The sequence below is a fragment of the Heteronotia binoei genome, chromosome 1 (genome assembly GCF_032191835.1).
Source record: "Heteronotia binoei isolate CCM8104 ecotype False Entrance Well chromosome 1, APGP_CSIRO_Hbin_v1, whole genome shotgun sequence".
In the NCBI taxonomy this organism is placed as follows: Eukaryota; Metazoa; Chordata; class Lepidosauria; order Squamata; family Gekkonidae; genus Heteronotia; species Heteronotia binoei.
The window spans coordinates 222482857-222554776 of record NC_083223.1 but is presented as its reverse complement, the minus strand read 5'-3'; the positions used below and the strand labels follow the sequence as shown (position 1 = coordinate 222554776).

At 40.8% G+C, this 71920-nt stretch overlaps 2 protein-coding genes and 1 long non-coding RNA gene across 3 annotated transcripts; all 3 read left to right on the top strand.

The window, feature by feature from the left end:
- The first annotated feature begins 1050 nt into the window (after window positions 1-1050).
- TTL (tubulin tyrosine ligase) lies at window positions 1051-23509 on the top strand. The gene is made up of 7 exons (XM_060248222.1): window positions 1051-1771; window positions 12352-12430; window positions 14104-14336; window positions 18796-18931; window positions 19090-19359; window positions 20876-21019; window positions 22865-23509. The coding sequence occupies exons 1-7, from the start codon at window positions 1615-1617 to the stop codon at window positions 22977-22979; spliced, it is 1134 nt and encodes a 377-aa protein (XP_060104205.1). The 5' UTR covers window positions 1051-1614; the 3' UTR covers window positions 22980-23509.
- Window positions 23510-26283: 2774 nt separating this feature from the next.
- Window positions 26284-28902, top strand: LOC132578274 (uncharacterized). The gene is made up of 2 exons (XR_009555878.1): window positions 26284-26706; window positions 26795-28902. It is a non-coding gene; the product is annotated as an uncharacterized LOC132578274 (long non-coding RNA).
- A 5514-nt stretch (window positions 28903-34416) lies between these two features.
- On the top strand, window positions 34417-71177 carry POLR1B (RNA polymerase I subunit B). The gene is made up of 15 exons (XM_060248202.1): window positions 34417-34690; window positions 35519-35686; window positions 38767-38913; window positions 40466-40598; window positions 41857-41993; window positions 43779-44002; window positions 45355-45526; window positions 47986-48157; window positions 51212-51493; window positions 51836-51969; window positions 52208-52378; window positions 53306-53462; window positions 65891-66087; window positions 69441-69694; window positions 70054-71177. Exons 1-15 carry the CDS (start codon window positions 34514-34516, stop codon window positions 70931-70933), a joined length of 3405 nt encoding a protein of 1134 aa, XP_060104185.1. The 5' UTR covers window positions 34417-34513; the 3' UTR covers window positions 70934-71177.
- Window positions 71178-71920: the final 743 nt, after the last annotated feature.

Below are 71920 nucleotides of genomic sequence, written 5' to 3'. Positions count from 1 at the left end.
AATCATGCAACATGCAGGTGAGAACACATAGATCCAGGCTACTCTCTGAAACAATCTCTAAGTGGGCCACATATGAAGGGGGGGCTATAAACTACAATGAAAGCACATGAGGAAGTACAACTCAGCTGGAGCAGTACTAAACATTGATCAAAGACTCCTGGGTGATATTTATAACATTACCCCTCAGCTGAAGATGTGTAGGGGATATCTGAAAAAAACTATCCATGGATTCTTTTGTAGGGTGACAAGTGACACTGCATGTTTGTTCAGCTGATGGAGGAGGTAAGCAATTGGACATAGTTAATTGTGTTATTCTTGTAGCTTTGTCCTATATTGCTTTACTGCAACAGCTTTTGGGTAGGTCTGATTTTGGATACAAGGGGAACAAGCAAAAAGTGTGCTGGGAGTCGACGGAAAACTATGCTACCCCTGGGAATCGGATGCTGCTCTGGTGTATTTGTGAACGAAACCAATATAACACCGACACTCTAATAAGCATCGGGTGCTCTTTCATCCGAAAAAACCGAAACGCTGTAGTGCAGCATTTGGAACTTTTTCTCCGCTCAGGAAGCGTGAAGCCCATCAGAACCGCATGGTCTGCTCGTGAACTCGCACGGCGCCTGGCCAGCTCGCGTTGCACTCCACGAGCCTTTAATCGCACACAGCAAGACAATTCTGAGTGATGCCGGGGTTGGTTCCCACGGAACAGAGACCCAGTCGGGTCCTGCGTTGCAAGGCAAGCATCATTTTGAGCAGCGGATGCTCCTCCCTTTGTTGAATACAGGAAAGGAGGCCTGTTAAGTGACCGACTAACTCTGGTTTACTTCGCGCCGAAGGGTTCCAAAAAGGAATAGCAGACAGGGACTTTGCAAGACAACCAACTTCCCCCGCTGCTCGCTGCTCCTCGGGGACTTCTGCAGAGAGAGGGGGCGGAGCGGCGCCGCCCTTGCGCCTTCGTGCGTGGGAAGGGGCCCTCCGAGCCCCACCCCCTTCGTAAGCGTCTGGTCCCGCCTCGTTCTGCTCCCTGACCTATGAGCTCAGCGGCGAATCGGAGCGGGAGGCGAGGTTCCTTTCCTGCCGGTGCAGAAAGAGGGTGCAGTTGCGGGGAGGTTGTCTGCCTGTCCAGCGAGAGGTGTGTGCCCGCGGGGGAAGGTGGCGGAAGTTAAGGAGTGAGCGGCGGCGGCTGCAGCTCCAGCCCACCAACGCAGCAGTCGCGTCCATGGCCCCGCGCAGGAAGCCGGGCCGGTCAGCCGGGGGCAGCCCTGGCGCCTCCTCCTCCAGCTCTTGATCCTCGGCCCTTCGTCATCATGTAGGAAGCGCTGCAGAGGGCTTCGGGAAGTGCTGTCGGAGGCATGGCTTGGGCGGCTCTGGGCTAGGGACAGGCGCAAGCAGAGGAGAAGAGACGTCGAGGCTAGCGAGCCTTTTACCTGGAAGGGGGAGCCCGGCGCAGCCCCAGCCGGAGGCATGTCTGGTTGCCTTGGTTTGACTCCTGTGGAGCGCGCCGAGACACTTCAGGCAGCCACGCCTTTCAGTTAGGCGCTTCTCCAGCTTGTACGCGGACCTGGACTGGGCGAGGGGGTTGCATCCCATCCACCCCCGCAGTCAGATTCCGAGATGTACACGTTTGTTGTGCGAGATGAAAACAGCAGCATTTATGCTGAAGTGTCCAAAATCCTTCTTTCCACCGGACAATGGAGGAGGCTGAAAAGGGACAACCCCCGGTTTAACCTCATGCTGGGGGAGAGAAACAGGCTGCCTTTTGGGAGACTGGGTAAGCGAGCCACAGACCCACGAGAGAGGGGCAAGCACAAGAGGCGGCCCCATGTTAATTCCTCATGCAGTGTTGAATGCCGAGCCTGCACTTGTTTGTATGAATGGATACATGATCAATAGGATTGGAGTGAATTAGGTCCCGTTTCAGGGGCTGTTGATGTGAATATCTCTGGGAAGAATGCCCCAGTGAGATCTGCCTGACTCGTGCTGCAGATGTATTAAATCTGGGTGTTGTCTGCTGCAACAAGGGTGGGACTCCATTTACCGGTGTGTCAGTGGGAGTAGCAAGAAGGTTTCTTAGAGGGTTAGGGGAGAGGTACCCCAAATAAATTATGGCCTGGTGTGATGTCTCTGCAATTAAAATGACCAGGTCACATTAGCAGCTCAGCACTTGTTCTGCAAGGGAGATGGCTTTTTTGGTAGTCCTGAAACAGTTTTGCACTGTTGATTTTTGTTCATAAGCATGATGCTGCATTATGGTTTACAATGTCATTCCAGCTTAATGCTGAGTCCTCAGAAGCCTTAGCAAAGGAAAGTTTTTTAATGCAGCATTAGAACAAAGAACTGTGCAAACTTAGACAGGGACTGGTAATTTATTTTACATTTGCCACCTCCTTTTGGAGTTGAAATCTCCCCCCCCCACACACACACACACACCCATATAAGATGGGGGAAACAGCTTTATAGCTGCAGAATAATATATCACCAGGTATTTCTGTATGGCTGGCTACAGAGTGCTCAGTTACAGTATAGCACTGGTGATGTCAGGCACTATGTTCAGACTGATCCCTACTGTTGCTGTATATGCGTGTACATGTAAGTTTAGTGTTGTATGAATTGAGGACTTTTTATTTCTGAATTTTAAACAAAGAATTTATTTACTAGATCAAATAATGCAAAATGAGGTAAAGCCTTAAATTAGAGGCATAAATTTAGAGACACCATTTCTATAATGTTGTCTGATAAACTGCAGTGCATAAGTAGCCATGATCCAGTTCATAGTTAATCATGCACAAACCCAATGGCTTAGAGCAGGGGTTGCCAACGGTAGCTCTCCAGATGTTTTTTGCCTACAACTCCCATCATCCCCAGCCAGCATGGCCAATGGCTGGGGCTGATGGGAGTTGTAGGCAAAAAACATCTGGAGAGCTACCGTTGGCCACCCCTGGCTTACAGTATCACCGTGGTCTAATGTAATTTATCATCAATGTAATTGTGTCCTTTATTAAAACAACAAGGAGAGAATTTTTTTGAAGTTAGGGAAAGGTTGGGAAATAAAAGTTGGGACTGAAAAACGCAATGAACTTTTAATCAGTAGTATTTCTTTAGGAGGTAATGTTGCTCATACAACAGAAAGTTTCGTTTCACTGTCCTCTTTTTGAGTTCTTGGCAGTTACGCATCTGCTTACTTTGAAGCTGATCTACACTGAAACAAGTGGAACAATCACAAATCTTTTCACTTATTCAAAAGGTTGTTGAGAATTTTGTTCACTGAAATTTAGTCAGCTAGCCAAGAAGGAAGGGAATAAGTTCTTTCTAGAACAAGTGGCTCTTCCAAGGATTGAATTTGTGTTACAGAAAAGCACTAACAGCCATAACAGCAGTGAGCCAGACGCAGTTACACAAAATTAAATTCTGTTGTCATGGCGGTGGGGATTTAAGCAGGTGCTGAAATCTTCCCCTGGAAATTGGCATGCTGTAAAAGTATTTAACAGGTGGGTCACGCCCACTTGTCTGTGATCAAAACAAATAAAATTAGATCTTCATAACTGGTAGAATATGAGAAATAAACCATAATGGTTACATCTGGAAATGTGAGAAGCATGAAGAGGATGTACTGAGGCACAGAGTGATTTTAAAGTATTGAAAGTATTGTACAAACAAGAGATGATAATGGAAACAATTAAAATGTCATACTTCAGAAAATCAAACAAGAAACAAAAATTTTAGGCATTTCTCTCCATGACAGTAGAAAATGCATATGAAAGCAAATTGAGCCCTGTGTTTTTCTGAGATGTATAGTCATACTATACACACAAACATTATTAGTATTTTAACCTGTCATTTCATGTATTTAGATAATCAGAAAACTAACTATAATAAATGGGATCAGTCATTAAGCAAATTGAACCGGGTTGTGTATCCCATTTGTTAACAGAAGTGACAAAAATCTCAATGTCATGGAAATTAGCCTTGAGGAATTGTGACAGTTTGCAGAAGTCCTTCCTCCTAAGGCTGTGATTCTTGTGGCTTGTCAATTAACATCACACAGTCATTAAAAAAAAATCACTGGTTGTTTTAAATCAAGCTATAAATATGACTCCTGCTTTAAGTAAGTAGCCTGGAGGCATGCTACTTCCAAATCTGTAGACATGCTGTAACAGAGTAGAATATCACCAGGTATCTCACTTTGAGATATTATGGTTCCACCAAATGCAATATTACTGTACAGTACTATCAAAAATTAGTCCTTTAATTTTAGTAACCAGTTGCAGTCTTTGCTTTGTTCGACAGCTGTCCGTTACACATTCTTGGGTGCAAAATAGCAATGCCCAATTCTTGTGCTAATAAAGAGAGCCTTGGGATAGCTAAATGAAAGATATTTTTGCAGAATGGATCTGGAATTGCTGAAACCCTTATGGAGTCCCTGAGCGTTCATCTTGGGGCTGATGTTTTAAGGCTCTTAAACCTGTGGACCCCTAGTATTTCTAGGAACTCACTGGAATTGTTATGATATGATGCTTTTTTGTGACTTGCTGATGCTTTATTCTTGCTCCAGCTCTGCCTCTGCATTGCCACCATCTTTCCCAAATGTGATTCAGTTCTCATTAAAGCAGCAAATGTGGGTGGGAAGGCCTCTGAGCTAATCTGAAAGTGAGGAAGTTACTATCCCTGACCTCTGGATTATGTTGTTTCTGCTCTGTTTTGTTGATTTTGAGGAGCCACTTAATGGTTTCACAATTTAGCTTGTGCATAAGAGAAATGCAGTAAACATAATATATCATGATTTCAAAGTGAGGTTTTAGTCACAAGCCTCCATTGAAAAACTGGCTTTGGATACAGTTCTTGTAGTCAAATCAGATAGAGTCTAGTTAGTTTCTCAGCAGGGGAATGACTTTCTATAGATCAGGGGTGTCAGACATGAGTTCGGGGGTCGAATCAGGCCCCCAAAGGGCTCCTATCAGGCCCCCGAGCAACTGGCTGTCATCTGTTTCCTTCTCCCTCTCTCTTGCTTCCTTCTGCATCACAGCTTGCTTTGCCAGGCTTGCTCAATCACACAGCAGAGCTACTTAGTCAAGCCTCTTTTCCTTCTATTGGATGAGGCTCCTCCCCCTCCTGATCCTCTGGGAATGCAGAAAAGAGCCAGAGCTTCCTTTGCCCAGCTCCCTAGATCCCATGGGAGAAATACAAAGAAAGCATCTTTAAGACCAATGAGTGCTAACGTTTTAAAAATGTTTTAAGTTTAAAAGAATATACATTGTGTTTGTTTGTGTTCTTTATAAAATTTATATTTCTGCCACCTAATCTTAAATAGGTACACACATGGCCCGGCCCAACCCGACATGGCCCGGCCCAACAAGGTCTCATTTATGTCAGATCCGGCCCTCATAACAAATGAGTTCGACACCCCTGCTCTAGATCTTGCAGTGTCCTAAAATGTTATTGATGACTGCAGTAGGGAGAAGATAGATTACTAGCCCACTTGTTTTCTGCACAGCCCTGAAAAACTGCAAACTGGTTGATACCAGAGTTCAAAGAATTCTTGGTTCCCATTAGAGAAGGCAACTTTAAAATACAAAATGAGGCTATTTGGGCATTCCAGCTGGTGAACAGACCTGAGGTTTGTGTAACTGAAGCACTTGCTAATGAAACATGCATCAGCGGTGATACACTGTTACAGAAAAACTATGGTAGATCTCATTAGCAGAAGTTTCATGCTTGAGTTTCAGGAATAATGCTGACAGACTTGGCACTGGTTTGGTCTGAGATGGCATACTCTGTGCAGTTCTGGATAGCAGAATTATGAAAAGAGATAAGCAGTTCTTGAAGCAATGGGTCTCTCCCCCTCTTTTTGTCATAACCCAGTAGTTCTGTACTACAATTGTTATAACAATGATAAAAGGGAGTATAGGTGGCCTTGGTGCAGAAGGAATAACTATAACATTAGCTGCATTTTCACTAAAATAAGCCGTACAGTCGTGCTCTTATGAAGGGGAGAGCTAAGAAGGGGAGGGGGAAAGTAGCAAAAGTTTAATGGAATTGTGAGGCTGCACGGGAAATCTGACTACTGTAGGGTGCTATAAACACAAGGCTGTCCTGGAAGTTGGTTTGGAAGGTTTACCTTGTCTAGACAGCAGCATCACAAGTTTTAACTGGGAATGATCACAGGAATCCCACAACACCAACTCTGTGTAACTTCACTGGTTCATTTGGTTCACCCAAACTCATGGTGTTGGCTTTTGTTATTTTTTTTAACAATTTCCATTCAATAGTGGCTCCAATATCAGTGACATGAATATTTTTAAAGGAGCTCAGCTTTTGGGACTTTGAAGTCTGAAAAAATGAGTCTGGCTCCTAATTTTTTTGACTGACTCCTAGAGCTGAAGAAAATCTTTCAAGGCCTGCTCTGTGCCAAGTAGAAAGACAAAATGTTATGCAGAGTGCTGCTGAAGAACATCACAGGCCTCCAGACAATAATTACCTTGGGGCTTCACCACAAACATTGTATAAAAACCAATATTGTCGGTTGCCTGGTTCCATGGGCTTCTGGGGGTAACAAGGGTCCCAGAATCCCCCCTCTGCAATTTTTCCTTTTTGTTAGGGTGGCCAACTTTGGGTGGGGAAGTTCCTGGCGATTTGGGGGTAGAGCCAGGGAAGGGTGAGGTTGGCAGGGGGTGGGGTGAAGGAGCTCAGTACGGATATGATGCCTTAGAGTCTACTCTGAAGCTGCCATTTTCTCCAGGGGAACTGAACTCTGTGGTCTGGAAATCAGTTCTAGTTCTTGGAGAATGTCAGGCCCCACCTGAAGGCTGGCAAACCTAGCTTTTTTGTGTGGCTCTTCCTGCAGAAGTCACTTTCAAGGGAAATCTACAGGCTAGCTTTTCAGGTTTTTAGTTAAAACACTTTTCTTCTGCCAGGTTTTCTCAGCAGTGTATTTTTGTTTCAGTTGTAGATCTTCTGAGCATGCGTGCTACCATTTTGAGCTGTGTTTTTTACCGGTGATACAGTATTCACTTGTGTTGTAAGCTGCTTTGAAGGCCCATATGGTAGAAACACAACTTTAAAATACTAGTAAATAAAACATTCAAGCTAAACTTCATAAGTGTTGATGAAGACACAACAAAGTCATTAGCACTTTGCAGTTTGTTAGCTTTCTGTTTGTATGAATGGTCTCTTCCCAAACCCTTTTTGAGTGCTAAGGAAAACAGTAACTCCTTATTTGCCCTTTCATATATTTCTGTATACCTTTGTATCATGATGCAGCTTATATTTTAAAATTGCTTAATCACCTATTACATCAGTCAGTAATCTATCCTTGTTTGAGGTATTATGCTATTGATTGGTATAATAGCATGATAATTACTGCTTTTTCCATTTTATCTTCTCATGAACCAGAGCTGCACATTACAAAGAGTTTAATTTATGTTCATATTTTATTTAATTATGCTTATTTCTTTTTTTAGACAATAATGGCTCTTGTATATTTATGCAACTCAGTCTTGCAGATAAATGCAAAAAATCTATTCATCCACCTGCTTGCATCTACCTGAGTCATAGCAAATCCTGAGCAATGATTCTGGAAAGCTTTTAGCCCAGATGGATGTTAATTACCAGATCTTCAGAAAAGTAGTATTCTACAAGACTGTATAGTTTATTCATAAACATCACACTCCTAATTCTCAAGGGCTGAATAATCCCAAAAGACACAGAGTCCCTACTTTGAAGATTAACTGACTCCTAGAGTCCACAGCCTGCTTTATTTAGATTAAACCATGGCAGCTAAAATATGCTGCAGCATATTGCAGTTCTTAATAGAGATTTTTTAGACTGTTTTATTTAAAACATTTTAAACATGCACTTTCTCATCTTTCCATTAATCTCATGTGCTGTGTTTCCTGTTTATATAGCAGCAACTGTTCTTTGTATCCCAAGATCCTGTACAATGTAGCACAGGATGCTAGGGTATGCCTCTTGAAAACTGGAACGTATTTGCTTCACTGATGTCCCTGAAAATATTGCAGTTCTATGCAACAGTCTGGTGTACTCAGATAAGCCCTGGATGAAGAGGTTTGGCTCCTCATCCCTATCATCCACGTTAGATTTTCCATATGATGTATCTAGTTTGGACCCAGGCTTGGAGAAATATGGTGCAGGTCTAAGAACCACTTCCAAAATTCAGGAGCTAGCCCAGCACTGCTTGGCCACCTAGAGATGTGACATTACAGCTCCTTACCCTTGCCTTCTCTCTGACAGCTAACCAAGTAGTAAGTGGGATAGCTGCCACCATCACCAGTCTTTCCTGAAGTGCTCTCCGAAACCAGCTGGGCTCTGGAACCTGTATTTAGTTTTCTGAGTGGGCACTCCAAAATTACCCATAGATGGATTACCAATGTAGATGAATATCAAGTATATTAAAAGGTAAAAGTAGTTACCTGTGCAAGCACCAGGGGTTGGGGTGATGTCACATCAGGATGTTTTCTTGGCAGACTTTTACAGGGTAGTTTGCCATTGCCTTCCCCAGTCATCTGGTATATTAGTATTTCATATTTCTTGCTAATCTCTCTGTACAGTTACAGCAGTGTTGAAATTTGTCATTGAGACTCCCCTCTACTCAGTTTAAGCATGTGGGGGGGGGGGGCTGTGACAGTCTATCCTGAATATGCTTGCTCTGAATCATTTACAGCATCATTCACAGATTTGCTTCTTCAACATTTATACAACTTTTAGATCATTCTTACTGGTAATATATTTTAGTTCTGTGCTCAGCCAGATGGCAGATCCAGTCATAGAACCCTAAAAAGCTTCACTATTATCAGTTTTCCCATCAGTGATTAAAAGTACTTGGATAAATACTGTCTAAGCCTACTGGCCTATTCTAATTTTGTTGCTTGTTTAAGCACCCGCTCTTCAGTTGCGTCAGTGTCCCACTGTTAGCATAAAGAGAGCAGTGTTCTGTATCTCTTTAGCATCATCTGTAGAGAGATTGCCTTTAATTCCATGGATTAATGGTCTTGCAAAATTATTAAATAGTTTTTTGTTGTTTAATGATGGAATATTTCCCCTTCTCTGCCTTATTCTACAAGAAACTCCACTGACAAAGCTTTGGCCTGATTAACTCCAGCCCTGATGTGAGATGTGTTGTATTACAGTCTCTGAAAATATCTTCTGTGCAAAGGCCAATGTGGTATGAAGCTATTATGGTACTAGTGGTATCCATGATACAGGGAGAGTCCAGAAGTTTGCCTGAGGTCAGTGAGTAGCTTGCATTGGCTTTACATAATTGGCTGGTTTTATACACACACACGCAGTTCGTGCTGTTTACTCAAAGCAAAAGTACTTCTTGTATTCTCTTAACAAATAACATGCCCTGAGCTGGATGGTCCAGGCTAGCTAGATCTCATCAGATCTTGGAAGCTAAGCAGGGTTAGCCTTTGTATTAGTTTATGGATGAGAGACCAAGGAAGTCCAGGTTTGCTATGCAGAAGCAGGCATTTTCTACTCAGACTTTGCAGCAGCTCCCAAGGGTTTCAGGCAGAGATCTTTCACATCACCTGCTGCCTGGTCCTTTTAACTGGAGATGCCAGGGATTGGACCAGGGATCTTCTGCATGCCAAACAGATACTCTACTGCGAACCACCTTTGAATGTCTCTTGCCTTGAAAATCCTGTTGGGGTCACCGTAAGCTACCTCTTAAAGGCACTTTATGCGCACAAAACAGGACTGACTATACGAATAAGGCATTTAAGCCTGTTTGAATTGCCTACCGAAAGTACACCACACTGATCAGACCAGGAAGAAAAAGAAGAAATTGGATTTATACCTCACCCTTCAGTTGGAGGCTCAGAGTGGCTTACAATCTCTTTCCCTTCCCATCCCCACAACAGATACCCTGTGAGGTAGGTGGGGCTGAGATAGCTCTTTCAAGAACTGCTCTTGAGGGAACAGCTCTGAGAGAACTTGTGACTGACCCAAGGTCAAACCAGCAGGTGCATGTGGAGAAGTAGGGAATCAAACCTGGATCTCCCAGTCTGCATTCTTCTCCCCCCCCCCGCCAAAAAACCCCCAAATTCTTTTGATTCATTTTGCAATATTACAAACATAATATTAGGAAGAATTTCAATATAAATCATTTTACATTCTGTTATTCAAAATAACGTCAAAGAGGACATACAATAAAAAATAGTTGCTGTTAATAGTCGTACAGCTATCATATTACCTTATTCTAAAACGTCACAGATGTCTTTCCCTTTTATTTTTTTCCATAACCAAACTTATATGCACATATATCAAAAATATATTAAACTTTTATAGTAATGATTTTTTGATATTATGTTATGCTCTGCCATATAAATGATTAAGGGATTCCACACAGCTACAAATCTATTTTGGTATTGTGCGTCTGTAGGGTTTGTGAGTGTATATGTTAGTTTATGCATTATGAAGTTTTCCCAAATTTTTTCATGCCATTGTTGTATAGTTGGTATAGAGTGGTCTACCCATTTAGCTGCTAAAGTAAGTCTTGCAGTTGATAGCAATATTGTAAGTAACTCAGTTTTTGCTTTGTTCATATTGTTGGTTATTCCCAAATTTAATAGCATATTTTCCAGTCTGCATTCTTAACCACTGCACCAAACTTGCTCTGCTGCCAGATACATGACCTCTGTGGCTTGATACCTGCCAAGACTGCTGCTGAACATACTATTTCCATGGCTAGATACCTACCTTCTCTATCTTATTTGGAAATATTCCCGGGACCTTGAACCACCCTCCTCTTCCCTTGATCCAGTTGGAGGATATACGTGGATCAATCCCTCTTGTGCTGTGCCCTCTATCCAAGTCTGATCAGAAAATACTCCCTTCTTTATTAATTAAGCCTCTTGCCCAATAGCCCCCAAATCATTCTCACCCTTGGTATGTACCCTGGGGATGTACTCTGGTATGTACTCTGCTGGGCCTGAGTATGCATTGCCCTGGAAGTACTTCTGACCGGCTCTATACCATTGCAGTTTGTATAGCTGCAGATATGCTTGTTCTGGACATGCAAAACATCCTGTCTCTTTTCCCCTTCAAATTATTTACAGACCTGACACTTGAGCTCCTGCTTTGAGAGCAGAACCTTTGCCTAGACCACATGCATCAGTCTCTTCAGCCATCCGTGCTTTCTTTTCCATCTTACTTATTTGGGGCTCCTGCTCTCCCTCTTAAGTGGAATCTGTTGAACAGTGGTGGAAGCAATGTTCCCTCTAAGCCATCGAGGTTTTTGAGCAAAAATTCTACTTTGTGAGTTACTGGCAATAAAGTTGTGAGCTACTGCATAAATCACTTTGCTTTGGGGGCATTTTTCCTGAGCTAAGATAAAAATGTGTGAGCTAGAGGCTAAAAAACTGTGAGTTAGCTCACACTAACCCAGTTTAGAGGGAACACTGGGTGGAGATGCTTAGAATATTTGGTTTGTTTTAATGAACTACATAATATTGGGCATTTTGTTGAGTGCTTTATTATTTTGCCTTCTTGAATTTGCAGAGTTAATGTTGTGCACATAGCACTGAGCTGATCCTGACCCATATGTGCAATGTAACAAAGTAAGAATGTAGCAATAAAGTTCTGAGACAATTAAAATGGACTGAACTACTTCAGATAGCATGTGGGGTTGGGGGAATCACATTTTTAATGCTTCCAAATGTATAATACTCCATGTAAGTAGGAAAACCAGTACTGATCTGCCACTTGAAAACTGTACCACCTTATTTTGCTAGGCCTCAGTTATTACAACAGAAGCAGGGAGATGTATTCTACAGCTGTCCATGCTGCATCTATACAGTTACTGTGTATATATACTATTTGGTTAAAGAGTAGTAGGCAGTGCCTACTTCTCCCTAGGAGGCCCTAAGGCCTGAATTAAACATAAAGCAGGCAGGCAAGAACTTGCCTATGCAGCCTCATATGCATCAGTTGGCTCATTTAAACTGGGCCAGAGGGCACTGCATGTGAAATAGTGCAGCCCAGACTACAGATTTTTGCTGTCCTAATATTGTACATGTAGAGATGACAGTTGATCTTAATGAGATGGTAGACATATAAGCACATGTCGAATTCTGTTGCCTGCAGGTGGCATATTTAAATTGGGCCTTGCTCAAATTTTTGGTGAATCTTCTACTAATCATGATTAGCAGCCTGATATGCATTCTTTTTTCTGGATGAAATATGGAACAAAATAGCTGTGGTTTTAAATAATGGTTTCTGTGAGCCAATAAGGTCCTTACTACTTTTCTTCCTTGAATATGTATGCAAATGATTCTGGTCTGGTCATCTGAAATTCCAAGAAACTGAGATATAATACTCTGTTTCCTTTTGTAGGTCATGAGCCTGGACTTACACAGCTGGTGAACTACTACAGAGGAGCTGATAAACTTTGTCGCAAAGCTTCTTTAGTGAAGTAAGAATTCTTGTATCTGTGGGCTGTAAAGATGTTTTGAAATGCACTAGAAAACTTTTGCACTTCTCCTGAAATCACAGTGAGCAGATTCAGTTCTGTAACAATCCATGCACTTCATTCAGTGTTATCCTACCATAGGCTAGAAGAGCTCCTTCCAGCCTCAGGAACCTTTCACCACTGGAAGAAGAGCCACTTAATTTGGGAGAAGGGTTCTTAGGCTGGAAGAAGGCTTTGCCTGATTTTTCCGTGCAACAGTTCCTACAAGTTTACTTCCTCATGTGGAATTGGAGTTGCATGTCTGATTGCAGGCACTGATTCTGTAGGACTCCAGGAGTGGTTCATTGTGATTCTTTGGCTGATTTCCACTCATTTCACAAGTGAGAATAAGGGAAAGTTATAGCTTGCCAGCACAGAAGTAATGGCAAACTTCCTTATGTGAGCAAACCATGGTAAGTAATTGCCATTGGTGTTTTGATCTGGGATGCTGTAAGTTACCTGATAAATGCTGTTGCCAAGAGGCTCCTTTTCAGAGCAGGATATCTGGTGCCACTCCCCTTTACTCAGTAAAAGCTGTGGCCATTATTAGTGGTATTTCAAATCCAGTATTTTTCACTGCTGGTTAAAGCTGTGGTTTAGCCACTGTTGGTCAGATCCAGATCACACCTTTGGAGTTAATTGTGCCAGTGTTGTTTTCAGGACATGGATCTGAAAGTGGTGAAAACTTTGTCACCCTCTAATCACTTCTTCCTTCCCTTCCCTTCCCCTCCCCTTTCCATAGGAGAAAACTGAGGAGTCTTCAGAAATGGACTTTTAAAGCTTTATTGTGCTTTCTAGAATAATGAAATACCAAGCTGTCTTTTAACAAAGAAAATAACAAAAAGATTATTAAAATATGTCTTGAGGCATTCTCTTGGAATTGTCCTTTCAGCACTTCCATAAACTGCTTGGAACTCTACTCTGATTCAGTAGAAGGCATGGTTCAGAGCTTATTTTATTGCATTATACAGACTCTTATATTGAACTGTGTGCATGTAAAAATAAGCCTTGAGGCTATGTGGCTCATTAATTCTGAAGAAGACTTTCTAAAAAATCTCTGAGGGCACAATAAATCACACAGTGACTTTTGCCATAGCAGAGTCATCCTTTAATATCCATCTGTGACCTTTTCCAAAACAATATACAGCTAGCCCTTTAGCAGTGGAAATATGAATGGAGTAATTTATTGCATTTTATTAGGTTAGGAGGGGGAAATTTGGGGTGTTATTGTTTGATGTTTTAATTATGTATTGTATGCCGCTTTGAAAGGCAGGATATAAATGTTTTGATAAATAAATGCCTAAAATAACTGAAACATTAATGGGTGGATCATTGGGTATGAAAGTAAGCACCAAGATTAGTGTGGGCCAAAGAACATATTACTTCTGCCACTGGAATGGTGCTAAAAATAGCATCCCCTTGGCAAATTGACTTCCCTTCCCACCATAAGCTTTGAAAATACCACTTCAACTGGACACCACTGCACTGTTAGTTTTCATTCGCTCCTCTGCAGATACAAAACAACAGTCCTGATTCATGTGATGAGTATTTCCAGATGTTATAGTAGGGAGATATGGTAATGATGTTCAGGGTGTTTAAGTGCAAGAACAAATGAAATCTCTGCTTCTTTCCAATAGATTAATCAAGACAAGTCCTGAATTGGCAGAATCCTGCACATGGTTCCCAGAATCTTACATGATTTATCCAACTAATCTAAAGACTCCAGTAGCTCCAGCACAGAATGGGATGCATCATCTGATAAATAACCCAAGAACAGATGAAAGGGAAGTCTTCCTGGCATCATATCAGAAGAGGAAAGAGAGCGGAGAAGGAAATGTTTGGATAGCCAAATCCTCGGCAGGTGCCAAAGGTTAGCATGGAACTGAGAGAGACATGTAAAGGAAGAAAGGCAGACAAGATGAGTCAGTTTGCTTATTGTATGTATTTCTTTCTTGCTTTTGGGATGGCAACAGGTGTGAATCAGCATGCCTCCTGAGTCTGGGTTTGACATGGAAAACTGCAGTTCTCATCCTTTGAGCTATTTTAGGTATCTTTTGTTTTCCTAGGGAACTGGGAATTCTTGGTAAATATTTTGGAACTGTCATCCATTCTCAGAAATGTAGTATAATTATGGCATGCTCTTTGGAGGGTTAACATATGGTGTTCTTTAAGCTTCTACCTCCGGGTTGAAACTATATACCCTGGAGAAGACCACAAGGGAAACAGGTGTTCTGGGGCAGGAGAAGGGTTGATGATGCAGCAAATCAGTACTGGTTTTCTATGTGCGTTCCATTTGAAGCTGAGAAGTTAAAATAAACCATGGAGGATTGTACTAGATAAACTGGATGGATGGACAGAATGCTAGATCAGGCTGACTCTGTTGAAAGTACTTGAGGACACATTCAGACTAGAGGAAAACCAGAGTATGTTTATTTTAGAGCATTTTTGTCTTACTCTTTTCCCAAGGAACTCAGGGTGGTGTCCATGGTTCTTTCATTTCTCCTCTCACAACAACCCTCTTAAGCTGAGACAGAATGACTGGCCCAAAGTCACCCATTAAGTTACATGTCAAGTGGGGGTTGAACCCAGGTTTCCCCCAGCCCTAGTCCAATACTGTAATACGGTGATCCCCACAATGGTGCCATGGCACCCACCAATGTGTTTCCTGTCTGGTACCTGTTTCCTTCTTCTCTGAAGCAAGAAACCAATCCGGGCTTTTCTCCATCTGTGAGGCACTTCAGGTGTGCCCAAAGACAGCATCGTTATGTCTGCAGGGAGCACTCAATAATAAACGGCTGCCTCCATTACAAGACAACACCTAGAATCATAGAGTTGGAAGGGACATCCAGGGTCATCTAGTCCAACCCCCTGCACAAATACCTCCCCCAGACGCATACATCCCCAGTGACCCCTGCTCAATTCCCAAAAGATGGCAAAAATGTCCAGGGTCCCTTGCCAAAGAAACTAGGTGTTTTCTACCCCTATGCTGCAAATCCCTTCCATCATCATATGTTCTGCTTTGCCATATTGAGCACCATTTCCCTCACAAAAGACTGAGGAAAAGTTGGAATTGAGCTGTTCTTCCCTTTCTTCATCACCTGTTACAATTTCACTTTCCTGTCCTCGCAATGGGCTTACATGTTCTCCTTCTTACTTTGCACATAACAGAAGAACCCTTTTTTGGGGGGGGGGGTGGCCAAACTGCGACTCGGGAGCCACATGTGACTCTTCTACACATATTATGTGGCTCTTGAAATCCTCACCACCCCATTGGCTGGCTTGGAGAATGCATTTAAAGTTAAAGTTGCTTTATTTCCACCTCTCTTTTTCTCCTCCGTCCCCCATCTGTTTGCCTGCCTTGTGGCTCTCAAACATCTGATATTTATTCTATGTGACTCTTACATTAAGGAAGGGTGGCCATCCTTGTTTTAGCATCTTTCACTAGCCTAAGCTCATATTGAGCTTTAACTTTCCTAACTCTTTCTCTACAAGCACTGGTTATTTGTGTATATTCATCCTTGGTTATAAGACCCTCCTTCCATTTCCTAAATGAGACTTTTTTATTTCTCAATTCTTTAGAGAGCTGTTTATGGAGCTGTTTATGGCTTCTTTAAGATCCTCCCATTTTTTCCTTCTCATAACAATTGTCTGTGAATTCCCACCACTCTTCAGCTCTCTTCTCCTTAAGTATTTCTGGCCATGGGATTTTACCCAGCATCACTCTAAGTTTGTCAAAATTTGCTTTTCTGAAGTCTAGCTTATACGTCTGACTACATACAGCTTTTCCCTTCCCCAAGGTTGTAAATTCAAAAATCACATGGTCACCACTACCCAGGGTGCCTACTACTTCCACCTCATCAACCAATTCTTCCCTATTGATGAGAATCAAGTCCAAGATAGCAGATCCCCTTGTTTCCTTCTGCACTTTCTGGAAAATGAAGTTATCAGCAAGATAAGTCAGGAATTTATTTGACCTTTCATTTTTAGCAGAGTTGGACTTCCAACAGCTATCTGGGTAGCATCTCCCATGAGCACCATGTCCTGTCTCTTTGAGAACTTTGCAGTTCATTGCAGGAGTGCCTCATCCAAGTCCTCTGCCTGGCTTGGTGGTCTATAGCAGACCCCCACCACAATATCACTGTTATTTCTTGCTCCTTTTATTTTTACCCAAAGACTGAACTGCCATGCTCAGATTCATCTATTTCCTCACAAGCACTTGGCTTGGAACCTTCCAAATTTTGTCAGTGACCCCATCCTATGCCAGTCTTGGCAACCATTTTGTGGTGGCATCAAGTACCTGTTCTCAAAACCTAGAAGTGCCTACAGATCAGGGGCCCTTCAACCAAAGGCAAGAGGGGGAAGCAGGTATTTGCCATGGCAACGGGAGAGGATGTTAAACAGGAAAGTGTAGGCAGAACAGGCAGCATGAGGTAAGGCAGAATGTTCTGTCGAGGAACTCAGCCTCATCCTGAGAGTTGAGGGAAGAAAGGCCAAAGAAGAGAGTAAGTGGCAAGTCCTGGTGAACAGAACTTGCAGTAATAACAAAAGTAAAAGAGGATCCCTTTCCTAGCCTGGAATCGTGTACGTTGTACCAGAGAAGAAAGAAAACTAGAAGGGTGTAAGGGAATGTAATGCAAGCCAAGGCCTTGGTGGAGGCTCATGTGACTTGCGGGAGAGTGTGACTATGAGAATGGAACTCAAGGGAAAATTAGCTAATCTGGCTTTAGTTGACTCCATATCTTGTGCAAATCCTCTAAGTTACTGCGTTGACTTCTGAATGATTTCTACTGTCTTTCAAAAAGAGTTTTGCGTCTCTCTGGCATCACAGATATCTGTTGAACTTGGTTTTGCTGTGGAAAATAATCTATTTCCTTTTTCGTGGAGTAATTTAAAACCAGCTCCACTGAAATTTGCATCTGATACGCAATGCAAGCTTTGTGCTGTAGTTTAACACCAGCAGTAATTCAAAACAAGTCAACATAGCATTTATACCAAATGCTGTCATTGACCACCAGATATTAAGAATGATGACCTGACAAATTTGCTTTTTTCTCTCAATTTCTTTTTACAAGTGGGAGGACCTGCGAAAATTTGCAGGGGATATATAATTTCTCCTCCCACTCCTTCCTCTTTCACTCCCTGAAATCCCCCATAGCCTCTCCCCTTTTCCTGCTTCCTTTTCTGTTTGCCACCCACTAGTCAATCTACCTTTATCCCCCCTGCCCTAGTCTTTGAGATGCCCTCTTGGCAGCAGACTCTAGCTAGGAAAACTATGGTCCAGTAGTGTGATGCCAGGCCCAGCCCAGTTGTTTGGTAGGGAACTTGCAAGGACTCACCTCTCTTTGCCCTATATCTCCCTCCCCACACTATTTCCTCTTTCCATCTTCCTGGCAACCCACATTTCCTCATTTTCCCAGCCTCATTCTCTTCTTCTCATCTACCAGCTTTTAACCGGCTTTTGTGGGGTGGATGATGTTGAGTAGTAGCAAGCAGCTGGGCCTGGTTGAGTCATACCAATTGCATAGTAGCAGGCAATCTGATGATTGGTGGTGGGCCCAGCTCCAATGAGTCCATCCTCAAAATGGAAAACAGCCCTGGAAATGGCCTTGCCTCCTTTCGCAGCCTTTTACTGACAGAAACCAAGGCTTGAAGTCTGGTGATACTGTTGTGGTAACCTAGCAACTGCCACTGAAGGCATCTGTTTTTTAACGCAACAGTTGTTCCTTTTATCATTTTGTATTTTAAAAAACAAACCCAACCCCAATGCATTTTTGAAAAAGATTTCAGATTTTTATGTAAACCTGGGACAGTTTTCAGATTTGTCAAATGATTGTCTTATCTGTTCGTGCCTCCAGTCTCCAGATTTAAGTATTAACAGATCTGGCCATGTTGAGAATTAGCTATATTAATGTTTGTAACATGTGGTGAACTTGAAAGTCTTCACATTGTTAAATATCATGGGCTGGTCCTAATAAAAGGTATTACACAGATTATGTTCTTGGTTTCCTAAAGCCAAAAAGCCACTTGATGTGCCATACCTCTAAACAAGATTCTTACATGTAGCTGAGCTGGGAAGCCTACCAAAAAATGAAACTGCAAGAGTGTGTCATCATAGGGTTAGTTTTCTGTGATTACATATTGCTGACAGTGGTTAGAATATTTTATATATAGCTGCAGGGCTTTTCAATGAAAGATAAAATTGGAGCTATCACAGCCCATGCTCCTTACCCATAACCTCACTGAGTCAAAGTTAACAGCATCCATGTGCTTATGCAATTTAACATTTTCATCCTGTTCCACTTTTTGTGTTTGAATTCTTTTCCCTTTAGGTGAAGGGATTCTTATTTCTTCAGAAGCTACTGAACTCCTGGACTTCATAGATAATCAAGGACAAGTGCATGTGATTCAGAAATACCTTGAGAAGCCTTTGCTCTTAGAACCAGGTCATCGTAAATTTGATATTAGGTATTTGTTGTTGTTTTTTATGTCTATAGAGAGAATTTAGTTGTTCAGTTTAATAGCTGAGTGAAATGAGCAATAGCAATGAATCTGATTAATCAAAGTTGAGAATTCAATACATAATTTTTTTTAAAAAAATAACTTTTTTCCCCTCTAACTTTTAGAAGCTGGGTACTAGTGGATCACCAGTATAATATCTACCTCTACAAAGAAGGCGTTCTACGGACTTCTTCAGAACCTTATAATAGTGCTAATTTTCTGGACAAAACCTGCCATCTGACCAATCACTGCATACAAAAAGAGTACTCTAAAAACTATGGGAGATATGAAGAAGGGAATGAGATGTTTTTTGAGGAGTTTAATCAGTATCTGATGAGCGCTTTGAATGTTACTCTGGAAAATACGATCTTATTACAAGTCAAAAATATAATAAGGTAACATTTTATATTTTTATATTTGATAGAATAGTACACAAGAGTCTACCAGGGCACAGCTTAGAAGTTTTGTAACTAGTCTGTTTATATGCATACACATACATATAAAAGGTTTTGTCCCAGTCGAAGAATAAAAATGCACACAGAAAATCCCTCCGTTGATGTAAATAAAGAAATCTGGTGGGTGGATGAACATAAATGTTCCTACAGCTTCAAGGCAAAACTGAATGTATTTTAATAGGCAAAGAACAATCCCTGTACGTGACACCCAACTATGTGTTACTGAACTTTTTATCTTTGTTAAGGGGCAACATGGAGCTAAAATGTGATGGGAAGGGAAAGGAATAAGAACCACCTCCCTTTTTGTCCTTTTGTTGCTTTTCCACTCCAAATCCTCTTCTGCCAAAACAGCCTTTTCGGGGTGAGGGGGGGACTTGAATGGATTCAGTTTTACACAATTGCATGGAATGTGCAAGTAAACCCTTAAAGTACTGTAGGAAGTGGATGGAAGAATCATAACAGCACCTGCATATGGTAAGTTCTTTCTTACATTTCTAATGTAAGAAAGACATTTAGAAATCTGAGTCTGAGATAAGAGCGAGAATTAGTGGTGAAATAAACAAGGCACAGATAAGATGAAGTATGGAAAATGTTCCATGAGGTTTTGAAACAGAGCTGCTCCCCGAAAGATCAAAAATCCATGTCAAAGTTGGAATTACTTCACCAATTTTGGAGCCCCTGTAGTGAGACAGACATTTGTAACAGTTCACAATTATATAAGCCCAGTACAGAATTGAATTAATAGTATTGCTGTTGGAAAAATGTTATTAGATCATTGCATTGGCTTTTGTTGATCTAGTTTGCATTGCTGAGAACTACAAAGCAGTGGCTAAATTTTGATAGTGTGGACTTTACAGGTGGGATGAAAATTAGTCATGCAAAAAGAGATGAGTTTTTGGCATTAATTTCTGTCAGCAGATTATTTGCTGTGCCAGACATAAACATTTGGCCTTTTTATACCAACCAGAAGTGCCAGAGGAAAACAAGAGCCAGCTGGGCTTGGTAGTTAGAATGTCAGACTAGGAGCTGGGAGAAATGAGGTTGAATCCCTGCTGTGCTATGGGAGCCTGCTGTGGGGGATCTTGGGCTCCTTGCTTTCTGTCTGTCAGCTTACCTGCTTCGTGGAGTGGTTGTGGGGCTAGGTAGAGAAGGGCAGAATGATATTGCAAGCCACTTTGGGTTCCCATTGGGAAGAAAAGTATGGTCTAATAAAACAGAGGAAATTCACATCCCACGAGTCTGATATACCAGAGTTGTGGGTAGAAAGCTAGTATAAGTCTGTCAACAGATACAAAGTCTGTATCTGAAGAAGTTAGCAGTGACTCATGAAAGCAGGTACCCTGCCACAAATTTTGTTAGTCTTTTAGGTGCTACTGGTCTCTTGCTGTTCTCTGCTGCTACAGACTGATTAATATGGGTACCCCTCTTGAACTGATACAAAATCTTCCTTCCACAGAAGCTGCCTTATGTGTATAGAACCTGCTATCAGCACCAAACACCTCCACTATCAGAGCTTCCAGCTTTTTGGCTTTGATTTCATGGTGGATGAGGACTTGAAGGTTTGGCTAATTGAAGTTAATGGTGCCCCTGCTTGTGCCCAGTGAGTATCATATTCCAGAAGTACCTTGAGAAAACTGTTCTGTGCATGCACAAGAAGTTCAGAAATATTCCCAGAAACTCTGACAAAGACATTGCATTTGCTGGTTTCAGGTGAAACAAAGGGAGGGAAGATCAGCTGTGTTATTAGTATTCATATATGTTTCTTTCTCCCATTCCCAGTAATTTGATCTTCTCCTTCTTCTTCAGGAAAGAGCATAGGTGGAGCTGCTTTGAGAAAACAAGTTTTACTAACAGTCCACTGTTTCCTCCTTGTCTTATTGTCAGTATATCTAAAACCAAGGTGGCTGACCCCTTTGTTAAAGGCAATAGCAGCAAATCCAGGCTACCCATAGACGAACAAAATGAGTGATTCTCAAATGGAAGCGTCACAGATCTTTTCCATATTCCTCCACACACACTCCAGCAGCCCTTTCTGACTTTTAGCAAGTTTATTCCCAGGATCATGTGACCCATTTGAATGGATAGCTGTATGGGTCAGGAGGCTGCGTGGGGTGGATAAAATTCTCTTCCCTCTTGTATCAGTGGTGTGTTCTGATGGAAGAGGCAGGGTGATTTTTTTCCTGTCCTGGCCGCTGCCTCCCAACCACATGGCTGTTACTTCACATGGGTGTTATGACCCTGCCCCCAGGAATTTTTTTTTACTGGAGTCAGAATGTAATGTTTGGTATCCCCCCCACCCTTGCAGTGCTCCAGTTTATAAAGCCATCCCATTCATATCAGCAAACCGGCTATTTTGGAGCAAGTTCCTCAGTGGAACAGGCTTTCACAGGAGGTGGTGGGCTCTCCTTCCTTGTAGGTTTTTAAACAGAGGCTAGATGACCATCTGACAGCAATGAGGATCCTGTGAATTTAGGGAGAGGTATTTGAGAGTTTCCTGCATTGTGCAGGGGGTTGGACTAGATGACCCTGTGGAGGTCCCTTTCAACACTATGATTCTGTGATTCTAAAACCACCAATTTCCATGGATAGCAAGATCAATTAAGTTTAGGGCTATCTGTGTACACAAAACTGGAGTGACAGGTGTTTCATTTGGTAATGTTCCCTCCCTCAGCACAACACAGAGAAGAGCTTCAGAGCATGGCAAACATGAATGTACACGTTTCTGTTACTCAGATTTCAAGAATATTCCAGTCATCTCTGAAAATAAAATAGCCAAGGACATTAAGTAATGCAAACGAATGCTTCCTCCTCTGCTCTTTATACTACTTTGGAAATACTTGGAACTACTTTAATCCCAGTTTTAAAAACAACTGCATTTGAAAATAAACTGGCCTAGCAATAAAAAGCAGCTGTCTTAGCACTTTCATGGACTCTTAGTTGGCTATCTTTCTATGTTACCATGTTTAAGGTGTTCAGCAGGGAGTCTAAGAGTCTGTTCCTCCCAGCAACACTGTTTTCCAAATGTTGCTGAACACAGGGAGGAAGTGCATGTGAGGTCAGTTCTTCTGCATGTTCTCCTTGTGCAGATAGTTTGGCAGTGGCAGGGGATGATCCTCCCTTGCCACATGGTCCGACAGTGCACAGATGGTTTATTTGTATGGGGCTATCTTTCAGGTAAAGACACTCCCCCAAGTATTCTTGCAGAGTTCTTTCATAGCTGTCAGTGGGAACACTGAGCACATGCAGGGCTCCAGGTTGGAATAACAATGGGTAAGGAGGTATCCCTTGTTAATTCAACTTGTTGATGGAGCCAGCATACCAGTTACATTAGTTTAACACATTCTTAATTTTATGAATATAAATTGCATTTTTTGGAATGGTATTGTAATTCTCTGTTGTATTTGTGTTTGGTTTTTTTGTTGTTGCTATTGTTTTTGGCTTCTAGGAAACTTTATGCAGAGCTTTGCCAAGGCATAGTGGATGTGGCCATTTCTAGCGTCTTTCCCCTTAGTGACACTGTGCAAAAGCAGAGTCAGCAATCAATATTTATTAAGTTGTGAGAATATTCAAGCATCTACGCAACACACATGGAAGAACTGTTGCCTGTTGAACCTAGGGAAAAAGAAGAAATGTGAAATGATCATTTCACCTACGTGTCATGCCAAAATAATGGATCAACATCATCTTTAAAAAAGAGAGAGGAAAGATTCCATGGAGAGTATAAGATGAATGGAAGTCATCTCGTCAGTGCTGTCCATGTTTTGGAAAGCTTTGATTTAAAAAAACCTGTTCCTGTAACCGAAGCAGATTTCTCTGGGAGAACAACAAAACAGCTTTTTTAAAAAAATACATGCAAAACCAGGGATATAATTTTTTTAAAACAACCCTGTGAATTGTGTTTGCCTCCCTTCCTTTTCCTCCCTCTAAGTAATAAATTATTTTTCCAAACTGTAGTACTAGTAGCCTTTCAGGGACTTTGAAGGGTTTGTCAACTCAACCTGTGTGGTTTTTGTTTTCTCCACGTGCTACATTTCTAGTGCCTTAGCTTTATTCCCAGTAACCAAGCTACTTTGTTCTTCTTTTGTTCTGTTGCAGTTAACACAAAAATCTGTCTTGTTCTGTAGGGTATAAACTTTTTATATTTGTAATTGGTTTCAAAATCTGTGTGTTTGGTTTAAGTACTGAATGGCACTGTGCATAATTTGGATGAAGGAAAGTTTTCTCCCTTTCCCCCATGCACACGCTAGTGCAACCCATGAAACCATATATTGCAGCTTGCCAGATGTCTGACAATCTGTTTTATTGTTTTGTTTGCAGTTTAAAAAAATGGTTGATGAAGCCGCTGGTAGACCACCATTTATGATTGGTAAACTCTGTTCAGCTTGGTTGGCTACTCTATTATTCCTCTAAGGCACCAAAACCCTGACAAGGTTGTCCCAGTGCTGAGGAATGGAATGTGATCCTTTCTTTTAAATGTTCACATTATTTGGTCTTCAGGGCTTCATGTTTTCCAGTTTTAGTAAAATTCTTCTTTCTCTCAATTATTTTTAAGTTGGGGAAGGGGTTGTCTTGCATTTTTTTTTCTTTTTTTAAAAGAGCCACCAGAAAGGAACACTGACAACTGCTAATTCCAGCACTAGTACTTTTTGTTAATCATCCTTGTATTTAACTGGATTCTTAATTTTAATATTTTTGAGGCTTCAGAATAAAAGCTGCTAACTGTGATCCTCGTTGTATTCGTCTTCCACTGTTAACTAGCACCAACACAGTACATGTTGGGAATCAACAGCTGGATGTTCAGAGAATAATCTGTTTCTCATGAGGAATACCAGTTAGCCTCTCAGTTGACAGCCCTGAGGGAAAGGCAGACAGTTCATTTTCAGGAGTAACAGGGCTTGGTCTTTCTGAAAAAGTAGTTGCCAACTAGGGTTGTATGTTTATGTTCACCAAAGATATGCCCAGTCAAGATAAGGCAATTTATTTAGGAGGTACTGTACAGCAACTTTGTCTATTGGGATTAAAATTAAGATTTTACTAGGGTGTTTCAGAGTGTAACCCATTTTTGACAGGTATAGGTAGGATAGCATCATTGCTGTTAACTTTCTGAAACATTTCCATGAATTATTAACTGTCATTCCCACTGTGAATAACAGTTATTTTAAAATGCAGTTTATGGTAACAAATAAGTTGACAATGTCTCTTTTAAAAGGCTCTGGATAAACATTAGACGTGAAAAGACTGGTTCAGAATATGCTGTAATTTATTTTTGATCCTGAAGGAACCTAAGGGGTATACTCAGTAAGTTAGACATCATGTATATTCTGTGTTGCATTTGTGCTGTCTGAAGAATTTTCAGTAGAATCAAGGCATGTAATGTGAACATAATCTGATCCACTTCATATTAATTTAGAAATACATACTGTCAACTTTCCATGGGACTTATTTCATATGCAGGTGTTCAGAATCACAACCTTATGCTTAATATTCAGGAAATCAGAATAAGGGTTGCAGATATTTGCTACTAGTTTAAAATCCTGGTAGGCATTCTATAAAAGTCTAAACTATTAAGGCCATTTCTAAATGTAATGCAAATTGAATGCTAAAATACTTAAGAGATATTTGACTTTTCTTTTAGAATGCAGTACAAGCTTGGTATAATAAATGGAATAACTAAAAGACTGAACAGCTTTTGTAGGGGACCCTTTCTTTGGAGATTCTGTGGGGGCCTTAGAAGCCCACCCATTAAGAGTTCTCGTCATGCTGGTCAATGTCAGAACTTTTTCTTGCTGTTCTGAAATCAGATAATGTCTATGATTTTAGGGCTTTAATCCTAAACCCACTCCCTACGGAGAAAGTCCAATTGTACTGGCTGAGATTTGCTTCTGAGTAAACATGCTTAGGGTTGCGTTTTAAGGCTTCATTCCTGTGCACACCTGCTTAGGAGTAAGCACCACTGAACCTGTTAGGATTTATAACTAAGTATATGACAGTAGCTACCAACAGTGGTGATGGGGAATGGCTTGCATGCAGGAAAAACCAAACAGATCCCTATTATGTAGTTTTCAGACTTTTGGTTAGCTTCCTTGAATGTGCATTGAACATACCTGCATAATTTTGCACTGATACTAATAGTCACAGAAATTTGACTTGTCAGGCATGGCAGCTTCTGGATTTGTCCATGGTAGGTGAATATTAAGTGATGCTTACCTTGCCACATTGTGCAGAATTGAACTGCCTCTAGAACTTTGGCTATCGCAGCAAACATACCTAGAGAAGCATGCATTTGACGTTTTATGACTATAAGAGCTTTGGTTCACCTACAGTGTAGTAAACAACTAGGCCCAACTGTTGAGGTCTGTGATGGGATTAAATGCAAATATTTCAGGTTACTGGCGTTAAGAATTAACAACCCCTGCTTTTGAACGGCTTGCTTACCATGCTGATATTTCTGCAAATTGGAATATTGTGAAAGTACAGGAGTGGCCCAAGAAGGATTTTTTTTCTGCTCAGCTGGAAACTCTTGGGTTATTGATGAGACTACTGGCTATTTCATATCCTTCTCAAGTTTGTAATGGAGGCAATAACTGCCTCCTTGGATGAAGGATGGTCAGTCTGTGGCTCCAGAGATAAAGTGATAGGCCTCCTTCTCTTCCAGCAACCTTCTGAGAGTGGTTTTCAAATTCTGCTTTCGCAGAATATTTTCCATATTGATTCTGCAGACTGCTGTGGGACTGCTTATGCTGCAGAGGGTTATGGGGCACACACTCAATTCACACAGGATGCTGGTCAGACTTATAGGGCCTCATTACCATTCTGCATGGACTGAAAGGTCAGCACACAGAATACTTACTTTGCTGAGGAAGTTCAGTCTGTTGGACAAGCAGTCATTCAGGGAAACTTACTCAGCAGAATTGATCTTATTGAGAAGCCTGATTGAACCTTTTTAGTAACCCACTAATCCTGAGAACACAGTTTGAAAACCATTGCCTTGGGACATGTCCACACATGGATTTTTCAGGTGTGGTCATTCAACTGTTTTGGATAGCCCATTCTTTTAGTGACTGGTGCCTGTACCTTGGTGGCTTTATCCATTCTCATGTCTTTTGCTTTATTCTGTCAATTGATGCTGTGGCATTAAATGTCTCCAAAAATCCTGTGTTTTTGATTTTCATTTAACTTCATTGGCCCTGCCAACCCATTTCTGACACTGCATATGTTCCATTCATAATTTTAATTTCTCTTCCCCCTCCCCCAAAATGTCTGTGAACTGTAATTTAGATGAACAAAGTTTGAGTTCAGTGGCACCTCGAAGGCCAACAACATTTTATTCAATGTATAAGATTTTGTGTGCAAGCACACTTCTTCAGATACAGAGGAAGTAAGATGCAAATTTGTTAATAAAACTGTCAAGTTCCATTGTAGTATGGATTACTGGATGTAAAATTATAGCACAACCTCATTGATGCAAATAGCTTAAAGATCAATGTGTTTGAATAATTACAGTGTTGTACTCCCATAAGGGTGGGTGATGGAAGTTTTTAATTTAGAAAGTAAGAGACCTAGATAATAGATATTTGGATGATGGAGGTGTTACTGGCCCTTAAATAGGTTCCTGGGTATCCTTGGCAGCATGCACACTTGAATGAAAGAAGGTAGTAAGTGAAACCTGAGGTACTGGATTACTCTAAGCAGATTTTATAAATGCAGAATAGCAGAAAAGTGCTGCAAACTTATTACCTTACCAAATTTCAATTTCTGTCCATTACTATGAAGGCTTTGTTCTTGTAGTAAGAAGGAACTGTGGATAATCCTTGTTTGGGAACACTAATATAGCACATACAGTTAATATATGTTGTTAAAAAGGGCTATACCCCATTTTAAGACAATTTTGTGTATGCCCATTTTGATATTAGGGTATATATTTTCTACACTAAATTGATTGTGCATCCTTTTAATGTGGTAGAATGATACATACTGGAGTTTATCGTCTTGTCAAATCCAACCAAGTTATAGAAATTTGATTTTCTACTGAACAGACCTGCAAAGCAATAAAGATAGAATGAATTCAAGTACTAAGGCATAGATACCCGTATTCTCAATGCAGATATCATGTACATCTGTTTCATGAAATGATGAAAGTGTTGTATACTAGATAGTGACAAAAAGACAGTCCTAATTACAGAATGAGATTGTGAATGATCAAATGTAGGATTTGAAGTCTTTTTTTAAAGTGTTTTGTGCAGAGACATGTTGCCCATTTTTAAAAAATCAAAATACCTAAACAGGAAGCATGCAGTACTGATAAGCTGATATCTATACATTCAATGCCACCATTTTCAGTCTGTCAGATTTGATATTCCTTACTGTCTTTGCTGATGTGATTTAGTTTTGAGAGTTGGGGGGTCTCAGTGTTGCTTTGATTTGAAATGAGACAGCCTTTGAATATTTTCTGAGCATTATGTGTAATCTTCCTTTGGTAAGGAATTTTTTTTTAAAAAATAAGGATATATATAACATTTCTGCTATACACTAAAATGTAGAGAGTAGTCCCAAAGCTGATGCCCTTTTGAAAATGAAAGTACTTTTTTACAATGAAGCCCTAGAAATATTGAACTGACTTAAGAAAATGATGTTTATTCAGTGGTTGCCATTGCTTCTACCTCAGATGGTTTCCACTGATTGACTTCTCCTTTATACCATCTTACAACTTATTCTGGGTTCTGATTGAAGCTTCAATGGCACTTATGGAAGAAATTAAAATGGAAGGGGACAGGAAAGGCCACTGTACAAAGGTTACTTTCCATGCAGCAGGAAATATCACCTTTTTCCTTACGTTGGCTCTGTGCCTTCAGTAGCAGCATGGTAGATGGGAGTTCAAAAGGTGTACTTTTCTCAGGATGATAGTAGCACCAGATGAATTTCTGATTGTTATGCAGCTGTTTGAAAGCACAGAGCCTCTTTCAGGAAATAGGTGGCAACTTGTGTACCCTTGAATATGAGTTTTGAGTACTGTGGCTGGAAAATATGTGTATTCTTATTTCACACAAAGTGGAAGTCATGTATACAAAGAGAATTGCTCATAGCACACTTTCCTGGTACATGAGACAGGAGTGGCAGAACCACAATGCTTGGTAAAATCTTTGAGAGTTTGAATGTAGGTGAATGGTCAGTGCATTTCTCATTCTCTGGGCTCTTTCTGTTATAAGAAAAATACATTAAAGATCAAAAGGGTATCTTCTTTAGAGTTGCTAAAATGGTTGAACTTCCAAAAAATCCAAAGCCATCCTGGCCTATGTTCATGGCACCAAAAGTGACATCAGAATGACCTTTTGTTTGTCTTCAGAATATTGTAGTGTGATTTTTGTATGTTTGTGTCTGACAGAATATGTGACGGTGAACAGTGCATGGTTTGCTGAGATTTGTATTCAAACCTCTCTAAAGCGAATTTTAAAAAAATAAAACCTGACTTTTCCTTGTGGAAAATTTGTGATTCTTCCCCCCCCCCCCCGAATATGGGACCACAGATATGTAAGATTTATCATGTAATCAATTTGTTACCTTTAAAAACATTATCAACTGCCTTAATATTAGCTAACTTTACTAATCTCTACCTCCCCAAATGAATCGGGGATATGCTTCAAAGTAGACAGACTATGGCTACCTTCTGGAAAAGGTAGAAAAGTATTTTAACATCATTCACTTCCAGCATCAGATGTATGCTATAATGTGTTGCAGTGTCATAACCCTCTTGGTCAGCAAAGCCTACGTCAGGTTAAAAAAGAAAACATTTAGGTGTTCGCATCGGAGTTATTGTGAGAGTTGACAACCTCTACATTGGGCCTGGAGATTTCTTAGAATCACAACTGATCTCCTGGCTACAGAGATAAACCTGTCTAGAGAAAATAGCTGATTTGGGGGTGGATTGTATGGTATTATACCCTGCTAAACTCCCACCCCGTCCGAAGCCTGGCTGTCCCCAGGCTCAACCCCAAAATAATAATAATAATAATAATAATAATAATAAATTTTTATTTATATCCCGCCCTCCCCGCCTAGGCAGGCTCAGGGCGGCTAACAACAGTTCAATAAAATTATACAATATAAAATATGCAATATAAGGTGATTTAAAACAAACATTGAAATTATACATTAATTTAAAACAACAATCTAAAACCAGTTCGAATGCCTGGGTCATTCCATTATTTAAACGGCGGTGATCTTCCTGATGTTATTCTGTACACTTATATTATGGCAGGGGTCACTAGATAAATCATTGGTGGATTAAACAGCCATCCTATCAACGTCTACAAAAGCCTGCTTGAAAAGGATGGTCTTACAGGCCCTGCGGAATTGGTCCAAATTCCGCAGGGCCCGTACCTCCTCCGGAAGTTGATTCCAAAGGCACGGGGCTATAACAGAGAAGGCCCGTGCCCGTGTACTCTGTAATTTTGCCTCCTTTGGCCCAGGGATAGTCAGCGTATTCTTCCCTGCTGACCTCAGTGCTCTTTGGGGCTCATATGGGGAGAGACGGTCCCTCAGGTAGGCAGGTCCTCGGCCATATAGGGCTTTAAAGGTGATAACCAGCACTTTGTATCGGACCCGGTATGTAACTGGCAGCCAGTGCAGTTCACGCAGTCCTGGCTGTATATGCTCCCATTTCGAGAGTCCTAATAACAGCCTGGCCGCTGCGTTCTGCGTTAAAATCTCCAGGAAATTGCTAACCCAGACTGGGGAACCCCACATCATCCCCCACTTGTGGGGAAGGTCAGGATTAAAATTGCATAAATAAACCCTAGTTGTTGTCTAGGAACACACCACCACTTGTCAGGAGCTGCTGAGGTCTATATGTTTCAGGAGGTCTGTTGCCAGGGTGCCCGCCACCAGCCTGGGGTGGTCTTTCCCCATGAACAGAGACACCCCAACACCCAAAGAGACCTATGGGCTTCCACAGCAGTGCCTTCAGAAAAACAAGGCTTGGCATTAATGATGGGTCTGCTAGGAGCCATAGCTGGACCTGAGAGAGAAACAGGTTCACAACATTCCTCTATGCAGCTTCCCCCCCCCCCCTTCCAAGCTCCTTTCCTTCTCTGGGAAACAAAGGATGGGCATCAGTCATAATCCAAAGGTTTCTAATGGGTTGAGAGACTACCTATTGCCAAAAAAGGCGCATATTGTCTCAGAAATCCTGTTATACTATGGCACTAATAGTATTTCCTTTCTCTAGCAATCATCTCTCTTATGGACACAACCCTTCCAATTAACATTACCAAGTCCCAGGCCTCGGATTCAGCAGGAGTTCACAGGAGCGCAGCTCCTGAACCTTTCTGAGAGTTCCACTTCCTCCTTCCCACCTTGTCTATTGAATAGTAGGTGCAGCTGCATAACAATCCCTGGATGAGCTCCACCAGCTATTTTTCTACAAAACGACTCCTGCCAATTCCCTATCTGTTATACTATGGAATATCTAGTACAATTCCCCCAAGCTGTCACCCTATAGAACCTCATCACACCTATTAAGATATGCCCTCCTTTTTATCCAGCACCTGGGAAAACTCAAACATTACTTTTGTTAGAACCTCCTAAACTCAAACATTACTTTTGTTAGAACCTCCTAAACCCATCACTGTCATCATATTAGCTCACTCACATTAACATACCTTCAGGATACATTTTTGGGTAAATATACACCTAGTTTGGTACATGCCCAGTGTGTGTTTTGCTTAGGGCCTGAAAGCAACCACCCTTGACTGAGGCCAAACTTTGCTGCAGGCAGCGCTGGTCATTGCAGGCATCTCCTTCCTCCCCATCTTCAAGCTGGTCCATTCTCCTATATCTGGTAAAGTATCACCCTTTCACCCCACACCCCCATCTTACCCGCTACCTACTTTTATTTCCATATCTTTTGTGTATGCTATCCAATCTGTGAGTATATATTTAAATTCCATTAATTTTCCACAATAAACTCTATTCTATAAATTAGTTTGGTCATTTAAAAAGGTGTTGAAGCTTTGAAGTGATTGTTTTGAAGTGATCCACGAGTGGAGCGTCCATAATTTTGTTTTTTTATCCAGAAGTAGTGTTCCAGGACCTTAGGTTTAATCACTCTAACAGTGCTCTTGACATATAGCAGCCCACAAGGGTAGATTAAAACATATATTGTTTAGAGCTAGGCTTCCCAACCCTCCCGCCCTGACGGGGGACCCCAGGATTTACACCCTCTTCCCCCGCTCCCCAAAAAACTGAAAGCGGGGGGAGAGGGGGAAACGGCGCCAAGGAGCATGGCGAGCTGCGCCACTGCCGCCCCCTCCCTGCCCACCGCAGCTGCTCCTCCGAGATGGGCCCAGGCTGAGCCCATCTCGGAGGAGCAGCCAAGAGGCGGCAGCAGCACAGGCAAAACCAGAGAAGGGGAGGGCGGAGGTGGGCTGGGAGCATGGCGAGCCTTCTAGAACCCGGACTTGCGGCTTGCCACGCCCCCAGCCCACCTCCACACACCCCTCCAATTCCACCCCAGAGGCGGAGCGGAGTGGGCGAGGCCACCGCGCCACTGCCACCCCCCCCCCGCCCCACCACAGTTGCTCCTCCGAGATGGGCTCAGCCTGAGCCCATCTCGGAGGAGCAGCCACGGGGAGCAGAGAAGAGACGGCAGCTGCACAGCACCGTCACCCGCTCCGAGACGGGGCGGCTCGCCACGCTCCCCGGCGCCGTTTCCCCCCCTAGCTCCACCCCAGTGTCTCCTGGCTCCACCCCCAAAGTCTCCTGGCTCCACCCCCAAAGTCCCCAGATATTTCTGGGATTGGACTTGGCAACCCTATTTAGAGCTATTATGTTTAGTAATAAAACATATGTTACTTCTTTAAGAGTATAGCCTCTTAAAGGAAACTTAACCCATTTTAGGATGGACGAATCCTTTAACCTGTAGATAAAATGAGCAAGTCAAACATGCCCTGCACTTATGGTGCCCTATGGGTCCATTGGATTTCAACGAAGAGCTACTATAGTCAGATTTAATGAGAATATTCCTTATACTCTGAGTACCCATGGAGGTAATTGACAGCCAGGGGTATCCTGCACTAGGTGCCAATGTCTTTCAATGATAGAATAAGACAGGGAAGAATATTTAAAACACACTAATACCTGATGGATTTATGTGAATTTTTATTAATAAGTTGATCCTTCTTGTTGGTGCTATTAGCCCATGTTCTGGTCAAACGTGTAAATCTTTCAGGATATCCCCATCCCTAAATTGATCACACACAATGGCAATGTCCTAAAAAAAATTACCCAGAGGTGTGGAGTTCCTTTTCACTGAGGAGTTGGCTAAAAGATATATTATTTTTTAAGTGGGCAGGATGACAGGACTGATAGTGAAGTATTTTTATCTACTGGTTTTCTATAACTACAAACAGCCAAGTTGTTAACAGTTGTCCTGTATACTACTGTATCCCAAAAAGTAATTGTTCCCCGTCCATCTTGCAAGAAAATTTTATCAACATATGGGCAGTGTTCATCCAATGTACAAAATCAGTGACAGAGTACTTATCCTGGTAAATATATGACAAATATACCAGGCAATGAGGGAAAAAAATAAAGGATTAATGTGAGAATTACAAAAAAATGTAGATTCCATATCTGCCATGAAAGACTAGGGACAAAGGGGCTGCCTTCTTTGCACAAATTGGTTGTATATATAAGTGCTTGTCCTGTATGACAGTGTGAATATATTACTTGACTGTTAGCCGCCCTGAGTCCGCTTGTGGAGAGGGCGGAATATAACATTAAAATAACAATAATATAGAAAATTTGTTTAATTCGCCAGTTTAGTTTAATTATATATTGAGGCTTGGCTTATTTGGGAGGGGGTGGTTCCCTTTCCATTGGATTAATTCTGCCCATATATCTCACTTTTGGTTGGCTAACCTCAGAGTGGTGGCTCCCGCTATTACAACTGATCTCCAGGCAAACAGAGATCAGTTAACCTTGAGAAAATGGCCACCATGGAAGGTGGACTCTGAAGTCTTTCCCATACCAAACCTCTCCTCTCCCCACCCCACCCCCACTCAGGCTGCACATCCAAAATCTCAAGGATTTCTCAACCCGGAGCTAGCAACCCTAACCAGGGTTGACCCTGCTTCACTTCTGAGATCTGATAAGATCAGGCTAGCCTGGGCTATCCAGGTCAGGTTTCAGCTAGTCAACATCAAACCAATGATTTTGCCGTTGTCCAGTGATCAACTGAAGACCTCTGAAGAAAGGCTCCTTGCCTTTATTCAGTCACAGTACCTTTCAACAAGCATTCTTCTGTCAACATTTGAGCAACTTGCACTGTAATCAAAGGGTGCTGTTTGCTTGTAATCAGGCTGTTGGCCTGTGGTGGGACAACAGAAGGAGGGGCTGTGGCTGGTAGTAGAGCAGCATCTGCTTGCCATGCAGAAATTTCAGGTTCAATTTCCTGTGTCTCCAGTTAAAAGGTGATGTGAAAGACCTCTGCCTGAGATCCTGGAAAGCCGCTGCACTCCAATAAGCCAAGCCTCAATATATAATTACACTCAATTGGCGAATTAAACAAATTTTCAAGTAATCCCCAGACCAATTCACACCAAAGTCATACAGAATTATGACGGACTAAGCGCTCAGTGTTGTGTGGTTAATATCTACTTTTGACCAGCAGCAGTAAGTCAGGACTCCAAGTTTTCCCACATCACCAGCTACCTGATCCTCTTTTCAACTGGAGACATTAGAGATTGAATTTGGGAAGTCACCCTCAGCAAGCAAAGCAGATCCTCTACTGAGTCAGCCGAAGCTTAAGCAATACTACTACACCAGCTGCCCCCTATAAGCCTGAAGAAAGGCTAGAGTTCCAGAAAAACACAGCACTCCTACTTCTCAGTAGCTCGCTGCCTTCCTCCACGCCTAGGTGGCGCCATAGCCTGCAGGACGTGGCGAACTCGAAAAGCTGCTCAGAGCAGGCCGGGGAACCTCGGTTTGGGGTGTTGTTTGAGCAAGGCATTTTGGGAGCGTTCAGTTTTGCCAGCGAACTACGCATCCCAGCAAGCTCTGCGATGGTTTCCGGCGTCTTGTAGGCTAAGGAAAAAGCATGGAAGCCGCGTGCAAGTGGCGGGATTTGCCGGATTCCCCCAGCCTTAAACGTTTGACGGAGCCGAGCTACGGGCTGGTTAAGGAGCAGCAGCTCTCGGCGTTGCAGGAAGTGACACGAGCGCACATCGAGTCCTTTAACCATGCCGTGGGCGAAGGGCTGCACCAGGCAGTACAAGTGAGGCACTGCGGGGAAAGTGGGGCAGAGGGATCTGTGGGCGAGTGGGTAGGCAAGGAAGAAAGGAATTGGGCCGTGATCCCCGTCGATGTATTTCCTGGTGCTCCTTTGTTTCTTGTACCTTTAGGATACGTAAATTTCAGGCACTTTGATGGAACAAGAAAAATCAGGAAGCTTTGGGTTGGCCAAGCGCACCCAATGAGAAACCCCTGTTCCTATCCCAGACAGATTCTCGGCTTGCAACCTCCCGGAGAGTGGTTTGCAGTTTCTGCTGTCGCTTTCCATATTGCAGCCATTTAAATGATGATGCGTGCTACCGTTTCTCAGAAGTCCCAAGCGCCTGCAAGCTAAACGAAGTTGGATGCCCCTTGACTAGTACACAAATGCATAACTGCATTGAACTGTCTAGCTCTGTGTTATGTTTTCTGGGGTCTTAAGGTGAGGAATGTCCTCCCTAGCCCTGTTTTTAGCGAGAGGTGCTTGGAATTTAACCAGGGTCTTGTAAGTGGGAAGTATGTGCCCTGCCATTAGGCTGTGGCCCCTCCCTGTAGTGTCACAGTGATGAGGAACAAAGAAGATGAATAAGGCTTCTTTTTCCTTTAAAAAAGTGCTCACCCACCCCTGCTTGGGGACTCCTCTTCCAAGAGATAGTAGGCAACATTCACTGGGTCATTTGGGAGAGGAAATAACCAAAGCAGTAATAGTGGGACAAGTTTTATTAGAACTTGCTTGAATAGTTGCCTCTGACATGGTGGGCTGGATCTTTTATATGCTGCTTGTTTCTAATGAGTGTAGATAACCTTTGGTTTGGCTTGCTTTTCCTTTCAGGCTGTTCCACCTTTAGAGTTTGCGTTTAAGCATGATCGGATCACTTTGGCAATTGTTGGAGCTGTGATCAGTATGCCTATGGTACCAAAGGGCAGTATATGTAAAGAACTGAAAGTTTACCCAGCAGAATGCAGGGGGCGCAGAAGCACCTATCGCGGGAAACTGACTGTGAGTAACAGTATAAATGAATGAAATGATGTTTCATCATGTTCTGAACATCTTTATATGCACCTTAGAAAGCCAAAAGCTTTTTTAAAAACTGCAGGTGTATTTTGGAAATGGATAGAGGGTGTATGACTGATAAGGTGAGTGGCTAAGACAACATACTAACATTGTAACTCATAGGCTGTAATCCAAAGAACACTTTCCTGGAAGTAAATGCTTCCCATGACTAGTTTACTTTCTTAGGATTGCTCCCATAGTCACATGTTAAGAAGCTGCAGTCCCTAGCTTTTATTCCAGAGCTCAAGGAGCTAACAGCCATAAGAGAGAGTCCAAGTTATGGTTTAAAGCAAAAGATATTTTATACCAGGTGATAGAAGCTATGATTTGTATACCATTCATAATGCATTTGTTTTTATTATATGGTTTATATTGTAACCTGCCTTGGGCAGATTCCTTCGAAGGATGGCATAGAAATGCACTAAATAAAGTCAATGGTCATTGTTCATAAATATAAGCCATGGTAGTTAAACTCCCCCCTTGCAGTATTATCATTGTGTGTACATGTGTTAACAATAGTTATATCACTGCACAAAAGCATATGTTACAGTGGGTACATTTCAGGAGAATATGATACGGTTGACTGTCAGGTACTGACTAGCCACCTTGCTGACTTGGGGATTCGGGGGTCTGCCCTACAATGGCTGGTCTCTTTCCTCCAAGACTGGGGACAAAGGATGGTGATAGGAGAGGAATCGTCTCAGTCACCCACTTATATGTGGTGTGCCGCAAGGGGCGGTTCTGTCCCCGATATTATTTAACATCTGTATGCGCCCCCTTGCCCAGATTGTCAGGAGGTACGGGCTTGGGTGCCATCAATATGCAAATGACACCCAACTCTATCTGTTGATGAGTGGCCGGTCCGGCTCCGTCCCGGATAACTTAGACCTGGCATTACAAGCAGTGACATCGTGGCTCAGGCTGAGTCAACTGAAGCTGAATCCGACGAAGACAGAGGTTCTCTATCTGAGTCGTGGTGGTCCAGGAAGGGAGATTCCCTTGCCAGCCTTTGACAGGGTGCCATTGATACTGGCCCCTAAGGTCAGGAGCTTGGGAGTGCTTCTAGAGCCCTCTCTGACTATGGAGGCCACTGCCAAGTCTGCCTTTTTTCATCTGCAGCGGGTATGGCAACTGGCCCCTTTCCTGGAGCAGCATGACTTAGCAGTGGTGATCCATGCTACGGTCACCTCGAGGATAGAATACTGTAATGCCCTCTACATGGAGCTACCTTTGACTCTGACTCAGAAACTGCAGCTAATGCAGAACGCTGTGGTACAGTTGTTAATGGGGCTTCCTCGATGGGAGCACAATCAACCAGTGCTAAAAGAGCTGCACTGGCTGCCTGTTGTGTACCGAATCTGCTTCAAAGTGTTGATATTGCCCTTTAAAGCCCTATATGGCCAAAGACTTATCTATCTTAGGGACTGCCTTTCCCCATATATACCCCAGAGAGAACTGCATTCAGGAAGTCAACATCTGTTATCCATCCCCAGACCAAGGGAGGCCAGATTATGCTCTACACAGGTGAGGGCCTTCTCTGTGGCAGCCCTTGATTTGTGGAACACACTTCCAGAGTCCCATGAGAGTCCTGCGGGATCTCTCCCAATTCCACAGGGCCTGTAAGACCAACCTTTTCCGGTAGGCCCAGTTCTACAGTAACTAATGCGTGAGGAGCTGCCGCTATTATGTCACTGAATACTACTATCCATCTATAAGACACCTAATAGAGCAATACAGAGAATTAAGAACTATAATGAAGCTAGACCGCCTATGTAAGAAATTTTATAGCACCGTTTTTAATTTATAAATGGTTATATATGTTTTGCTTTTATAACCATAAGGTATTGTATTGTGGTATTGTGTCTGTGAGCTGCCCAGAGTCCATATGGAGTGGGCAGCATACAAATTTAAGGTAAATAAATAAGTAAAAATACTTACTGATTAGTTAATCCACAGACCTCTCACTGGATCTAACTCAAGATCCAGTTTATTATATGGTTTATATTGTTGTAAATATGTGGGGGTCTGCTAATTTAACAATCTGAGAAGAGAGAGAGCTTCTTACAGAGAAGATTAAACAAAAATAAATGTATGTGTTTGTAAGTGGCGCCTTCTCACAGGAGGAGAACTTGCTGTGAAAGTCTGCCTTGGAATGCAAACATCAGTGTGCTAAACTGTTCCCTATTGCTGATGAAACCTTGTTACAGGTGCCAGATTTAAGTATCTGGGTCATTTAAGTGTACATCAAAACATTCCTGCTTAAGATTAAAATGGCTATGGCTCCAATCTGTGATTGAATGACGGTGATCATATATGCTAGTGTCTCAATTATCCTATCTTCTAATTAGTAACTTCTTTTATTTGGGTTCGAACCATGTTTTCTATGGATACTTTATGATGTGTCCCCCATCCCCCCCAGGAATTTGTAAAACCAGCATGATGTGATGGGTAGAAGGTTGCATAGAAACTAGGAGAGACTCATATGAAGATGAAGATATTGGATTTATATCCCGCCCTCCACTCCGAAGAGTCTCGGAGCGGCTCACAATCTCCTTTACCTTCCTCCCCCACAACAGACACCCTGTGAGGTTGGTGGGGCTGAGAGGGCTCTCACAGCAGCTGCCCTTTCAAGGACAACCTCTGCCAGAGCTATGGCTGACCCAAGGCCATTCCAGCAGGTGCAAGTGGAGGAGTGGGGAATCAAACCCGGTTCTCCCAGATAAGAGTTTGCATACTTAACCACTACACCAAACAGGCTCTCCTGTTCAACAGTGATACTGAATTTGTGACCGTGGGCCAAAGGATGATGTTAATTCCACACTTTTGCAGTGAGTCATCCTCTAGACTTAGCACAGAGAAGCACCATTTGGATTGTTTCACACTTGCTGGAGGGGGGGGCGGATTCAGTATTGGTTGCCTTTGTAAAATATTGTGTGACTTTTCCTTTCCCCTCATTTTTTTCTTAGTCTTTCTCTTTATTGTTATAGCTATACATTTCTAAAATTATCAATATTTTTTCTATATAGGCTGATATTAGCTGGTCATTGAATGGCTCCCCTAAAGGGATTATTAAGCAGTCCCTTGGAAATATTCCAATTATGGTGAAGTCCAAGCTATGCAATCTCTATGGCCTTTCTCCCAAAGAACTAATCAAACACCACGAGGAAGAAGAGGTAACAGTTAATCCTGTTGGTGCTGTCTGATGTAAAATTATGTGAACAAAAGATTGAAGCCTTAGCCAGAGTTCCTACTAGTTAATAGTATTTCTGGCAATTGATGCATGATTTTGTCTATTTATACCTTTTAATATGAAAATAAATGTGCTTATTGCCAAAACTCCAACATTGGTGACTTTTTAAAACACTGAAGGATGTGTGAGAATAGATCCAGGTGGGCAGCCATGTTGGTCTGAAGCAGTAGAACAAAGTAGGAGTCAAGTATCACCTTTAAGACCAACAAAGTTTTATTCAGAATGTAAGCTTTTGTATGCATGCATACTTCTTCAGACAAGGGGATGGGGTACAGTGAGCTGAAATACATATAGCTGGTGGGTTAAGAGAGTAAACTGATACAAAGTTAGGATCAAATGGCAAAAATTGGAAGACCATTTTATTATAATAAAAGGCAACTTTTATTGCCTTTTATTGGTTTCCCACACAAATGCTATCCAGACCAAGTGGTCTTCCAATTTATTACACTATTTTGCCATTTGATTTAACTTTGTATTAGTTTATGCTCTTAACCTACCAGCTATATGTATTTCAGCTCACTGTACCCCATCCCCTCGTCTGAAGAAATATGCATGCATACGAAAGCTTACATTCTGAATAAAACTTTGTTGGTCTTAAAGGTGCTATTTGACTCCTATGATGTGTGAGAATGCTAGCAGAGAAAAACTATGTGTTGAAGGAACAAAGTTTAGGTCCAGTGGCACATTTAAGACCAACAATGTTTAGTTCTGGGTTTAAGCTTTCATGTGCATGCATGTTGTTTTGCTGTGTTGCTTCAGAGCAGCACAGCTACCCCATTTAGGGTAGGGAGGGCCAAATGAAATGTGACACCATACTTATGACTTCCAGGAAAATACTACAAGAGCCATCCCTTCAGACTTCTTGTGCTTTTCAAGTGCCAAAACTGCGAGAGTAGGGTGGGGGACAATGGCTGTCAGTTTTTGTCATTAACCATGAGAACAATTTGTAACCATATTTAGAAACACATTTGTAAACTGTGGATGAAGCAGATACTGACTAGTAAATGTGATACAGACCTTTAATGTTAGCCATAATTAGCTCTAAAACTGAAGGGATGGGCGATGGAGGGACAGGAGTGCATGAGCCTACAGAACACCCCCCTCTCCCAGCCATGCTTAGTCTGAGCAATATTCTGTGTCCCTCCCCAGCCATTGTTATTAAGGAAAAGTCATCTTTCTTTTGCATTCCCTGACACTTCTGACCAAAATTTAATCTAATTTAATTTTTAGATGTATATTCCATCCTTTCCCGCAAGCAGGCTCAGGGCAGCTTACGATGGAAATTTAGACATCTGTTACAGATTTTAAAACATCCTAAAAACATAACAGTATTAAACAGTATAAAAACCAAGAGTGCCTTTAATTTGAAGTTCCAAGACTTAAAAATTTGCTTTTGTCAATTAATTGATCCCCCTGTTAACTATTGCAGCTCTCCTTAGTACTAAATGGTATGGATTTTTTTATTCTTTTGGCAGGAAATGGGAGGCTATTTCATAATTAATGGTATAGAAAAGATAATCCGAATGGTAATAATGCCAAGGCGCAACTTCCCCCTTGCGATGATAAAGCCAAAGTGGAAATCCAGAGGTCCTGGCTACACACAATATGGTAATTGTTTTAAGTTATTGAATGGCCTGTTACAGTAATAGTTCTTTTTTAATGTGCTTATTTAAATTCTGTGAAGCACCCTGATGCAGTAAACAGAAGAATGCCTTCTCTGGTCCTCACCCATCAGGCATAACCAACATAAGAACATAAGAGAAGCCATTTTGGATCAGGGCAATGGCCCATCCAGTCCAACACTCTGTCACACAGTGGCCAAAGAAAAAAACAAGTGCCATCAGGAAGTTCACAAGTGAGTCTAGAAGCCCTTCCACTTTGCCCTCCCAAACACCAAGAATACAGAGCATCACTGCCCCAGACAGTTCCAATAATATACTGTGGCTAATAGCCACTGATTGACCTTTGCTCTATATTTTTGTCTAATCACCCTTTGGGTGAAGAAGTACTTCTTTTTATCCGTTCTAACCTGTCTGCTCAGCAATTTCATTGAATGCCCACGAGTTCTTGTATTGTGAGAAAGGGAGAAAAGTACCTCTTTCTCTACTTTCTCCATCCCATGCATAATCTTGTAAACCTCTATCATGTCACCCCACAGTCGACGTTTTTTCAAGCTAAAGAGCCCCAAGCGTTTTAACCTTTCTTCATAGGGAAAGTGTTCTAAACCTTTAATCATTCTAGTTGCCCTTTTCTGGACTTTTTCCAATGCTATAATATCCTTTTTGAGGTGCAATCACTACCAATCACTACTTCTCCTGTTATCAAATGCTTAAATAGCATTATAGTACTGTACAGTGCAAGTGCATTGGTCATAGCTCAGGGGTAAAGCATGTACTTTGGACCTCACATCTCTATTATCAGGGATGTTTGAGGCATCAGAAACATGGGTCATATATTCAATGTTGTCATTGTTTTAATTTTCAAAACATGAATGTTAATTATGTGGTAGTAGTGGAACTAACTAGTTTGTCATCACATGTATTTTTTAATTTTGCAGCAATCTTGATTTTTTTTCTGTTAAATTGCAGGAATAAGTTTATTCTAAACACATGTATGGTTGTTTGCAGCTTCATCTCTTCAGAAATCAGATTGGTTTTATTTGGAAAGTTGTAGCAGTCACACGGCGGTTCAATGTGGGGCAAAAGGGGCCTGGATTCCTTCTGTCTTTGTTGACTGCTAAGGGCAAACAAGATGTAAATTAATAAAATGTAAAATGTTTACATTTCACTTACAAACTCCTCATAACTGTTTTAGATGATAGCATGATGTAGTAATACTGAGATGTCTTTCTTTTTGGTGGCATTAGGTGTCTCAATACACTGCGTTAGAGATGAGCACACTGCTGTTAACATGACCCTTCATTATCTTGAAAGTGGAGCAGTGATGGTGAACTTCATTCATCAGAAAGAATTGTTCTTTATCCCACTGGGATTCGTGCTGAAGGTATTGTAGTAATTATCAGTACACTAAAATCCTTTCTACATTTATAGGTTGCTTTGGCATGATGCAATAACCCTGCAAATTTCCAATTTGGGGTCCCTAAGGCAGCAAATATTAAAACATTTCAGTCATGGGCAACACTTACAAATAAATATGTGGAGCAAGTGTCTATGAGTGGGTATTAGTCACAACATATAGATGGAACTCTGTCTGGGGCAGTGATGCTCTGTATTCTTGCTTCTTGGGGGGCAACAGTGGGAGGGCTTCTGGAGTTCTGGCCCTGCTGGTGGACTTTCTGATGGCACCTGAGTTTTGATGAGACAGAGTTATGACTGACCCAAAGTCACTCCAACTGCATGTGTAGGAGGGGGGAATCAAATCCGGTTCTTTAGATTAGAGTCACTACACCATACTGCCTCTTGACATGTGTGGTGATAGCAAATGACACAGCCACCAGCCAGCCACAGCCATGATCAGCAGTTCACCCGCCGGACCTGCCTTTCCCACATTGGTCTTGTCAGCCACCAGCGAGCCTGCAGCAAACGTGGACTATTGCACCCTTCTTAAATCTTCGTTCGCGAAGCCAAGCCGAGAGAGAGAGAGGCTCCATTTGCAGTGGACCCCCTTCCCATTCAAGGTATATGCATTGGGCATCCAAATGACCCTTAATGGTCCTGTGAGGAAGTGCTCTGCAACTGCTCCATCTGCTCTGCAAGACAGAGAATCCCATGGATGCTTGGGGCAGCTGCCAGGCAGCCTGAGCCATGGTTGTGCCCTGTCTCCTCTCTGGGAGGAGGGGGTGTCCAGGCCAAGGAATATGTGGGCTGCCAATGTTTCTGCTTTCCTGCCACACACACACCCATCATAGGCAGCTCTGCTTGGGTACACTTCCCTGGGAGAATGCCTCATTGCATGACATGGGGCATAATGCTGAGTGGGCCGGGCTCAGGTTGCCCATATGTGCAAATACCTGTTAGGATTCTAAAATGAGCCACATGGCAAGACTTTCCTCTTCCCCTGGGTGTTAGTGCTAAGTGCTCCCTCACTGGTGCTAAATGCCCTCTCTGGACCTGTCTTGCCACCAAAGTACAACACTGCATGTTCTAAGTGTGCATGGCAGTGACCTCTGAGAGAAAGTCCCATGCTGCATACTCTACCTACTGAATTATGGAGCATCTCTATATGGAGAACTGGCAGAAATTGACCAAGAGAGAGATCTTATATGTACCAACCATGTTGTGACAAATTTCTTTAGAAAGCATAATAAAGATCATTTTCCAATATATCTTAACTTTTCCACATCACCATGGTGGAAATGTCAGTTTATTTATCATAGAATAGGCTTTGTGATTTGGTCTTTTTTTACTTTTCTGTCAACATTTTTGGAACATTGGGTCCTGGAAAAGTATCCCTTGAATACTAGCCACTGAAAGGCCTACAAGGACAGGGCTGTGTGCATTGTGGGGTGAATTAATACAGCTCATGGTAAAATTTCTTTGGGGAGATTATTATTGTAGAAAACTATGTCAATTGTAAAATTGTGTTGACTGATTTATTATGTTGTCTGCTGTCTGTGATTTTAGAAACACTTTATCAGCCTGTTTTTAATGGTTATTGTAGCTCACCTTGAATCCATAACTGAAGAAGTTGTGTTAGAAGTGCTTCAGTTAAATAAATGTTAGATTGCCGGTGTTACACAGGAAGAGGCTTCAGACAAGCTGAGCCCTTCACAACATGTTGCCCTGCTTTCTAATTTGGTTTCAACTTTCCCTTTTTTGTGTGTTCCAGGCATTAGTTAGTTTCTCAGATTTCCAGATTTTTCAGGAATTGATGAAAGGAAAAGAAAAGGATACTTTCTACAAGAACTGTGTGTGTCAGGTGCTGAGGCTAGTGGTTGAAGAAGGCTGCATCACACAGAGACAGGTTCTGAACTTCCTGGGTCAGCGCTTCAGAGTGAAACTGGACCTTCCCGAGTGGTACAGCAGTGAACAAGTTGGAGAGTTCCTATTTAAGTATGTCTAAGTTCAAGTCACTTCTTGGTGTCCAGAGTACAGTTCATAACTATTTGTGTGGGAAAACAAAGTCCACCGATTGCTGATCATAGGGTATCCTTTTATGGTCAGTAAGACTCTAAAGCATTTTGAGTTAAACTATTCCTCACAGAGTAGTTTTAGGCAATGTTGCTCCTGCCAGGTTATTTTATCTGTTCTAGCTTGTGTTGACATATTTAAGAAGAGCTCTGCTGAATCAGGCCAAAGGCTTCTCCAGAATCCTCTTGCCCAGTAGCCAACCAGATGAAATCAAGAGCCTCTAAACATGAAGTCTGCGTAACTGTTGTAGCAAATAGCCATTGATAGATTCATCCAGTCTGGACTTGTCAAATTGTTTTTAAAACCATCCAGGGCTCTTTTTCTGTGGAAAGAGGGAAATGAAGGAATAGACATGTCACCAACTTCCTCAGTTCTTGTTTTAACATATTTTGTTGAATCAAAGACTGCCATGCTTTCCCCAATGGTCCCTCATGAACTTCTAGACTTTTTGGGAGAATTTTTTTCCAGAAATTCTGTTCCAGCACGTTCCACCAGAAAAAAAGCCCTGAAGCCATCTATAACATGAGAAGTTCAGAACCAAATCAGTTTCAAAATCCTTTAAGTCAACCTATAAATGACCTCAAAACAAATGTTTGGCCTTTTTTGTGCTGCATCTCTGCAGCAGTTTCAAAAGATTTTAATATAGCAAAGTTAAGTTATACTTCTATGGAAACTAATTCAAAACAGTGAAATTCAGTAACTAGAATTAGGCTATTTCCAATTCCTTGTTTATATATTTTTCACAAAAGTCAGTGCCTAATCTTTTTTGTGACCGTTATTGTTAAAAATCTTCACCCAATAAGCTACTGTTTTTACTAAGGGCAGGGCTTTTTTTGAGCAGGAATGCAGTTCTGGCTGGCTTGTTGTCAGGGGGCATGACCTAATATGCAAATGAGTTCCTGCTAGGCTTTTTCTACAAAAAGCCCTGCACAAAACAATGGTGATGTCAGGGGATGTGGCCTAATACACAAATAAGTTCCTGCTGGGCTTTTTCTACCAAAAAAAAGCCCTGACTAAGGGGGAAATAATGTAATTTTGTTTTTGGTCTTTTCCAGCAAGGATGATATCTAGAAATGTGAATAAACATTTTTTGCACATCATCTAACACAGTTCGTGTTACCTTAAAAGTATCAAAAATATGGCGGGGTGGCCATTGATCAAAGTTATTGTCAAGCTAAAAATCTGAAGTAATCACTATTGTTTGGTTGAAAAAAATGATCAAGGATAAATATGGAAAATTAGACTAGGAATGATCATTTTGTTTGTTCCTGCAGCCAGTGCCTCTGCATACACCTGAAAACCAATGCTGAAAAGTTCTATTTGCTTTGTCTCATGACCCGGAAACTATTTACTTTAGCTAAAGAAGGCTGCATGGATGAGAATCCTGACAGTTTAATGAATCAAGAAGTGCTTACTGCAGGACAACTTTACCTCATGTTTATAAAGGTATTACTTGAGAATGCTGTGTTTGGCTGTTGTTATTTTTAAGAAGTCTTTCTAGAACCTTCCATTCTATAGAGCTAGGAGCATAGAATAGTAAGTTTTGTAAGCTATATAAAACCCTCTGTAATGGGTTAGGCTGCTTCTGGCTATTTTACTCCTTCTCTTTACTTCATTCTAATAACCTCCAATAATACCAAGACACTTTTGTACATATTAACTAAAACATGGTTTGGTCATGTCCTGCCTTGCATCTTATACAAAAAGATCCTTTTAGTTCCCCTGGTTTATTGCTTTCCACCCTGGATCATATTGGAAGTCACTTTTCACAGCTAAGTGTGGCTACAAGAATGCAGTTCTCAAGAACAAGTCATGTCAAACTAACCTGATCTCTCTTTTTTGAGAAAGTGACTACCTTGCTGGATCAGGGGAATGCTGTAGACGTTTATCTTGATTTCAGTAAGGCTTTTGATAAGGTTCCACATACTATCCTTGTTGACAAGTTAGTAAAATGTGGCTTGGATCCTATTACCGTTAGGTGGATCTGTAACTGGTTGACAGATCACACCCAAAGAGTGCTTGTGAATGGTTCCTCATCCTCTTGGAGAGGAGTGACAAGTGGAGTGCCTCAAGGATCTGTCCTGGGACCTGTTTTGTTCAACATCTTTATAAACGATTTGGATGAAGGAATAGAGGGAATGCTTATTAAATTTGCCAATGATATTAAATTGGGAGGGGTTGCAAATACAGTAGAAGAGAGAAACAGGATACAGGATGACCTTGACAGGCTGGAAAACTGGGCTAAAACTAATAAAATGAATTTTAACAGGGATAAATGTAAAGTTCTGCAATTCGGTAGGAAAAATCTCATGCATAGTTATAGGATGGGAGAAACTTGTCTTAGTAGTAGTATGTGCGAAAAGGATCTAGGGGTCTTAGTGGATCATACGCTGAACATGAGTCAACAGTGTGATGCGGTGGCTAAAAAGGCAAATGCAATTTTGGGCTGTATCAACAGTAGTGTCCAGATCATGTGATGTGATGATATCACTTTACTCTGCTCTGGTAAGACCTCACCTGGAGTATTGTGTTCAGTTTTGGGCACCACATTTTAAGGACATAGACAAGCTGGAACGGTCCAGAGGAGGGCGACGAAGATGGTGAGGGGTCTGGAGACCAAGTCCTATGAGGAAAGGTTGAAGGAGCTGGGCATGTTTAGCCTGGAGAGGAGGTGGTTGGGAGGTGATATGATCACCATCTTCAAGTACTTGAAGGGCTGTCATGTTGTTGTTAGCTGCCCTGAGCCTGCTTCTGTGGGGAGGGCGGGATATAAATGCGAAAAATAAATAAATAAATAGAGGATGGTGTGGAATTGTTTTCTGTGGCCCCAGAAGGTAGGACCAGAGCCAATGGGTTGAAATTAAATCAAAAGAATTTCCAGCTCAACATTAGGAAGAACTTCCTGACCATTAGAGTGATTCCTCAGTGGAACAGGCTTCCTCGGGAGGTGGTGGGCTCTTCTTCCTTGGAGGTTTTTAAACAGAGGCTAGATGGCCATCTGACAGCGATGAAGATCCTGTGAATTTGGGGTAGGTATTTGTGGGTTTCCTGCATTGTGCAGGGGGTTGGACTAGATGATCCTGGAGGTACCTTCCAACTCTATGATTCTATGATTCTAACAGTTAGTAGCCAAGAACCCTGGGACTTCCGTCACTGAACTGTAGGGGAACCAGAAAGAGTGGAACATGACTCCACTCTTCCTTTTCCTGTCTTCACTCTTGCATCAAAAGTGTTTTGTTTGCAACAGATTATGTGTGTGGAGTATTCCTTGAATAAAATGACAGTCTGGATCATTTCAGAGTAAGAACTTCAGTCACCTGAAGAATTAGTTACAGCAGGTAGTTCCGTGTCCTAGGTGGAGATCTTGTGCATTTGCTTGTTTGATTACTCTGGTGAAGGAAGTTAAGTTACACTGCTGATGCTCTATTCTGATTGTTTCCAAGACTCCGCCTTTCATAGGTTTGCCAAGAACTGAGCTCTTAAGAAGCCACACCTGGTTAGTAGTTTAAGAAGGCAACTTCCTCTTGCTTATTTGAGTGCTGCAGTGAGACAGCCAGAAGTGTTTCAAAGTGGCTTAATGGTTGTCACAACAGTACTGTTTGTTTGATCCCTCCAACTTTCATAATGTGTTATTCTTATAAACTAGGTTCCAGTGTGTTCAGATTCACTTAGCAAATTCACTGAAATTGCTGGTATTTATTTTGATGGAAGACATTTGACAGGAATGAATAATCACATGGTCTGGGTACATGGCCACTCAGCAGACAATTTGAGACAGACTGAGATGTATTTCATCCATCCCTGTTTTGAAGCAGAAGTGCTCCTTATTGCATGCTCATTTGTAACATGGCAAAGTATAGTTTGCACTTGAAGCATTTTTTTCTTGTTTTTATCCTTTATCACAGGAGAAGATGGAAACTTGGTTACAGTCTGTTAAAATAGCCTTTGAAAAGAAGGCTCAGAAATCAAATATAACAATTAATTCAGAAAGCATGATGAAGATTGTTGGCATGGGAACAGATCTTACACGGATGTTTGAATACCTCCTTGCCACTGGTAATCTGCGCTCTAAAACTGGTAGGTATACTGAAACCAATACTCCCTCTAACCTGTGGAGTCTTGTGAGCAAAAATTCTATTTTGTGAGCTATTGACATTAAAGTTGTGAGCTATTGCATAAATTCATTTACTCTGGGGCCATTTTTCCTGTGCTAAGACAAAAATGTGTGAGCCGGAGGCTAAAAATTGTGAGCTAGCTCACACTTACTCACCTTAGAGGAAACATTGACTGAAACCATAATAAGGCCTCAAGGTGTCTGAAGATTTTTTTGCCACAAATAATGCAAAATATACTTTTAATGTCCAGGATGGTTCTCTAAGAGAACTTTTTCATGCTGCATATTCCTCTGGCCTTCCATGCACACATCCCTTTGCAGACTGCCATTCATTAAGGACTCTTTACTCCCTAAATTCTTTTCAGAGGTAGTCAAAACAGTGCCAGCCATGTGATACTGCAAGAGACACTTCCAATGAGGCAGACACCTTGTTATACTTTTTTCCCCATGGTATATTGAATCTCTGCTGTGTAAATGTTAGGGGCATTTCATACGTAAGGGTAGGGGAGATGAGATGCCCCCTGCAAGTATATCTCATTTTCAGCATAATCTATTTGTGGATACTTAAATCTGGAGATTAGGGCTATGTACCAATTATCTGTCTGCAAACATGAAAAATGCCCAGGTTTGCAGAAAACCCCAAATAATAAAAGCAGTGCTTGTAGCTTTAAGAAACAAATGCCTTCTCAGTGGTCATTGCTAGGCAACCACAAAGCTGTTGCTAGCCTTCAAGTCTTGGTTTCTGTCAGTAAAAAGCTGGTGGAGGGGCAGGGCCCTTTCCAGGGCTGTTTTGGCCTTTGAGGGAAGACTCATCAGAGCAAAGCCCACAAGTAACTACTAGGTGACTTGTTATATCATGACTTGCGTGATTCACCCAGGCATAGCTCCTTATAGTTGTTCAACAGCAGCTAACACACAAAAGCCAGTGTGGTCTACTAGTTAAAGTTTCAGACTAGAATCTAGATGACCTAAGCTCAGAAACCCATTCTGCCATGGAAGCTTACTGTGGCCTTGGGCCAGTTACACATTCTCAGCCTGACCTGTCTCACTGGTTGTTGCGTGAATGTGTGAATAAAATAGGAGATAAGAATGATGTGAGCTGCTTTGGATCCCCATTGCAAATAAAGGCAGAGTATAAGTGAAGAAGTGATATACACAGCTGAAGATGGGAGATAGGTGGGCTGTTGGTCAGGAGAGAAGGAGAGATGGAATTGGAAAGGTGAGGATATGAGTGTTGGGAGGAGGAAATATTGTGGGGAGCAGGATTCTGAGGCAATTGGAATTCCCCCCACAATTCCTTGTGCATTCCCTATCATACAACTGTGCCTGGCAGCCCACCACACAGCAAAGCCATACTTTTTCTGGGTAGAGGCAGCCAGAGGGAGGGGAATCTCCAGTCAGAGGCAGATACATGTAGGTTCGCTGGTGAATGGGAAGAAGAGAAGGAAGCAGGAAAAGTGAAGAGGCTAGGGGGGCTTTCAGGGAAGGTAAAGAAGAAATAGTGGGAGAGAAGGAAGAAGGGATATGGGGGTTGCCAGAAGGAGGGAAAGGAAGAAGAGACAAAGATAAAATAGTGTGAGAAGGTGGATACAGGGGAGAAAGAGGTACCCCTTGCAGTTTTCACATTGCACAGCTGGGCCATAGTTTTCCAGGTAGAGACTGTCAGAAGAGGGAAAACTGAAGCTGGGGGTGGGTGGGGGACAGCTAAAGGTAGGTTGGCTGCTGGGTAGGAAGGAAAGAAAGCAGCTAGAAAGGGGAGAGGCTGTATGGGCTTTCAGGGAAAGAAGAGAGGAAATAGTAGAGGGCAGGGGGAGATGAGATGCCCCCTGCAAGTATTTGTTGGGTCCCCTGCTTCTTTTTCCTAATTCCATGGAAGGATAAAAGTATACACCATGTGACACTAAGCACAGCTTCCTGATAATCTGTTTTCAGTTTTTTAAAAAAGTGTGTTTCTCGCCCTTTTGGGTTTTGATAATATGTTTGAAAGGGCATCATGTACTGAAAACTCAGAAGCCACATAGGAGCCTCTGTAAATTTTCCAGTGGTTGGAGATGGGTAGCATGCTTTGTTGGCCTACCTTCCTGGACTAGAGAAATCATGCAAATCTGATTGGTCTAAAATTAATACATGTTACAATATTTAGTTTGCCAGGGGTGCAGAATTTTAACTTCTTTAGCATGGAGCACACATAACCCCTGAGCCTGCTTCAGCAGGGAGGGCGGGATATAAATCCAATAAAATAAATAAATGCACATCACCCTGATAATAACCTTAAAACAGAGCCTAGTCCAAACCCTGAATCTTTTGTACACCACCCACAAATTAACTATCTGTATAACTTAACCTGTATGATCCAGTTTATAGGGGACCACAAGAAAACAGCAGGAAAGATATCCCATACTGGGCATTGCTATATGATTCAAGGGACATTTTCAAAAAATTCCAAGAGGCATGAGTAAAGGAATTACAAGGGAATGTGTTTAGAAAGTTAGGAGTAAACTGCTAATCTGTTTGTAGACACATTATGTCTTGTAACCCTCTGCATCTGTATGTTCTGCTTATATATTTAACCCCAAAAAGTAATGTGTTTGGGTATCCATAGTATTGTGGAGGAGACTATATGTAACAGATTCAAAGGCTACTGTGTCAGATTTTAGCTTGCTCCAATGCTTACCAAGGACACCAGCACAAGGCAAGGAAGGAGATTGAGAAATATCACAGCATATACAGAAGTTCTTCCACAGAGCCAGAAATCTTTGGACTGTTTCCATGACCCTACTCTGTTTAGAACTTCTCAAGCAGGCTTCTACATTAAATGTGAGACTCTGTATTTGACTAACACACTTGTATCTTCATATTTAGAAAAACCTCCTAAAATCAGTGCATTTTAAAAATAATATACTTGGCTGACAGATGTTCATAAGCAAAGAATTTTTGTAAGATCTTTTATTTATTTATTTATTTCTTTATTTGTCCCGTTCCTCCCCCCCACTCCAACTGCTGGTTCTCCTTCCAAGGTCTGGGAATGCTGCAAAGCTCTGGTCTCTGTGTGATAGCAGACAAGCTGAACTTCGTTCGCTACCTCTCTCATTTCCGCTGTGTGCACAGAGGTTCTGATTTTCTCAAGATGAGGACCACTGAAGTGCGAAAGTTGCTGCCGGAGTCCTGGGGTTTTCTGTGTCCTGTGCACACCCCAGATGGGGAACCCTGTGGTTTGATGAATCACATGACTGCTATATGTGAAATAGTAACGCAGCCTTCATACACAATATCCCTGCCACCTTTGCTTTGCTCACTTGGTATGTATTATTGATTCTTAATAATACTCTTCAGGAAAGCAAGTCCTAAGATCAACCTTTTGTAGAACTACAATATCTGCATATTGATAAAGTGCATTTGGAAGACTCTGGGGTTCCTCAGTGAGAAGATCGGTTCTGTGTGCATTTCCTGCACTGCAATGTGCAGGAACATGTATACACATGCTTATCCGTGCCTGTAGAAAACAGTAATAATGGCCATGGCATCACAGGCAGAGTTTTCCTGTGTAACTTGTGCTATTAATAAAATCTGGACAGTTTACTTCTGACAGATGCTTACTGATGATGGGGTTTCTGCTTTAACTGTTATGTTTCTTTCCATAGGTGTCACTCCAGTTGATGGCATGCCAAGCCAGCCGTATGCAGACTGTTACCCAGTTATGTTAGATGGCTCTTTGGTAGGCTGGATAGAGAAGGATCTAGCTCCAGGTCTTGTAGACACACTAAGATATTTTAAGGTTAGCCATGCTTGATTAAACAATGCCAAAAAGTGTCAACGTTTCTGAGCATTTCTTGAACATTAAGTCGCCTGTAGCTATATTTGTCATTACTTGCTGTATCTTTTTGGACTTGAAAATTACTACAATTTATAACCCTTAATTTAAAAATGTGGAATGGCTTGCATATTTGTGCAGCTCCTTTCTCTTGCTGGAAATGAAATTAAGTAGGTAATATTTTTTTGATCTGTGCAAATAGATGATGCAAGAAAAGAGAATTCCAGTTTGGACCGAGGTGGTCCTTATCCCGATAACAGGGAAACCCAGCCTGTACCCAGGGCTCTTCATTTTAACAACCCCATGTAGGATGATGCGTCCTGTACAAAACTTGGCCTTAGGGAAAGAAGAATTGATTGGCACCCTGGAACAGGTATTATGCATGTACTTCTAATAATAAGTGTATTTATTGATGACAAGATGATTGGATATTGGATTTATATCTCCCCCTCCACTCTGAATCTCAGAGTGACTTACAGTCGCCCTTATCTTCCTCCCCCACAGCAGACACCCTGTGAGGTAGGTGGGGATGAGAGAGCTCTCACAGAGAAGCTGCCCTTTCAAGGACAACTCTGCAAGAGCTATGGCTGATCCAAGGCCATTCCAGCAGCTGCAAGTGGAGGAGTGGGGAATCAAACCTAGTTCTCCCAGATAAGAGTCCATGCACTTAACCACTGCACCAAACTGGCTCTGATGGTTACTGCTGTGAATCTCCTCACTGATGAAATGTATTCATTAATGGCTAGTTGAGTTCCTTCCACCATCATTACTTTTAAGTTGTCTCAGACTCAAACTTGCATTGACTGCTGTAGTTTTTCTATGTAATCTTGTTTTGCAAATGTCTTATGTTTAAGGGACTAGAAAGTCAGAGCTTTTGCTAGAAGCAATGCTAACAGGGCTGAGATCTGGTGGCTTTTGATCTTGCATCTGACCGAGGTTCTGAACTCACTTTTAACCTGAAGTCTTCTCCTTAAGTTTTTATTTATTTATTACAGTATTTACACTGTTTTTTCTTGTGTCTCAAGGCAGCTTACAGTAATAACTAAAACATTACAGTGCAAAACCAGAATAAAATAACAAACTTCAAATATTCTCCCCACTCCTTGCCGCCAAGATGCCTGCTATTCCATAGCCCATTAAAACTCTGGCAAATAAGTAGGCCTTGCAGCACCTCTTAAAGAACTCCCACAAGGGGGCGCCTGGTACTAATATGCGTTGTTACTGGCCATAACTGCAGGAAGTTGTTCTGTGAGTTTGGCTGCCCTCCAGAAATTAACGTAAAATGGTTTTCTTTTCACAGGTCTTCTTGAACATTGCTGTGTCTGAGGATGAAATTGTACCTGGGGTGTTCACTCACCAGGAGCTCTTTCCCCACAGCATGTTAAGCGTAGTAGCAAGTTTCATTCCCTTCTCAGATCATAACCAGAGTCCCAGAAACATGTACCAGTGTCAGATGAGTAAGTATAGTCTTCTTTAAAAATCCAAAGTATCCCTGCCCTAAGCCTGAAGGTTCTCAGGGTGGCTCCCACCAAATCAAAATGAAGAAGGGAAAAAGAATTGCAGATTTATACCCCGCCCTTCTCTCTGAATCAGAGACTCAGAGCGCCTTACAATCTCCTATATCTTCTCCCCCCACAACAGACACCCTGTGAGGTGGATGGGGCTGAGAGGGCTCTCACAGCAGCTGCTCTTTCAAGGACAACCTCTGCCAGAGCTATGGCTCACCCAAGGCCATGCCAGCAGATGCAAGTGGAGGAGTGGGGAATCAAACCCGGTTCTCCCAGATAAGAGTCTGCACACTTAACCACTACACCATACTGGCTCTCCTGTTCAGGAGCAAGCCCTCTCCAGACTCCTGGCAGAAACCGTCTGAGGGAGAACAAACAAACAAAGGGAAAAACCCCAAAGACAAAACAAATCCATCTGTGCATGTAAAAGCACAGAGTTATAAAATAGAACAAGTTTTACAAAAGAGCAGAAATCACTAACAAAAACTAAAATATAATACAATCTAATTTTGGATAACAAGCAGTTGCATCTTGGGGCTGGGCAGGCCTTGGATTCAGTGGGAGCTCATAGGAGCGCAGCTCCTGAACCTTTCTGACAGTTCCACCTCCTCCTTCCCACCTTGTCCATTGAATAGTAGGTGCAGCTGCATAACAATCCCTGGATGAGCAGCACTTTTTTTTTCTACAAAACGACCCCTGGGGCTGGGGATATAATGTAAAAACTCTGGCCTGCTTCTGTAACCACAGCATTGGGTCCAAGAGCAACCCCAATGCTGTGAATCTGTTAATAGTAAAGTTGGCAAGAAAAATCCATTTCTGACCAATATATATGAACATATGAAGCAGTTTATACTGAATCAGACCCTTGGTCCATCAAAATCAGAATTGTCTACTCAGACTGTCAGAGGCTCTCCAGGGTGTCACACTGAGGTTTTTCACACCTATTTGCCTGGACCCCTTTTAGTTGGAGATGCCAGGGATTGAACCTGGGACCAAGCAGATGCTCCGCCACTGAGCCACCGCCCCTCCCCATATCTCTTCCTGACCTTATCTCTTCCTGACCACCGTTCCTCATCTCTTCCTGACCAATATCATCTCTGCCTTTTCTGAATCTTCTTTTAGCTTGTTGGTCCTTGGCCACTTGACCACAAACATACAGAGACTTCCCGGAACTGATGCTTTAGTGTTAGAAGAGATGGGGAGTTGGGTCTTGAGACCAGGGAGCTTGGACAGCACACAGAGGGTTACAGATTACCCATACAACTTCATGTGTGTATTTAAATATATATTTCACTTTTCCACCCAGAAGATTCATGGTGATTCACAACAGAAATAGAAACACCTCATTTATGTATGATAAAGAACATATGTGCAGATTGAAAACAATTATGATTGAGACCAGCTAAAACAATTAAAGAAACAGCATGGACTTCCAGGGGAGGAAAATGCCGAGTTGAGCTGCTTCTCATAACGGGAGCAGGCTGGAACTTCTGTTCGGGGTAGTGGAAGGCAAATTAATACGTACTGCCTACTTTTCTCTGTTAGAGATTAGTCCAAGATATGCACAGGAAACTTTGAGGAGATTTACCTTGGCTAAAAGGGAGTCCGGGGGGGGGGCTCCTTTGAGGGGTCTCCGGAGAAGAGTTGCATTTTCATCATCTGCAGAAGTTCTCAGAGTCATTAATTTGACATAAGCTCGACAGAATCCTAACCTTCTTGGACTTTGCTAAACATCTAAAGCTACACAAGACCGGTGTGGATCAGGATAATTGGCAGAAAAGGTACAGATTACTATCTTTCATTCCGGGACTATTTACAGTTAAACAGAATAAATTCAGACGGTGGGAAATGGAAACCTAGAAAGCTTGGAAGAAGAAGGGAGGGAGAGGTGAAATTTGGACTTCGTAAATTTAAAGGACAGTGCTAAAAAGTGGAAAGGAATTTATTGTTTGGTCTACTTGTGGTTTTGAAAAAAGAGCACCATTGTCACAGACCTGCAGCATATACAATCAACACAGGAAGTACGTCAGGTATCACAAGATCTCTTTACCAGTGAAAACAAGATTTGGTGGCAAGTAAAGCAGGAAGTAGCAGATGAAAAGCCTACTCTAGGACTATAATACCATTGAGAAACATTGGCGGCCATTACAAGGAGGTCAAAATTAAAATATTGCTTTTAAAGTGTTCGGGACATTAAAAATTGTTGGAATTAACTGAGATGATGATAAGAAGATAAATACTATTGGGCATATTGTTTATAATGGACTTTAGAAGCCTTTAAAAGAAAAAGGGAAAAAAAACTTTCAGAGAGAAGCAAAAAGTCGCGACCGCCATTTTGAAGGATTTTAAAAAATTTTAAATTAATATCTTGGTCTGGAAAGCTCTGAGGATGGCGAAATTAGGCTTGTTATAAAAAGCAAGCTCTAATCTTTTGAACCTGATAGTCAAATTTGAAATTGGTGAGATCAAAATTTTCAGTGTTTTTAAATGTCAGAACACAAGCAAACCCGTACAAAAGCTACTTCATTGGAGAAAATGCAGGATCAATTAGAGGCAATGGAGGCCAGAATGATGAAAGGCATGAGAGAGATAACTGCATCAAAAAAAGAAATTATAGAAGAGATTAAAAAAGATATGGAAGATCTCAGGAGACAGAGGAAACATCTAAGAAAGTGCAGGAGGTAGAAAGGAGAATGAAATGACTCCACCTTGTAGAAAATACAAGAAAAAGTGACAATCCATGACTGCAAATCGATGGAGACTCAGATACGTCAGAGAGGAGTACCTGAAAAGGAAGATGGTGACTTGAAAGAATATATAATAAAAATAATTGCAACATTTTTCGAGGAAGATCCTGAAGAGACTTAAAATATGTATGACTTTATGTATAGAGTGAACTCACTCTATGCCAAGAAAAATAATTTACCTAGAGATGTTGTCATAAGATACATGACAAAAGAAATGGTGGGAAAGATCATGTATAAAAACTTGAAAAGACATTGATAGTGGGAGGCAGCAGAGTAAGAATTATGAAGGAGTTGCCAAGGCAAGTGATAAATGATAGAACATATAAAAACTGACAGAAAAATTACGGGACAATGAAATGAGGTTTAGATGGATAATACCTGAAGGTTTGAGCTTTGAACTTCAGGTGGAAAGAATCACAATTACAAATGCACAGGAACTGCATAGATTTTATGAAGAACATAAAGAATTTGCACCATGATAGATTACAAATTATTGTCTTGGAATGTAAATGGACTAAATTCACCACAAAAAAGAAGGGCAACATTTCATTGGATTAAAAAGCAAAATTGTAATATAGTTTGTTTACAAGAAGTGCATATTAAACAAAAGGATTACAAATTTTTATGGAATAAATAATTGGGGTTAGAATTTTTTTCATTGGCTGAACAGAAGAAAAGGGGAGTGATTTTTTATATTAAACAAGATTTGGAGCCAAAATTAGTGTTTAAAGATAAAGATGGAAGATTTGTAGCAGTAGAAATAATAAATGCAAAAAAACCATTATTGGGACTGTATGCACCTAATGGTGCAAAGGATGCTTTTTTAAAAGACATTATACAACAATTTGATTAACTGACTTATGACCAAGTTTTGATAATGGGAGACTTTAATGGAACAATTAAGAACTCATTGGATAGGTCTGGGGGAAAAAAATAACAGAAGGAAAATTGCCAGTCTTTTTTTGAATTGGTCAAACAAGAAAATTTGGAGGACGTGTGAAGGAAATTTAACCCTGAAGTGCAGGACTATACCTTTTTTCCAGCAAGACATAAAACTTTTTCCAGAATTGACAGGTTGTGGGGCACTAAAGATTTAGGTCTTATAACAAGGAAAATAGAGATTTTACCTAAAATTGGGGCTGACCATAACCCAATAATGTGGATTACAAAATTGTCTAAGAAGTTGAGAAGATGGAGATTGAATGATTTACTACAGAATAAAGAAATAGTGACATAACTAGAAAATGAAACTAAAGCTTTCTTTCAAATGAATGACAAAGAGGATATAGAATTTCAGACGGTCTGGGATGCCTATAAAGCAGTAATGAGAGGAATATTGATTACTTTGAATAATAAAGATAAGAGCAAAAGAAAAACAGTTGTTGGACATTCAAAATGAAATTTAAAAAAGGGGAGTTGAAGAGCCAGTTTGGTGGAGTGGTTAAGTGTGTGGACTCTTATCTGGGAGAACCGGGTTTGATTCCCCACTCCTCCACTTGCACCTGCTGGAATGGCTTTGGGTTAGTCATAGCCCTGGCAGAGGTTGTCCTTGAAAGGGCAGCTGCTGTAAGAGCTCTCTTAGCCCCACCCACCTCACAGGGTGTCTGTTGTGGGGGAGGAAGGTAAAGGAGATTGTGAGCCACTCTGAGACTCTTCGAGTGGAAGGCGGGATATAAATCCAATATCATCATCATCATCATCATCATCATCATCAAAAAGGCCAGGGAAAAGGAAAATGATAAGGGAAATTACAATATTACAAACACAAAAGACATTTGTTAAATAAAGAATTGGAATGGAATTTGAAAAGACTGCAGCAGAAATCTTTTGAGGGAGCAAATAAACCTGGAAAGTATTTACCTTGGCAACTGAAGAAAAAGAGAGAAAATAAAATTATTAACAAAATTGTGGTAGATGGAAGAGAGGTGGTTAGCCAAGAGGGAATAAAAAGAGAATTTTTAAAGTATTATGCCAAGTTGTTTAAAGGTGTTAAAATAAATAAAGAAAAGATGGATGAGTATCTACAAAAGATAAAAATAGAACCCTTAACAGAAAATATGCAAAAAGTTTTGAATGATCCAATTGAAAAAACAAATTGAAGCAGCAATTAATGCAATGAAAAATGGAAAGGCACCTGGGCCAGATGGATATTCAGCTAAATATTTTAAAACCTTTAAAGATGAGTTAATACCAAAATTGCAGAAGTTGATGAACAAGATAAGAATAAAAGGGAAAATACCAAACACATGGAAGAAAGCTGTTATTTCGTTGATACCAAAGGAAGATAGAGATGTCACGAATGTAAAAAAATTACAGAGCAATTAAGCTATTAAACAATGACTATAAAATATATACAAGAATCTTGACAGAACGGCTTAAACAACATTTGATAAATTTTAGAAAGGAAGATCAAGTGGGGTTTCTTCCCAAAAGGCAAACAAGAGACAATATCAGAACTGTTGTAAATATTGTAGAATATTATGAAAGACATCCAGAAAAGGAAGTAGCCTTATTCTTTGTGGATGCAGAGAAAGCATTTGACAGTTTAAACTGGGACTTTTATGTTTGCAGTAATGGAGAAAATAGAGCTGGGAGAAAGTTTTATAAGAATGATAAAAGCAATATACACTGAACAACGTGCAAGGCTATGTATAAATGCAGATCTTACAGAAGATATGATAATTAGCAAAGGTACAAGACAAGGTTGTCCGCTTTCCCCATTGTTTATAATGACTCTTGAAATATTACTGATGCAGATCCAAGAAGATAAAGAAATAGAAGGATTAAAAATAAAAGGATTTACTTACAAATATAGAGCATTTGCAGATGATATAATGTTTATAAATGAAAACCCCATACAAGTCACACCTTTGTTTTTAGCTAAAATACAAGAATATGGGGAGTTGGCGGGACTTTGTATTAATAAAGAAAAATCAAAACTTATATGTAAAAATATGCACATAAATAAGCAACAAGAATTGCAGAGACTAACGGGCTATGAAGTTACTTCCAAGGTAAAGTATTTGGGCATGGAGATAACAATGAAGAATATTGATCTGTTTAAAAATAATTATGAGAAGCTGTGGCGTAAAATGGATGAAGATATGTTAAAATGGAATAAACTTAATTTGTCATTGCTGGGTAGAATAGCTGAAATTAAAATGAATATTCTACCAAGAATGATGTGTTTGTTTCAAACTATTCCCATTGTGAAAGATAGTAAAGAAAAATTTCAGAATTTGTGTGGGCTGGGAAGAAACCAAGGATCAAAATGAAAATTTTGACAGATGCAAAAGAGAGAGGTGGATTTCAACTACCGAATTTAAAATTATATCAGGAAGCAGTTTGTTTAGTGTGGATAAAAGAATGGATAACGCTGTTAAACAAAGAACTCTTAGTGCTGGAAGGTCACAGAAATAAATTTGGCTGGCACGCGTATTTGTATTATGGAAAAAAGAAGATGGATGGTTTTTTCTCTCACCATTATATAAGAAATAATTTGCTAAATACATGGATGAAATATATGGAGATGAGAGAAGACTGTTATAGATAGTGCCAGCTGAAGTAATAAAAATAACGGCTGATAGGTGAAGAAAAGTGGTTGTCATATAATCAATTATTAAAAATACAAAGTGGCAAAATAGAATTGAAAACTGCTGAAGAGTTGAATAATATGATTGGTTCCAAATGCAACAAATAAAGAGTTTGGTGGATAATGATATCAAAACTGAAGGAATAAGAAAAGAACAAATAGAAATGGAAAAAGTTCTGCTTGGAGATAATGAAAAATTAATTTCATGATTAAATGGGCAATTAATGTAAATAAAGAAATACAGATGGAAACTTGGGAATATTTGTGGAAGAATTCTATGAAGCTTTCGACGTGTCATAGCATTAAAGAGAACTGTTTTAAAATTATGTATAGATGGTATATGACTCCTAAAAGATTGGCAAAGATGAACAATAAGATGCCAGACAGATGTTGGAATTTTTTAAGTATTATGCTAATTTATTTAAGGGTATTAAAGTAAAGAAAGAAAGGATCGAAACGTATTTGCAAAAAATTAAAATAGCACCCTTAACTGAATATATGGGAAAAATTTGAATGATCCAATTGAGAAAATAGAAATTGAAGCAGCGATTAATGTAATGAAATCTGGAAAGGCACCTGGACCAGATGGTTATACGGCAAAAATTTTTAAAATGCTTAAAGAAGAATTAGTACCGAAACTTCAAAAATTGATGAATGCGAGAAGATTAAATGGAAAAGTACCTAATACATGGAAAGAAGCTGTAATTTCGTTGATTCCAAAGGAAGATAGAGATGTCACAAATGTAAATAATTATAGACCAATTTCATTGTTAAATAATGACTATAAGATATACACAAGAATCCTGGCAGAACGGCTTAAACAATGTTTAATAAACTTTATAAAGGAAAATCAGGCAGGTTTTCTTCCCAAAAGTCAAATAAGAGACAATATTAGAACTGTTGTAAATATTGTAGAATATTATAAAAGACACCCAGAGAAAGAAGTTGCATTATTTTTTGTGGATGCAGAGAAAGCTTTTTATAATCTGAACTGGAACTTTGTTTGCAGTAATGGAGAAAATAAAGTTGGGGGAAAACTTTATAAGAATGATAAAGGCAATAGATACTGAACAGCATGCAAGGTTATGTATAAATGTCCGCTTTCGCCATTGTTCATAATGACTCTTGAAACTTTATTGATGCAAATACAAGAGGATGAAGAAATAGAAGCAATGAAAATTAAAGGTTTTACCTATAAATATAGAGCATTTGCAGATGATATAATGTTTATAAATGAAAATCTTACACAAGTGACTCCTTTGTTGTTAGCTAAAATACAAAATTTTGGAGAATTGGCGGGACTTTGTTAATAAGGAAAAATCAAAACTTTTATGTAAAAATATGCAAGTAAATAAAAGGAATTGCAGAGGCTAATGGGATGTGAAGTTACCTCTAAAGTAAAATATCCGGGTGTGGAAATAACAATGAAGAACATTGATTTGTTTAAAAATAATTATGAAAAGTTATGGCGTAAAATGGATGAAAATATGATAAAATGGAAGAAGCTTAATTTGTCATTGCTTGGGAGAATAGCTACAATTAAGATTAACATTTTACCGAGGATACTGTATTTATTCCAAACTATCCCGATTGTGAAAGACAGCAAACAATTTAATAAATGGCAAAGAAAGATTTCAGAATTTTTATGGGCTGGAAAGAAACCAAGGATTAAAATGAAAGTTTTAATAGACACTAAAGAAAGAGGAGGATTCCAATTGCCAGATTTAAGACTTTATCATGAAGCAATTTGTTTGGTGTGGATAAAAGATTGGGTGATGTTATTGAATAAAAAACCTTTTAACGCTAGAAGGTCATGGAAATAAATTTGGCTGGCACGCTTATATGTACTATGGGAAGAAAAAGATGGATGGTTTTTTCTCTCACCATTACATAAGAAGTAATTTGCTAAATATCTGGATGAAGTATAAGTATGATTGGTTTCAAATGCAACAAATAAAGAGTTTGGTGGAAAGTGATATTAAAACTGAAAGAATAAGAAGAGAACAAAGTTACTCTTAAAATGGTCTATGGAAGATGAAGTAGTGACATCTCAAATGATTAAGTGGGCAATTAATGTAAATAAAGAAATACAGATGGATACTTGGGAATATTTGTGGAAGAACTCTATGAAACTCTCAACATGTCAGAGTATTAAAACTGTTTTAAGATGATGTATAGATGGTATATGATTCCTAAAAAGTTGGCAAAGATGAATAACAAGATGCCGGACAGGTGTTGAAAATGTAGAAAACATGAAGGTTCTTTCTACCATATTTGGTGGACTTGTGAAAGAGCGAAAATGTATTGGCGGATGATTCAACAAGAGATTTCTAAGATCTTGGGTTACGAATTTAACAAAGTTGCAGAGACTTTGTTAAATAAGTTGTTGGGATTACAAATGGAAAAATTTCCAAAGGAAGATAGGACTTTAATCTGGTACTTGCTCTCAGCTGCTAGGACATTGTATGTGCAGTTGTGGAAGCAAGAAAAAATAGCAGAGAAATGGAATTGGATTGTAAAAGTTATGACATGGAGTGAAATGGACAAGTTAACAAGAACCTTAAGAGACTATGATTTGGAAGTATTTAAGATGGAGTGGAAGAAGTTCAGAAGATACGTAGAAAAGAGTGGAAAATAAAAGGACATTGGACAATTTTTGATAATGACTAAGTATAAGAGGGAGGAGGATATGAATTTTGGTTCTTAACTAAGGGTACCTTTAATAATAATGTTTTAAGTATAGTACACCGGCAGGGGTCAAGTAACGGGGGGAGGGGTAGGTAGAAAGTAATATATGGGATAGAGGAAAAAAGTAGTAATTAATGATGCAAGAAATTGAATATATTACCATATGTTACTAATAAAATTGTTTGAAACAAATAGTTAAGGGTACCTTTAAATATTAGCATTTTAAATAAATAAACACCAGCGGGGGTCAAGTAACGGGGGGAGGGCTGGGTAGAAAGTAATGTATGGGATAGATAAAAGAAGTTATTAAAGATGTAAGAAATAGATTTATTACCATATGTTACCAATAAAAATTGTTTTAAACAGAAAAGAAGCAGCATGGAATGTTTTTAAGATGCAAAATGAAAGCACCTTAACTAAACGTTGATAGAGATGAAAAAAACTTTGGAGAGGGATTTTCACTGAGAGCAAGCTCTCTCCCTTTGATCTCAGATCACTGTTGCTGGGGGAAGGGGGGAGATGTAAGAGAAAGTATTGTTCCAGACTATGCAGTGCCTTAAAAGCTATAACCTACATCAGCAGCACTTCTCACCCAGAAACAAACTGGATGGTGACTAGGAACAGGGCCTTGCCTATGGCACCTTTTTTCTGGACATGCCTCCAGGAGTCCTGTGTGGTGCCTTCCCTTCATAAAGCAAATTCACCTTCCTTTTTGGAGAAAGCCTTGCTGAGGAAGGTGGTAGTTGTATGTGCTGCGCATTGTCATATTTCTAATTGCTACTAGTACTTAGAAAAACAGTTTATTAATATTTTTTTCATTTTTAAAAAGTTTTATTGATTTAAACTACAAAAAAAAGAAGCATTGCAGAAAATACATTAAAAAGAGGAGGAAAGGGGCCTTGACAGAATAGGGAAAACAGAAACAAAAACCAGTACAAATATATCAGTTATAATTCCACCTCCCAATAAAATGCTCAAATCATTCTATCTACAAGTATAAAAATCTCCTTAAATGTTACCTGCCTTTCTTCCTTTACCAGAAAAAAAGGAATGATTTCTTTTAGTAAACTAGTAAACTAGTAGAGCAATGTAAATCTAAACACTTCTTAAACACAAATTAAATATAACCAGTTAAGAAAAAAGATTTTTCTTTCAAAACTGTCTCAACGCCAATTTTATCTAATTTAACAAGCCTGTTATAAGCACAGATTGTTGATTAAGCAAAATCCTTATTAAAAAAGCACATAAAAATCATTTCTTGATCCTTAAATTACATAAAATACAACTGAATAATTTGTCTATCTCAGTGTAACCCATTTCTCCTAATAACATATTGAAAACAAGACTGCCAAATTACCAAATCTACCAAATTCCACAGCAATTATGCTATCTGCCTTTTCAGTCTTTAATCCTACTCTTATATCATTATAAACAATCTCACTAAATAGGCATAGTGTAAATACATCTACTATATAGAGAAATATGTTCTCTGCACTCATTAACATTACTTCTTCAAAATCTCCCTTATTCTTTTAGAATCTAACCTCTGTTCATTATTAATGGTTACATGTTTATTTATTCGCAAGGAGAAAAAAAAGAACCCAGATTCCAGAGTCCTTCTTCCCAAAGATTAAAAACTTTTAAATTCCTTTGATTTCTGCACCCATATTGCATCCGAGGCAACCCATTTAATCACAGTTTGTCTTTTGATATCACATTTCACTTCTTAGTCAAAGTTCCTTGTCCAGCCATTCACTAATGCAAAAAGAAAAAAAAATTCAAAATCCTTTTTCCGAAAGGCTTTCCAAATCCTGATTTGTTGATTGGAGTGCAGCTTTTCTCCTCAACATGGCCTGCCCCCTCAACCACAGGGGGAAGAATTCATCGCGATTTTTCCCTCTCAACCTAATTTCACTGCATCTTGATTTCTGGTCTAGTTCTGAAAATGCGTCACAAGAGACCATCTTATTTTTCCTTTGTTTATTTAGAAGAGTATCACTTTCCCCTTCCAGTTTCACAGCTGTCAATACAGTCTCTTTAACAGTTGACCCCTGCAGGTTTACAGTGTCATTAGCTGTCAGCATAAAACAATTCATTTGGTCTTTCAGAGAAATGAGATTTGAACAGATATCTTTTCCATGTGACATTTCGTTAAGCGATGCCATTACTGATATCAAAACTCGAGTCTCTTAAATCAGATTGTAAATTTGCTTCAAACTCCTGTTAATCCCCATTCCACAACAGCTCCAACTGAAGTTTAAGAAACCATTCTTTCAAATACAGTCAGGCGATAGAGACAGAACTCTCTACAATATATCTCCTTTGTGTTCAGATCGTATTGCAACTTCTTAGTAATCTCTTAGATGTATGTATGTCCAATTATAATCTAAATCAATTTTAGTGATTATATTAAATCCAGTTTAAATAATTAAGACTGCTCGTAGCATTTCGATGCCACTTCTAAATCATTTGAGCTGGTCTTTTGTTATGCAGAATGACCCATCAGGGAATAGAATTAGAAAAACACCTACTTGTTAAGTAGAGTCATCGCTTTAGGAGTAGAAAAACGCTGCTTCAAAGGCATACTGGAGAAAGTGAAAGCAAAAAAGCAGCCGGGTGTTCTTTTTCTGCTGATATGCCAGCTTTCATGGCCGCGGAGCTTCAGAACATACAGAAAGCACAGGGAGCAGCTGCTCCCCCCCCCCCCCCCCGTAAAAGTCCCATGCCGAAGAAAAAGCCTTTCTGGGCTTTTTCTATGGGGGCATCACTTCTGTGACACCCCTCCAAAGGCCAGACTCAGAGCTGCCGCAGAAAGACAATCTGCAAGCAACTCTGAAGCCAAGATGACGGATCCTGGAAGTCAGTTTATTAATATTTTAAATGTGCTTATATTTTTGCTGGTTTCACTGCAAATATCTTGTTGCTAGTTTGCCTTGGAAGACTGATGACAGATTGCATATATGCTTTTCAATAAATTGAATGCCATAATTCCAGAGCTCTTATTTTTATAGACGACCCAAGATCTTAAATATAAGAATAAAAGTCATGCTTCCTTTTTAGTACAATTTTGTGTGCGTAACTTAGCCAACACCTCCAATCGGGGCACAGTAGAAGTAAGGTGCTATTAACTAACATCTTACAATAAGCAGTATGGACTACCTGAAGTTGTTTGTTTTAGTTGCCACCTTATTTTATATGTTTTTTTAGATTATATGTTTTAATGTTTATTTCATTTTATTGTTATATCTTATTATTTTTGTATGTGTTGTATCTGCTGTGAATTCAGTTGTGGGGTAGGGTGGAATATAAATCTAATTACATAAATAAAAATATTTTTGTTCTTTCCTCAGGCAAGCAAACTATGGGCTTTCCACTTTTGACCTTTCAGGACCGGACAGATGACAAACTCTACCGGCTTCAGACCCCTCAGAGCCCCTTGGTGCGGCCATCCATGTATGATTATTTCAGTATGGACTCCTACCCAGTTGGTACAAATGCAATTGTCGCTGTTATCTCCTATAGTGGCTATGACATGGAAGATGCAATGGTAAGTCTTCTGGCAAGGCAGACTTGGAAATGAACTTTCTCCTGATGAGCTCAATATGATAATATTTGGATTAAAATAGAATTTGACCCTCCTGATAAAAATTTAATCATTCTGTTGAAGGAAGTTTATTTTCATATTTATGAGCAAAAAAGAAGGCCTGCATATCAGGTGGCAACTTTGAGATGCTATAGCTGGTTCGTAAAGTCAGCCTGAGGTAGGGAAAACATGTAGTCTGGCATCCTACATCACACAGAGGTCACCTGTCTGCCTTGGACAGCCACAAACAAGGTGTAGAGGCCAAGGCCTTTCCCTGATATTGCCTTGTCGGTGTTGTACTCAGTTAATGCCCCTCTGAATGTGGAGGTCAGTTAATCATGGTTAGTAGTCATTGTTGGATGGATCTTCCATGAATTTGACTAATTCTCTTTTAAAGTATAATACGATTATAATATGATGGAAGGGTTAAAAATGCTGGCTAAACGTGAAAACTGTGTCATAATAGGTGATTTTAACTACCCGCAGATTGATTGGATCAATACGTGTTCTGGTCGAGAGAAAGAGATTGAGTTTCTAGACGCTCTCAGTGACTGTGCTATGGAGCATATGGTCACAGAACCTACCAGGGGTGGGACGATCCTGGATTTGGTCCTTAGTAATGCCCAACACTTGGTGAGAGATGTAAAAGTGATTGCACCACTTGGGAGTAGTGACCATAACGTTATTGATTTCACCATTTGTATAAATAGGGAGTTGCCCCAAAAGACCAGCACAACCATGTTTAACTTTAAAAGGGGTAAATTCTCTGAGATGAGGAGGCATGTGAAGAGGAAACTGAAAGGAAAGGTAAATACAATCAAAACTCTTGGGGAAGCTTGTAGGCTATTTAAAACTACAATCCTAGAAGCTCAGATAAAATATATACCACAAGTTAGGAAAGGCAGAAACAGGTATAAGAGAAGGCCTGCATGGTTAACAAACAAAGTAATGAAAGCTGTAAAAGGTAAGAAGGACTCCTTTAAGCGGTGGAAAGCTAGTCCAAGTGAGATTAATAAAAGGGAACACAGGCTGTGGCAAATCAAATGCAAGACTGTGATCAGGTAAGCAGAAAGGGACTATGAGGAGCATATTGCAAAAAACATAAAGACCAACAATAAAAATTTCTTCAAATATATTAGAAGCAGGAAACCAGCCAGGGAGGCAATGGGACCCTTGGATGACCAAGGGGTAAAAGGATTACTGAAGGAGGATAGGGAAATGGCTGAGAAGCTGAATGCATTTTTTGCCTCCGTCTTCACTGTGGAAGATGAGAAGTGTTTGTCCGCTCCAGAACCACTAATTTTGAAAGACCTGAGTCAGATTGAGGTGACAAGAGAGGAGGTCCTACAACTGACAAATTAAAAACTAGTAAGTCACCAGGTCCTGATGGCATACATACAAGAGTTCTGAAGGAACTCAAAATTGAACTTGTGGATCTCCTGACAAAAATATGTAATCTTTCATTGAAATCTGCCTTTGTTCCTGAGGACTGGAAGGTAGCAAATGTCACCCCCATCTTTAAAAAGGGTTCTAGAGGAGATCCGGGAAATTACAGGCCAGTCAGTCTGACTTCAATACCGAGAAAGTTTGTATAAACCATTATCAGGTACAGAATGAGTAGGCACATTGATGAACATGAGTTATTGAGGAAGAAAGACTCAGCATGGGTTCTGTAAGGGAAGATCTTGCCTCACTAACCTGTTACAGTTCTTTGAGGGGGTGAACAAACAAGTGGACAAAGGGGACCCAATAGATGTTGTTTACCTTGACTTCCAGAAAGCTTTTGATAAAGTTCCTCATCAAAGGCTCCTTAGTAAGCTCGAGAGTCATGGAGTAAAAGGACAGGTCCACTTGTGGATCAAAAACTGGCTAATTAATAGGAAGCAGAGAGTGAGTATAAATGGGTAGTCTTCGCAGTGGAGGGCGGTAAGCAGTGGGGTGCCACAGTACTGGGTCCCATGCTTTTTAACTTGTTCATTAATGATTCGGAGTTGGGAGTTAGCAGCGAAGTGGCCAGGTTTGCAGATGACACTAAATTGTTCAGGGTGGTGAGAACCAGAGAGGATTGTAAGGAACTCCAAAGGGATCTGTTGAGGCTGGATGAGTGGGCGTCAATGTGGCAGATGAGGTTCAGTGTGACCAAAGTAATGCACATTGGAGCCAAGAATCCCAGCTACAAATACAAGTTGATGGGGTGTGAACTGGCAGAGACTGACCAAGAGAGAGATCTTGGGGTCGTGGTAGATAACTCACTGAAAATGTCAAGACAGTGTGCGATTGCAATAAAAAAGGCCAACGCCATGCTGGGAATTATTAGGAAGAGAATTGAAAACAAATCAGCCAGTATCATAATGCCCCTGTATAAATCGATGGTGCGGTCTCATTTGGAACACTGTGTATAATTCTGGTCACCGCACCTCAGAAAGGATATTATAGCACTGGAAAAGGGCAACTAGAATGATTAAAGGTTTGGAACACTTTCCGTATGAAGAAAGGTTAAAACGCTTGGGGCTCTTTAGCTTGGAGAAACGTCAACTGCGGGTTGACATGATAAGAGGTTTACAAGATTATGCATGGGATGGAGAAGGTAGAGAAAGAAGTCCTTTTCTCCCTTTCTCACAGTACAAGAACTCGTGGGCATTCAATGAAATTGCTGAGCAGTCGGGTTAAAACGGATAAAAGGAAGTACTTCTTCACCCAAAGGGTGATTAACGTGGAATTCACTGCCACAGGAGGTGGTGGTGGCTACAAGCATAGCCAGCTTCAAGAGGGGATTGGATAAAATTATGGAGCAGTGGTCCATCAGTGGCTATTAGCCACAGTGTGTGTATGTGTGTGTGTGTATTTTGGCCACTGTGTGACGCAGAGTGTTGGACTGGATGGGCAATTGGCCCGATCCAACATGGCTTCTCTTATGTTCTTATTCGAATGGCCCATCAATACATCCAGTGGTGGTGAATTCCACAATTCAATTACTCATTTTCACTGGATGCTCCCAATCTTGGTGTTATGGGAGAGAAAGAAAAACTTATTTCTATCCACTTTCTCCTCCCCTTACATAATTTTATAAACTACTGTCGTGTCCTACCTTAGTCATTTTTCTTCTAAACTGAAAAGCCCCAGACCTCAGGCCTTTCCTCATAGGAAAGGCACTTCAACCCCTTATGATTTTAGTTGTTCAGTTCTGCAATCTTAGAGACACTGTTGCTATATTTCCCTGTAACCACAGAAACCAGATGCTTTGGGCTACGTAAGCATTTCCTGTCTCTAAGGTTTTACTTGATATGGGCTTGCATGACTGTTTGTTTGTTTTTTAGGTTATAAACAAAGCTTCATGGGAGAGAGGGTTTGCTCATGGAAGTATCTACAAGACAGAGTGTATTGATCTTGCTGCAAAAGTTAAGCAAGGATCTGAAAATTTAGTTTTTGGGATTGGTCATGGTAGCCCAAATCCTTTGAAGACTTTGGATGCTGATGGTCTGCCATACATTGGGACCAAGCTTGAATATGGGGACCCTTATTACAGCTATCTGAATCTCAGCACAGGGGAAAGCTTTGTGACCTACCATAAGTAAGTTCAGATTGCTACTGTTTAGCTGCACTTTAAGTCCTGAAAACTGTTTTGTAAAAACCGCCAAACATAAAGACTGGGGTGTCCTGATCCCTCTGGGGAATACCACCTCTCCTCAGGGCCCTGGAAAACACTTTGGAGTGGTGAATTTTGATGTGGAAGTGTGTTGGGTTTTGATGGGGAAGAATCCCCTGTTCAGTAAGTGAAGTTCACCTGCTGGCCTTGGCCAAATCTCTCTACCAGGCTGACCTACTTTAGCATGCAACTATGAGAATAAATGAGAGAGAGAGAAATTAATGCTGTTCGGATGCTGAAAAGTGCTTTAATATTATTTTTGCTGGTCTCTCTCCTTTCTTCAGGAACAGGGAAACCTGTTATGTGGATAACATTAAAATATGTAGCAATGACACCGGAACTGGAAGATTCAAAAGTGTTTGCATCACTCTGAGAATCCCACGGAATCCAACTATTGGGGACAAATTTGCCAGCCGGCATGGGCAGAAAGGCATATTGAGCCGGCTGTGGCCAGCTGAGGACATGCCATTTACAGAAAGTGGAATGGTGCCAGATATTCTCTTCAACCCTCATGGCTTTCCATCCCGAATGACCATTGGCATGTTAATTGAGAGCATGGCAGGGAAATCAGCAGCACTGCACGGGCTCTGCCATGATGCTACTCCCTTCACATTTTCTGAAGAGAACTCTGCCCTGGCACACTTCGGTGAGATGCTGAAGGCTGCTGGCTACAATTACTATGGGAATGAGAAGATGTACAGTGGTGTCAGCGGAGCAGAGCTGGAAGTGGACATTTTCATTGGAGTTGTGTATTACCAGCGCTTGAGACATATGGTCTCTGACAAGTTTCAAGTTAGGACTACTGGGGCCAGAGACAAAGTTACCAACCAACCCCTTGGAGGAAGGAACGTTCAAGGAGGCATCCGCTTTGGAGAGATGGAGCGGGATGCACTGTTGGCTCATGGAACATCCTTCTTGCTCCATGACCGCCTCTTCCACTGCTCCGATCGCTCTGTGGCCCATGTGTGTGTTAGATGTGGCAGTTTGCTTTCTCCTTTGTTGAAACCTCCACCTGCTGGGTCCAGCACCTGCATTAGGAAGTACATTTGTACCATATGTGAGCGGAGTGATACCATAGAAACAATTGCTATACCTTATGTCTTTCGATGTTTTGTGGCAGAAATGGCAGCCATTAACGTAAAAGTGAAACTTCATGTGAATTAATTGTGGCAACACAAGCTGTTCACTTTTTAACTTTGGAAAAGCAGCAGACTTGCTTCCATTGTGAAATGTTTAAAAGAGCTGGTGGTTCATTGTGAGCTGTCTGTATCTAAAACACAGGTAAAACTCTGCTTACCAGGGTTGGTCTGCTAAGAAAACACACTCAGGCATGTCTGATGGTCACTTTAAACTTTGTGCAAACTAGCACAGTTCTCTATTGCTTTTTAATAAATTATTGGCTGGATAACCATTTTCAAATTGAAATGTGTTCATCTGCTCTGCAGACTGTAGAACCAATTTTTCCCCCTGCTTGGAAGTGTGATTTATGCCAACAACAAGGACACCAAAAAGAGGCTGGGGGTGAACATCAGAAAGCAGTTGGAAGTCTTTCTGTGTTATGTGCCTTTATGTCCAGGATAGTGGTTCAGTATTGAAAGACTTGCTTGATTAAAAAGGGAAATTTATTTATTTATTTATTTATTACTTTACATTTATATCCCGCCCTCTCCGCAAGCGGACTCAGGGCGGCTTACAGTATCATAAAAACAATCAATTCCATAAAACATATAAAACCATAATACATTTATCAGTTTAAAACTATTACGCTATCTCAATCCAGTCTGGCGGTATTGGGTTCTGACTATGACCACCAGCTTCTGTAGGATGTCCAGTGGCAGCCCATTTTCAGTCAACCAGAAAAGCCTGTCTAAACAGTTCGGTCTTACAGGCCCTGCGGAACGTCGACAAATCCCGCAGGGCCCTTATAGCTTCTGGGAGGGTGTTCCAGAGTTCTGGTGCTGCCACCGAGAAGGCCCTAGATCTTGTTGCGCATAGCCTGGCTTCTTTTGGGCCAGGGGCAGACAGCAGATTTTTTGTCCCTGATCGCAGTGCTCTCTGGGGGATATATGGGGAAAGGCGGTCCCGTAGATAGGCAGGTCCCTGACCATAAAGGGCTTTAAAGGTTAATACCAACACCTTGAAGCGAACTCG

Coding starts and splice junctions, on each gene's coding strand:
- TTL (XM_060248222.1), top strand. CDS start 1,615: ATGTACACGTTTGTTGTGCGAGATGAAAACAGCAGCATTTATGCTGAA. Junction 14,337..18,795: donor ATCCTCGGCAGGTGCCAAAG/GTTAGCATGGAA, acceptor TTTTCCCTTTAG/GTGAAGGGATTCTTATTTCT. Junction 18,932..19,089: donor CATCGTAAATTTGATATTAG/GTATTTGTTGTT, acceptor TCTAACTTTTAG/AAGCTGGGTACTAGTGGATC.
- POLR1B (XM_060248202.1), top strand. CDS start 34,514: ATGGAAGCCGCGTGCAAGTGGCGGGATTTGCCGGATTCCCCCAGCCTT. Junction 44,003..45,354: donor GTTGGAGAGTTCCTATTTAA/GTATGTCTAAGT, acceptor TTGTTCCTGCAG/CCAGTGCCTCTGCATACACC. Junction 48,158..51,211: donor TAATCTGCGCTCTAAAACTG/GTAGGTATACTG, acceptor TCTCCTTCCAAG/GTCTGGGAATGCTGCAAAGC.